Genomic DNA, 72,089 nt, shown 5'->3' on the forward strand with positions numbered 1-72,089 from the left:
CACTGGACACTACAGGACAGCATTGGACACTACAGGGCAGCACTGGACACTACAGGGCAGCACTGGACACTACAGGACAGCATTGGACACTACAGGGCAGCACTGGACACTACAGGACAGCATTGGACACTACAGGGCAGCACTGGACACTACAGGACAGCATTGGACACTACAGGGCAGCACTGGACACTACAGGGCAGCACTGGACACTACAGGACAGCATTGGACACTACAGGGCAGCACTGGACACTACAGGGCAGCACTGGACACTACAGGGCAGCACTGGACACTACAGGGCAGCACTGGACACTACAGGACAGCATTGGACACTACAGGAAAGCACTGGAAACTAAAGGTCAACACCGGTCACAATAGGGCACATGGAAGCTAGAGGGCAGCAGTAGACACCACTTGAATCACTGGACACCAGGTGGCAGCAATGGAAACTGAAGGGCAGCACTGGACACTACAGAACAGCAGTAGACACTGCAGGTCAGCAATGGACAATACAGGGCTCCAGTGAACATAATAGTGCAGCAATGGAAACTGAAGGGCAGCACTGGACACTACAGGACAGCATTGGACACTACAGGGCAGCACTGGACACTACAGAACAGCACTGGACATTTCAAGGTAGCACTGGACACTTCAAGGCATCACTGAAACACTACAGGACAGCATTGGACACTACAGGGCAGCACTGGACACTACAGGACAGCATTGGACACTACAGGGCAGCACTGGACACTACAGGACAGCATTGGACACTACAGGGCAGCACTGGACACTACAGGACAGCATTGGACACTACAGGGCAGCACTGGACACTACAGGACAGCATTGGACACTACAGGGCAGCACTGGACACTACAGGGCAGCACTGGACACTACAGGACAGCATTGGACACTACAGGGCAGCACTGGACACTACAGGACAGCATTGGACACTACAGGAAAGCACTGGAAACTAAAGGTCACCAGGTGATGACGGTGGTGCCAGTGGTAGGTCACCAGGTGATGACAGTGGTGCCAGTGGCAGGTCATAAGGTGATGAAGGTGGTGCAAGTGGCAGGTCATCAGGTGTTCATGATGGTGCTGGTGGCAAGTCATCAGGTGATGATGGCGGTGCCAGTGGCAGATCATCAGCTGATGATGATGGTGCCAGTGGCAAGTCATCAATTGTTGATGATGGCGCCAGTGGCAGGTCATCAGGTAATGACATCAGGTGATGATGGTGCCAGTGGCAGTTTAACAGGTGATAATGGTGCCAATGGCAGATCATCATGCGATGATGATGGTGCCAGTGGCAGGTTACCAGGTGATGATGATGGTGCCAGTGGCAGGTCATCAGGTGATGGTGCCAGTGGCAGGTCACCAGGTGATGGTGCCAGTGGTAGGTCACCAGGTGATGATGATGGTACCAGTGGTAGGTCACCATGTGATGATGGTGTTGCCAGTGGCAAGTAATCAGGTGATGATAGTGGCGCCAGTGGCAGGTCATAAGGGGATGTAGGTGGTGCCAGTGGCAGGTCATCAGGTGTTCATGATGGTGCTAGTGGCAGGTCATCAGGTGATGATGGTGGTGCCAGTGGCAGATCATCAGCTGATGATGATGGTGCCAGTGGCAGGTCATCAATTGTTGATGATGGTGCCAGGGGCAGGTCATTAGGTAATGACATCTGGTGATGATGGTGCCAGTGGCAGTTTAACAGGTGATAATGGTGCCAATAGCAGATCATCAGGCGATGATGATGGTGTCAGTATCAGGTCACCAGGTGATGATGGTGCCAGTGGCAGGTTACCAGGTGATAATGATGGTGCCAGTGGCAAGCCATCAGCTGATGATGGGGCCAGTGGCAGGTCACCAAGTGATGGTGCCAGTGGTAGGTCACCAGGTGATGATGATGGTGCCAGTGGTAGGTCACCAGGTGATGATGGTGTTGCCAGTGGCAGGTAATCAGGTGATGATGGTGGTGCCAGTGGCAGGTAACCAGATGATGATGGTGGTGCCAGTGGCAAGTCATCAGATGATGATGGCGGTGCCAGTGGCAGGTCACCAGGCAATGATGATGGTGCCAGTGGCAGGCCACAGGGGATGATGGTGCTTATGTCAGATCATCAGGCGATGATGATGGTGCCAGTGGCTGGTCTATAGGCGATGATGGTGCCAGTGGCAAGTCACCAGGTGATAATGATAGTGCCAATGGCATGTCATCAGGTGATGATGGTGCCAGTGGCAGGTAATCAGGTGATGATGGTGGTGCCAGTGGCAGGTAACCAGGAGATGATGATGGTGCCAGTGGCAGGTCATCAGGTGATGATGGTGGTGGCAGTGGCAGGTCACCAAGTGATGATGGTGGTGCCAGTGGCAAGTCATCAGGTGATGATGGTGGTGCCAATGGCAAGTCATCATCAGATGATGGTGGTGCCAGTGGCAGGTCACCAGATGATGATGGTGGTGCCAGTAGCAGGTCACCAGATGATAATGATGGTGCCATTGGCAGGTCACCGGGTGATGATGGTGGTGCCAGTGGCGGGTCATCAGGTGATGATGATGGTGCCAGTGGCAGGTCATCAGGTGATGATGGTGGTGTCAGTGATAGGTCACCAGGTGATGATAGTGGTGCCAGTGGCCGGTCATCAGGTAACATTTGTGGTGCCATTAGCAGGTCATCAGGTGTTCATGATGCTGCTAGTGGCAGTTCATCTGGTGATGAAGATGGTGCCAGTGGTAGGTCATCAGGTGATAATGTTGGTGTCAGAGGCATGTCACCAGGTGATAATGGTGCCAGTGGCAGGTCACCAGGTGATAATGATGACGCCAGTGGCAGGCAAGTCATCAGGTGATGATGATGGTGCCAGTGGTAGGTCACCAGGTTATATTGATGGTGCCAGGTGGCAGGTCACCAGGTGATAATGGTGCCAGTGGCAGGTCATCAGGTGATAATGATGGTGCCAGTGACAAGTCATCAGGTGAAGAGGATGGTGCCAGTGGTAGGTCACCAGGTGATGATGATGGTACCAGTGGAAGGTCACCAGGAGATGATGGTGCCAGAGGCAAGTCATCAGGTGATGATTGTGGTGCCAGTGGCAGGTCACCAGGTGATGACGGTGGTGCCAGTGGCAGGTCAACAGGTAATGATGATGGTGCCAGTGGCAGGTGGTGCCAATGGCAAGTCATTAGATGATGATGATGGTGCCATTGGAAGATCATCAGGCGATGAAAACAGTGCCAGAGGCAGATCACCAGGTGATGATGGCGCAAGTGACAGGTGACCAGTTGATGACGGTGCCTGTGGCAGGTCACCAGGTGATAATGATGGTGCTAGTGGTAGGTCACCAGGTGATGATGGTGACAGTGGCAGGTCAACAGGTAATAATAATGGTGACAGTGGCAAGTCATCAGGTGATGATGATGGTGCCGGTGGTAGGTCACCAGGTGATGATAATGGTGCCAGTGGCAGGTCAACATGTGATGATGGTGCCAATGGTAGGTCACCAGGTGATGATGGTACCGGTGGCAAGTCACCAGATGATGATGATGATGCTACTGACAGGTCATCAGGTGATGATAGTGGTGCCAGTTGCGGGTTACCAAGTGATGATGGTGGTGCCAGTGGCAAGCCATCGGGTGATGATGATGGTGCCAGTGGGAGGTCACCAGGCGATGATGGTAGTGCCAGTGGTAGGTCACCAGGAGATGATGGTGCTAGTGGCAAGTCATCAGGTGATGATGATGGTGTCAGTGGCAGGTCACCAGGAGATGATGGTGCCAGTGGCAAGCTATCAGTTGATGATGGTGGTGCCAGTGGCAGGTCACCAGGTGATGATGGTGGTGCCAGTGGCAAGTCATCAGGTGATTATGATGGTGCCAGTGGCAGATCATCAGGCGATGTTGACGGTGCCAGTGGCATGTCACCAGGTGATGATGGTGCCAGTGATAGGTCACCACGTGATGATGCTGCCAGTGGCAGGTAACCAGGTGATAACGATGGTGCCAGTGGTAGGTCACCAGGTGATAATTATGGTGCCAGTGGCAGGTCACCAGGTGATGATGGTGGTGCTACTGGCAAGTCTTCAGGTGATGATGATGGTGGCAGTGGGAGGTCACCAGGTGATGGTAGTAGTGCCAGTGGCAGGTCACCAGTTGATAATAATGGTGCCAGGACAAGGTATCAGGTGATAATGATGGTGCCAGTGGGAAGTCATCAGGTGATGATGATGGTGCCAGTGGTAGGTCACCAGGTGATGATGATGGTGCCAGTGGTAGGTCATCAGGTGATGATGGTGTTGCTAGTGGCAAGTCATATGGTGATGATGGTGGTGCCAGTGGCAGGTCATCAGGTGTTCATGATGGTGCCAGTGGCAGGTCACCAGGTGATGATGGTATTGCCAGTGGGAGGTAACCAGGTGATGATGGTGGTGGCAGTGGCAAGTCATCAGGTGATACTGATGGTGCCAGTGGTAGGTCACCAGGTGATGACAATGGTGTCAGTGGCAGGTCACCAGGTGATTATGGTAGTGCCAATGGCATGTCACCAGGTGATGATGGTGGTGCCAGTTGCAGGTCACCAGGTCGTGAGGTGCCAGTGACAGGTCTCTAGGTGATAATGATGGTGCCAGTGGCAAGTCATCAGGTGATGATGATGGTACCAATGGTAGGTCACCAGGTGATGATGATGGTACCAGTGGCAAGTCACCAGATGATGATGGTGTTGCTACTGACAGGTCATCAGGTGATGATGGTGGTGCCAGTTGCGGGTTACCAAGTGATGATGGTGGTGCCAGTGGCAAGTCATCGGGTGATGATGATGATGCCAGTGGGAGGTCACCAGGTGATGATGGTAGTGCCAGTGGCAGGTCACTAGGAGATAATGGTGCCAGTGGCAAGTCATCAGATGATGATGATGGTGTCAGTGGCAGGTCACCAGGAGATGATGGTGCCAGTGGCAAGCTATCAGGTGATGATGGTGGTGCCAGTGGCAGGTCACCAGGTGATGATGGTGGTGCCAGTGGCAAGTCATCAGGTAATTATGATGGTGCCAGTGGCAGGTCACCACGTGATGATGCTGCCAGTGGCAGGTAACCAGATGATAAGGATGGTGCCAGTGGTAGGTCACCAGGTGGTGATTATGGTGCCAGTGGCAGGTCACCAGGTGATGATGGTGGTGTCACTGGCAAGTCATCAGGTGATGATGATGGTGGCAGTGAGAGGTCACCAGGTGATTATGGTAGTGCCAGTGGTAGGTCACCAGGTGATAATGATGGTGCCAGGGGCAAGGTATCAGGAGATAATGATGGTGCCAGTGGGAAGTCATCAGGTGATGATAATGGTACCAGTGGCAGGTCACCAGGTTATGATGATGGTGTCAGTGGTAGGTCATCAGGTGATGATGGTGTTGCTAGTGGCAAGTCATATGGTGATGATGGTGGTGCCAGTGGCAGGTCATCAGGTGTTCATGATGGTGCCAGTGGCAGGTCACCAGGTGATGATGGTAGTGCCAGTGGGAGGTAACCAGGTGATGATGGTGGTGGCAGTGGCTAGTCATCAGGTGATGATGATGATGCCAGTGGTAGGTCACCAGGTGATGACAATGGTGTCAGTGGCAGGTCACCAGGTGATTATGGTAGTGCCAATGGCATGTCACCAGGCGATGATGGTGGTGCCAGTCGCAAGTCATCAAGTGATGATGATTGTGCCAGTGGCAAATCATCAGGTGATGATGGTGGTGCCAGTGACAGGTCACCAGGTGATGATGGTATTGCCTGTGACAGGTCATCAGATGATGATGGTACCAGTTTCAGGTCACCAGACGATGATGATGGTGCCAGTGGCAAGTCACCGGGTGATGATGGTGGTGCCAGTGGCAGGCCATCAGGTGATGATGTTGGTGTCAGTGATAGGTCACCAAGTGATGATGGTGGTGCCAGTGGCAGGTCATCAGGTAGTAATTGTTGTTTCTTTGGCAGGTCATCAGTTGTTCATGAAGGTGCTAGTAGCAGGTCATCTGGTGAAGAACATGGTGCCAGTGGTAGGTCATCAGGTGATGATGGTGCAAGTGGCAGGTCACAAGGAGATGATGGTACCAGTGGCAGGTTACCTGGTGATAATGATGGTGCTAGTGGCAGGTCACCAGCTGATAATGGTGCCAGTGGCAGGTCACCAGATGATAATGATGGTGCCACTGGCAAGTCATCAGGCGATGATGATGATGCCAGTGGTAGGTCACCAGGTGATGATGATGGTGCCAGTAACAGGTCACCAGGTAATGATGGTGGTTCAAGTGGCAAATCATCAGGTGATGATGATGGTGCCAGTGGCAGGTCACCAGGTGATGATGGTAGTGCCAGTGGCAGGTCACCAGGTGATAATGATGGTGCCAGTGGCAAGACATCAGGTGATAATGATGGAACCAGCGGCAGTTACCTGGTGATAATGGTGCCAGTGGCAGGTCACTAGTTGATAATGATGGTGCCAGTGGTAAGTCATCAGGTGATGATGGTGGTGCCAGTTGCAGGTCACCAGGTGATGAGGTGGCAGTGGCAGGTCTCCAAGTGATAATGATGGTGCCAGTGGCAAGTCATCAGGCGATGATAATGGTGCCAGTGTTAGTTCACCAGGTGATGATGATGGTGCCAGTGGCAGGTCACCAGGTAATGATGGTGTTGTTAGTGGCAGGTCATCAGGTGATGATGGTGGTGGCAGTGGCAGGTCACCAGGTGATGATGGTGGTGCCAGTTGCAAGTCATCAAGTGATGATGATGGTGCCAGTGGTAGGTCACCAGGTGATGATGGTAGGGAGAGTGGCAGATCGCCAGGTGATGATGGTGCCTGTGGCAAGTCATCAGGTGACGATGGTGGTGCAGGTGGCTGGTCACCAGGTAATGATGGTGGTGCCAGTAGCAGGTCAACATGTGATAATGATGGTGCCAGTGGCAGGTTATCAGGTTATGATGATGGTGCCAGTGGCAGGTTATCAGGTTATGATGATGGTGCCAGAGGTAGATCACCAGGTGATGATTATGGTGTCAGTGGCAGGTCACCAGGTGATGATGGTGGTCCCAGTGGAAAGTCATCAGGTGATGAAGATGGTGCTAGTGGCAGCTAACCAGGTGATTATGGCAGTGCCAGTGGCAAGTCACCAGGTGATGATGGTGCCAGTGGCAAGTAACCAGGTGATGATGGTGGTGCCAGTGGCAAGTCATCAGGTGATGATGGTGGTGACAGTACCAATTCAAAAGGTAATGATGATGGTGCCAGTGGCAGGTCAACAGGTGATGATGATGCCAATGGCAGATCATCAGGCGATGATGATGGTACCAGTGGCATGTTACCAGATGATGATGGTGCCAGTGGCAGGTCACCAGGTGACAATGATGGTGCCAGTGGCAGGTCATCAGCTGTTGATTGTGCAAATGGCAGGTCACCAGGTGATAATGATGGCGCCAGTGTCAGGTCATCAGGTGATGATGATGGTGCTAGTGGCAGGTCATCAGGTGATGATGATGGTGCCAGTGGCAGGCCACCAGGTGATGATGGTGCTGCTAGTGGCAGGTCATCAGGTGATGAAGGTGTCAGTGGCAGGTCACCAGGTGATAATGATGGTGCCAGTGGCAGGTCGCCAGGTGATGATGGTGTGGCCAGTGGCAGGTCACCAGGTGATGGTGTTGCCAGTGGCAAGTCATCAAGTGATGATGGTGGGTCCAGTAGTACATTATCAGGTGATGATGTTGGTGCCAGTGACAGGTCACCAAGTGATGATGGTGGTGCCAGTGGCAGGTCGTCAGGTGATGATGGTGGTGCCAGTGGCAGGTCATTAGGTGTTGATGGTACCAGTGGCAAGTCACCAGGAGATGATAGTGGTGCCAGTGGCAAATCATCAGGTGAGGATGGTGCCAATGGCAGGTCATCAGGTGATGATGTTGGTTCCAGTGGCGGGTCACCAGGTGATGATGGTGGTGCCAGTGGCAGGTCATCAGGTGATGATGATGGTACCAATGGCAGGTCATCAGGTGATGATGGTGCCAATGGCAGGTCATCATGTGATGATGGTGCCAGTGACAGGTCAGCAGGTGATGTTGGTGGTGCCAGTGACAGGTCACCAGGAGATGATGGTGGTCCCAGTGGCAGGTCATCAGGCGATGATGATGGTGCCAGTGGCAGGTCTTCAGGTGATGATGGTGGAGCCAGTGGCAGGTCACCAGGTGATGATGATCGTGTCAGTGGCAGGTCACCACGAGATGATGGTGCCAGTGGAAATTCATCAGGTGACGATGGTGGTGCCAGTGGCAGGTCACCAAGTGATGATGGTGGTGCCAGTGGTACGTCAATAGGTAATGTTGATGGTGACAGTGGCAGATCATCAGGCGATGATGACGGTGCCAGTGGGAGGTCACCAGGTGATGATAGTGCTAGTGACAGGTCACCCGGTGATGATGCTGTCAGTGGGAGGTCACCAGGTGATATTGATGGTGCCAGTGTCAGGTCAACAGGTGATGATGGTGCCAGTAGCAGGTCACTAGGTGATGATGGTGTTGCTAGTGGCTGGTCATCAGGTGATGATAGTGGTGCCAATGGCAGGTCACCAGGTGATAAAGACGGTGCCAGTGACAAGTCATCAGGTGATGATGGTGGTGCCAGTGGTACGTCAACAGGTAATGATGATGGTGCCAGTGGCAGATCATCAGGCGATGATGACGGTGCCAGTGGGAGGTCACCAGGTGATGATGGTGCTAGTGACAGGTCACCCAGTGATGATGCTGTCAGTGGCAGGTCACCAGGTGATATTGATGGTGCCAGTGGCAGGTCACCAGGTGATGATATGGTGGCCAGTGGCAGGTCACCAGGTGATAATGATGGTGCCAGTGGCAGGTCACCAGGTGATAATGATGGTGCCAGTGGCAGGTCATCAGCTGTTGATTGTGCAAATGGCAGGTCACCAGGTGATAATGATGGTGCCAGTGTCAGGTCATCAGGTGATGATGGTGTGGCCAGTGGCAGGTCATCAGGTGATGAAGGTGTCAGTGGCAGGTCACCAGGTGATAATGATGGTGCCAGTGGCAGGTCGCCAGGTGATGATGGTGTGGCCAGTGGCAGGTCACCAGGTGATGATGGTGTTGCCAGTGGCAAGTCATCAAGTGATGATGGTGGGTCCAGTAGTACATTATCAGGTGATGATGTTGGTGCCAGTGACAGGTCACCAAGTGATGATGGTGGTGCCAGTGGCAGGTCGTCAGGTGATGATGGTGGTGCCAGTGGCAGGTCATTAGGTGTTGATGGTACCAGTGGCAAGTCACCAGGAGATGATAGTGGTGCCAGTGGCAAATCATCAGGTGAGGATGGTGCCAATGGCAGGTCATCAGGTGATGATGTTGGTTTCAGTGGCGGGTCACCAGGTGATGATGGTGGTGCCAGTGGCAGGTCATCAGGTGATGATGATGGTACCAATGGCAGGTCATCAGGTGATGATGGTGCCAATGGCAGGTCATCATGTGATGATGGTGCCAGTGACAGGTCATCAGGTGATGTTGGTGGTGCCAGTGACAGGTCACCAGGAGATGATGGTGGTCCCAGTGGCAGGTCATCAGGCGATGATGATGGTGTCAGTGGCAGGTCTTCAGGTGATGATGGTGGAGCCAGTGGCAGGTCACCAGGTGATGATGATCGTGTCAGTGGCAGGTCATCACGAGATGATGGTGCCAGTGGAAAGTCATCAGGTGACGATGGTGGTGCCAGTGGCAGGTCACCAAGTGATGATGGTGGTGCCAGTGGTACGTCAATAGGTAATGTTGATGGTGACAGTGGCAGATCATCAGGCGATGATGACGGTGCCAGTGGGAGGTCACCAGGTGATGATGGTGCTAGTGACAGGTCACCCGGTGATGATGCTGTCAGTGGGAGGTCACCAGGTGATATTGATGGTGCCAGTGTCAGGTCAACAGGTGATGATGGTGCCAGTAGCAGGTCACTAGGTGATGATGGTGTTGCTAGTGGCTGGTCATCAGGTGATGATAGTGGTGCCAATGGCAGGTCACCAGGTGATAAAGACGGTGCCAGTGACAAGTCATCAGGTGATGATGGTGGTGCCAGTGGTACGTCAACAGGTAATGATGATGGTGCCAGTGGCAGATCATCAGGCGATGATGACGGTGCCAGTGGGAGGTCACCAGGTGATGATGGTGTTGCTAGTGGCTGGTCATCAGGTGATGATAGTGGTGCCAATGGCAGGTCACCAGGTGATAATGATGGTGCCATTGGCAAGTCATCAGGTGATGATGATGATGGTGCCAGTGGCAAGTCATCAGGTGATGATGATGGTACCAGTGGCAGATCATCAGGCTATGATGACGGTGACAGTGGTAGGTCACTAGGTGATAATGGTGCCAGTGGCAGGTCACCAGGTGATAATGATGGTGCCAGTGGTAAATCACCAGGTGATGATGGTGCCAGTGACTGGTCATCAGGTGATGATGGTGCTAGTGGTAACCAGGTGATAATGATGGTGCCACTGGCAGGTCACAAGGTAATGATGGTGGTGACAGTGGTAAGTCATCAAGTGATGATGATGGTGCCATTGGCAAGTCAACAGGTGATAATGTTGGTGCCAGTGGCAGGCCACCAGGTGATAATGGTGCCAGTGGCAGGTCACCAGGTGATAATGATGGTGCCAGTGGTAAGTCATCCCTTGATGATTATGGTGCCAGTTGCAGGTCACCAGGTGATGAGGTGCCAGTGGCAAGAGTCCATGTGATAATGATGGTGCCAGTGGCAAGTCATCAGGTGATGATGATGGTGCCAGTGGCAGGTCACCAGGTGACGATGATGATGCCAGTGGCAGGCCACCAGGTGATGATGGTGTTGCTAGTGGCAGGTCATCAGGTGATGATGGTGGTGCCAGTGGCAGGTCACCAGGTGATGATGGTGCCAGTGGCAAGTCATCAGGTGATGATGGTGGTGCCAGTGGCAGGTCACCAGGTGATAATGGGTGCCAGTGGCAGGTCATCAGGTGATGATGATGGTGCCAGTGGCAGGTCATCAGGTGATGATGGTGCCAGTGGCAGGTCACCAGGTGATGATGGTGCCAGTGGCAGGTCATGGTGATGATGGTGGTGCCAGTGGCAGTCACCAGGTGATGATGATGGTGCCAGTGGCAGGTCACCAGGTGATGATGCAGTGCCAGTGGCAGGTCATCAGGTGATGATGGTGTGCAGTGCAGGTCATCAGGTGATGATGGTGGTGCCAGTGGCAGGTCATCAGGTGATGATGGTGCCAGTGGCAGGTCATCAGGTGATGATGGTGGTGCCAGTGGCAGGTCATCAGGTGATGATGATGGTGCCAGTGGCAGGTCATCAGGTGATGATGGTGCCAGTGGCAGGTCATCAGGTGATGATGGTGCTAGTGGCAGTCATCAGTGATGATGATGGTCCAGTGGCAGTCATCAGGTGATGATGGTGGTGCCAGTGGCAGGTCATCAGGTGTTGATGGTGGTCTAGTGGCAGGTCCAGTGTTGATGTGGCTAGTGCAGGTCAGGACGATGGTGCCAGGGTGCCAGTGGCAGGTCATCAGGTGATGATGGTGTTGCCAATGTCAGGTCATCAGGTTATCATGGTTTTGCCAGTGGTAGGTCACCAGGTGATGTTGGCGCCAGTGGCAGGTCATCAGGTGATGATGGTTTTGCCAGTGGTAGGTCACCAGGTGATGATGATGGTGCCAGTGACAGGTCACCAGGTGATGATGGTGCCAGTGACAGGTCATCAGGTGATGATGATGGTGCTAGTGGCAGGTTCATCAGGTGATGATGATGGTGTTAGTTGCAAGTCATCAGGTGTTGATGTTGGTGCCAGTGGCAGGTTATCACGCGATGATGGTGGTGCCAGTGGCGGGTCACCAGGTGATGATTGTGGTGCCAGCGGCAGGTCATCAGGTGATGATGATGGTGCCAGTGGCAGGTCATCAGGCGATGATGGTGCTAGTAGCAGATCATCAGGTGACGATGGTGCCAGTGGCAGATAATCAGGTGATGATGGTGGTGCCATTGGCAGGTCATCAGGTGTTGATGATACCAGTGGCAGGTCACCAGGTGATGATGGTGCCAGTGGCAGGTGATTAGGTGATAATGACAGTGCCAGTGGTAGGTCACCAGGTGATGATGATGGTGCCAGCGGCAGGTCATCAGGTGTTGATGATACCAGTGGCAGGTCACCAGGTGATGATGGTGCCAGTGGCAGGTAATTAGGTGATAATGACAGTGCCAGTGGCAGGTCACCAGGTGATGATGATGGTGCCAGCGGCAGGTCATCAGGTGTTGATGATGGTGCCAGTGGAAGGTCACCAAGTGATGATGGTGCCAGTTGCAGTTCACCAATACCATTCAACAAAAAGGTATGAATAAAAGATTAATAATATCTTTACATTTTATTGAACATTTCTTGTTACACAACAGCTGGTGCAGGGAGGACCAGAGCCAATAACTTCCACCTCACAATATCAATATGATATCATCACTTTCTCAATGATGAACAAAAGTGCAGTTCTTGATGCCGGCTCTGGACGGCCTGGTGCCGGCTCTGGACGGCTTGGTGCCGGCTTTGGACGGCCTGGTGCCGGCTCTGGACGGCTGAAGTAATAATTTTCACCAAAAATTCCATCCAGAAGAAGCCAACTATATATAGGTTGGGAGCAACGTTGCCAACCAACTACTAATACTGAAAATGTGCAATTTAGTTCTGCACTGGTAATGCCTGCTGAGATGAGCATGTAGGTTACTGATGATGGAAGATGGACACAACACATACAAAAATAAATAATATACATTAACAATAAACTATTTTTCACACTGTCTTATAGAGGGAAGAGTAAACAAACCAAGAAGACTTACACTGTGCCAGAGATGACATGGATGTGATCAGCTCACTACACATCCTTCACTCTCACGTATACTTCGTCCTACACATCTCTGAACACACAGATATAATTGTATCAATTTGTACAAAGATCACTATCATTATGGACTAATTATCAATTTCTCGTAATTTTTTTCAACGGGACAAAAAGTTCTGTAAGTGCCAACTGTAACAGGTTGTGAGATCACGAACATAGACACCATCTTTTCTGGACTGAGCCCAAGTTTTTACCTTAAATGACAAAAGGAAGAAAAAATCATTATGGTTTTCTGTTGTATATATACACATCTCTAGGAACCAATACACGAACCAATGATTCTTTCTATTTTCGGCCAACGTTTGGGCTTTGTACTGGTGAGGGGGGGGGGGGTGAGGGGGGCAGTCCTGGAGGTTGGAGTCTGTCGCTTCTGTTACAGTCCGGTTGGCCAGCCTACCTTGTTACAGTCCGGTTGACCAGCCTACTTTGTTACAATCAGGTTGGGCAGCCTACCTTGTTACAGTCCGGTTGACCAGCCTACTTTGTTACAATCAGGTTGACCAGCCTACTTTGTTACAATCAGGTTGGCCAGCCTACTTTGTTACAATCAGGTTGGCCAGCCTACTTTGTTACAATCAGGTTGGGCAGCCTACCTTGTTACAGTCCGGTTGACCAGCCTACTTTGTTACAATCAGGTTGGGCAGCCTACCTTGCTACAGTCCGGTTGGCCAGCCTACTTTGTTACAATCAGGTTGGGCAGCCTACCTTGCTACAGTCCGGTTGGCCAGCCTACCTTGTTACAATCAGGTTGGCCAGCCTACCTTGCTACAGCCCGGTTGGCCAGCCTACTTTGTTACAATCAGGTTGGCCAGCCTACTTTGTTACAATCAGGTTGGCCAGCCTACTTTGTTACAATCAGGTTGGCCAGTCTACCTTGTTACAGTCCGGTTGGCCAGCCTACCTTGTTACAATCAGGTTTCCTAGCCTACCTTGTTACAATCAGGTTGGCCAGCCTACCTTGTTACAGTCAGGTTGGCCAGCCCACCTTGTTACAGTCAGGTTGGCCAGCCTACCTTGTTACAATCAGGTTGGCCAGCCTACCTTGTTACAATCAGGTTGGCCAGCCTACCTTGTTACAGTCAGGTTGGCCAGCCTACCTTGTTACAATCAGGTTTCCCAGCCTACCTTGTTACAATCAGGTTGGCCAGCCTACCTTGTTACAATCAGGTTGGCCAGCCTACCTTGTTACAGTCAGGTTGGCCAGCCTACCTTGTTACAATCAGGTTTCCTAGCCTACCTTGTTGCAATCAGGTTGGCCAGCCTACCTTGTTACAATCAGGTTGGTCAGCCTACCTTGTTACAGTCAGGTTGGCCAGCCTACCTTGTTACAATCGTTACGTTATGTTACACTGCTTCAAGCTCTCCGATTGCCATTAGAGTGAATCGGTGGGAGGTCGTCCAAACTATGCAACTTATTTGTTTTGTTTTACAGAAAGATGTGAATGCCTGATGAACACAAGGGGTGTGTTGAAACACCAGAGGAGCCTGTTGCTACTCCCTGCCTCATACATATAGACAGTGCCCAATCCTGAATCAGTCTGTACTGTACTTCTTATCAAATCACAGTCATTAGTGATTTCCTATTGGGAAATGATAATAAATTAATATGTACATTTATACAAAATTTGAACTATACAATTTATACAGTAAGGTTACTAGATGTGCATTATCTTGGGTGTATACGAACAGGGCCTACCTCCACCCACCAGTGGGCGGGTGGCAGCCACCTCCACCCACCAGTGGGCGGGTGGCAGCCACCTCCACCCACCAGTGGGCGATTGGCAGCCACCCCCGCCCAGCTGTGGGTGGGCCAAGGCCGCCTCGTAACACCTGGTCTGACTCAAGTAACACCTTACGTCAGCTCAGGTCAAGTATGACGTCATCTCAAGACACTAGAGTCAGTTCAGTTCAGGAGGTAAGGAGCAGCGTGACCTGGCTGGCTTCTTACCTCCCCCGGGATGGTCTAGTCAGCTCCTGAGAGCCAGTAGCAGCGACGCCCTGGGGGGAGCCTGGCACCCCCGCTGAGGAGCCATCATCTACTGTGTACATAATATGGCTAATGATAAAGTGTCTGATACGGACGGGAACAAGGCCACACAAACATCTTGACCACGAGTCAGGTCACCATAAAGACCACGAGTCAGGTCACCATAAAGACCACGAGTCAGGTCACCATAAAGACCACGAGTCAGGTCACCATAAAGACCACGAGTCAGGTCACCATAAAGACCACGAGTCAGGTCACCATAAAGACCACGAGTCAGGTCACCATAAAGACCACGAGTCAGGTCACCATAAAGACCACGAGTCAGTTCACCATAAAAACCACGAGTCGGGTCATCATAAAGTTCACAAGTCAGGTCACCACAAAATCAGAAATGGAGAAAAGCCCCAAAGAGATCAAGCGACATATCTTGGCATAGCTTGGCTGAGGGTCTGGTGGGCTGCCCTGCTGGGGGTCTGGTGGGCTGCCCTGCTGGGGGTCTGGTGGGCTGCCCTGCTGAGGGTCTGGTGGGCTGCCCTGCTGGGGGTCTGGTGGGCTGCCCTACTGGGGGTCTTGTGGGCTGCCCTGCTGGGGGTCTTGTGGGCTGCCCTGCTGGGGGTCTGCCCTGCTGGGGGTCTGGTGGGCTGCCCTGCTGGGGGTCTGGTGGGCTGCCCTGCTGGGGATCTGGTGGGCTGCCCTGCTGGGGGTCTGACCACAAGCAGCCCCAGACCATGTAGCCATCTTACAGACTCTGGGGTCCAGGTATTATGACACACGACTGGTTCCAGGACCACCTGTCTGGCCCAAGGACCACTTCTCTGGTTCCAGGACCACTTCTTTGGTTCCAGGACCACCTGTCTGGCCCAAGGACCACTTCTTTGGTTCCAGGACCACCTGTCTGGCCCAAGGTCCACTTCTCTGGTTCCAGGACCACTTCTTTGGTTCCAGGACCACCTGTCTGGCCCAAGGACCACTTCTCTGGTTCCAGGACCACCTGTCTGGCCCAAGGACCACTTCTCTGGTTCCAGAACCACCTGTCTGGTGTGCGACCAAATGTGTAGCTCCAAGAACACTTGTCTGGTGCAGGACCAACTGTCTGGTCCCAGGAACACCTGTCTGGCACAAGGAACACCTGTCTGGCCCGAGGAACTCCTGTCTCCTCACACTCCTTAAACTAAGCTAAAAACGTTCATAAGTTTGGGGACGACGTCTGATGTCTGCGGTGGACATGTGTGTTGTGTCTGGTGTGTGGTGGACATGTGTGTTGTGTCTGGTGTGTGGTGGATAAGTGTGTTGTGTCTGATCTGTGGTGGACATGTGTGTTGTGTCTGGTGTGTGGTGGACACGTGTGTTGTGTCTGGTCTGTAGTGGGCATGAGTGTTGTGTCTGATCTGTGGTGGACATGTGTGTTGTGTCTGATCTGTGGTGGACACGTGTGTTGTGTCTGATCTGTGGTGGGCACGTGTGTTGTGTCTGATCTGTGGCGGACACGTGTGTTGTGTCTGATCTGTGGTGGAAACGTGTGTTGTGTCTGATCTGTGGTGGACATGTGTGTTGTGTCTGGTGTGTGGTGGGCACGTGTGTTGTGTCTGATCTGTGGTGGACACGTGTGTTGTGTCTGATCTGTGGTGGACACGTGTGTTGTGTCTGATCTGTGGTGGAAACGTGTGTTGTGTCTGATCTGTGGTGGACACGTGTGTTGTGTCTGATCTGTGGTGGACATGTGTGTTGTGTCTGGTGTGTGGTGGGCACGTGTGTTGTGTCTGATCTGTGGCGGACACGTGTGTTGTGTCTGATATGTGGTGGACACGTGTGTTGTGTCTGATCTGTGGTGGACACGTGTGTTGTGTCTGATCTGTGGTGGACACGTGTGTTGTGTCTGATCTGTGGTGGACACGTGTGTTGTGTCTGATCTGTGGTGGACACGTGTGTTGTGTCTGGTCTGTGGTGGACACTAGCCAGACACACTAGAGGATACAGACATATGTACAAGGACATATCCTGTCACTGTAAATATCAATGCTTGAGAGTAACGTAAAGTGAGAATACTGGAGTCTTATTGTGTTGTCCAATGTTAATATGGACTGAACACCTGCAACTATGATCCTCTGCATATATATATATATATATATATATATATATATATATATATATATATATATATATATATATATATATATATATATATATACATTGTTTAGCTGTGTCAATCATTATGGTGCCAGCTGTCAATTTGTCACGTCGTGACAGTTGTCATATGTTAATTTTCTCACATTTGTCATATATTCAGCTGCTACAGAGTTACCTACATGACAGTTACAATAGTGTTACTGGCGTCAGTCACTATATTGTGACAGGTATTCAGTCATGATAAGTGTCATTTGTATGTATGACAGTCATTATGACATCATCTGTGTGTGTCAACTGTGTCAGATTTATTACAGTCACTGCTGTGTCAACTGTGCGAGTCATCAGGAGGTCAGTCAGTAGAGTCACAACGGTAAACTGTATAACCATGTTTATAGTGTCAGCTGTAAGGGTTACGATCATGTTTACTACATTACTCACAAGAACATCAGCTGTGTAACTGAAGAGTCAGCTCAGTCAGCTGTGGGATAGTCATTATAGTACTCTGTCTGCTGTGTTACAGTAATTATAGTGTCAGTTAGATTATAGTCATTACACTGTCAGCAGTGTTACTGTCACTATAGTGTTATTTGTGTCATGGTTATTCTAATGTCAATGGGGAGGTAGCCATTGTAGTATCTGCTGTGTTATAGTCATTCTAGTGTCAAATGTGTCATGTCATTATAATATTAGCCATGTCACAAATCATTAGTGTCATTCTAGTGTCAAATGTGTCATGTCATTATAGTGTTAATCATTATTGTGTCAGCTGTGTTACAGTCATCATAACGTCGACTACTTGATAGTCATCATAGTGTCAGCTGTGAGTCATTATACAGTTAGCTGTGCAATAGTCATCACGGTGTCAACTGGGTGAAAGTCATTTCAGTGTCACCTGTGTGATAGGAACTATAATGTCAGCTGTGCCACAGTCAATATAGTATGAGGTGTGCTACAGTCATAATGGAGTCAACTGTGTCACAGTCATTATAGTGTCAGCCGTTACAGTCATCTTAGTGTCAGCTTTATTACTATCATTAAAGTGTCAGATGTGTTACAGTCATTAACGTGATAACTGTGTCACCGTCATTATAGTGTCAGCCGTAACAGTCATCTTAGTGTCAGCTTTATTACTATCATTAAAGTGTCAGATGTGTTACAGTCATTAAAGTCATTATGTTTGTTGTATGAGTCACCATAGTGTCAGCTGTATGATAGTCATCAGAGTGTCAGCTATGTTCCAACCATTATTGTTTCAGCTGTGCCACAGCCATTATATTGTCAGCTGTGTCACAGCCATTATAGTGTCAGCTGTGTCACAGCCATTATAGTGTCAGCTGTGTCACAGCCATCATTGTGACAGCTGTGAGATATACATTATAGGGTTAGCTGTGTCATAGTCATCACAGAGTCAGCTACGTTACTCTCATCATAGCGTCAACTATGTCAGTCATTATAGTGTCATCTGTGTCATTATAGTATCAGCTGTGTTAGTCATTACACAGTCAACTGTGTCATAGTCACTGTAGTGTCAGCGCTGTTAGTTAGTATATTGTCAACTGTGTCATAGTTACTGTAGTTTCAGCTCTGTTAGTATATTGTCAACTGTGTCATAGTCACTGTAGTTCCAGCTCTGTTAGTTAGTATATTGTCAACTGTGTTATAGTCACTGTAGTGTCAGCTCTGTTAATCATCATATTGTCAACTGTATCATAGTCACTGTAGTGTCAGCTCTGTTAATCATCATATTGTCAACTGTGTCATAGTCACTGTAGTGTCAGCTCTGTTAGTTAGTATATTGTCAACTGTATCATAGTCACCGTGGTGTCAGCTGTTAATCATTTTATTGTCAACTGTGTCATAGTCACAGTAGCGTCAGCTCTGTTAATCATCATATTGTCAACTGTGTCATAGTCACTGTAGTGTCAGCTCTGTTAATCATCATATTGTTAACTGTTTCATAGTCACTGTAGTGTCAGCTCTGTTAGTTAGTATATTGTCAACTGTGTCATAGTCATGGTAGTGTCAGCTCTGTTAATCATTTTATTGTCAACTGTGTCATAGTCACTGTAGTGTCAGCTCTGTTAGTTAGTATATTGTCAACTGTGCCTAGTCACTGTAGTGTCAGCTTTGTTGATCGTTATGTTGTCAACTGTGCCTAGTCACTGTAGTGTCAGCTCTGTTAATCATCATATTGTCAACTGTGTCATAGTCACTGTAGTGTCAGCTCTGTTGATCATCATATTGTCAACTGTGTCATAGTCACGGTAGTGTCAGCTCTGTTAATCATTAGATTGTCAATTGTGTCATAGTCACCGTAGTGTCAGCTCTGTTAATTATCATATTGTCAACTGTGTCATAGTCACTGTGGTGTCAGCTCTGTTAACCATCATATTGTCAACTGTGTCATAGTCACAGTAGTGTCAGCTCTGTTAATCATTGGATTGTCAATTGTGTCATAGTCACCGTAGTGTCAGCTCTGTTAGCTAGTATACTCTCAACTGTGTCATAGTCACTGTGGTGTCAGCTGTTGGTCGTCGTATTGTCAACTGTCACACTCACTGTAGTGTCAGACCTGTGAGTCGTTATATAGTCAACTGTGTCACAGTCATATCGTGTTAACTATTAGTAAGTATTGAGTGAACTGTGTCATGGTCATTATAGCCATTATGATGTCAGCTGTTACAGTAATCATTGTGCCAACTGTTACAATCATTATAGTGTCTGTTGTGTGACAATGATTGTAGTTTCAGCAATGCTACAGTCAGTATAAGTCATCTGTGTCGCAGTCATTATAGTATCAGCTATGTGGGAGCATCTAGTGTCAAACGTGTTACAGTCAGAAAACAGTGTGTCACAGATGTTATAGTGTCAGCTGTGTTGTTACAGTCATTATAGTGTCAGCTGTGTTGTTACAGTCATTATAGTGTCAGCTGTGTTGTTACAGTCATTATCATGTCAGCTGTGTTGTTACAGTCATTAGTGTCAGCTGTGTTGTTAGTCATTCTAATGTCAGCTGTGTTGTTACAGTCATCATAGTGTCAGCAGTGTTGTTACAGTCATTACAGTGTCAGCTGTGTTGTTAAGTCATTATAGTGTCAGCTGTGTTGTTACAGTCATTATAGTGTCAGCTCTGTTGTTACAGCCATTACAGTGTCAGTTGTGTTGTTACAGTCATTATAGTGTCAGCTGTGTTGTTACTGTCATTACGGTGTCAGTTGTGTTGTTACAGTCATTACAGTGTTAGCTGTGTTGTTACAGTCAATATAGTGTCAGCTGTGTTGTTACAGTTATTATAGTGTCAGGTGTGTGATAGTTATTACAGTGTCACATGCGTTACAACCATTATGAAGTCAGATGTGTTACAAACATTGTGGTGTCACATGTCAGTCATGGACGTGTTTTGTTAGCAATGTGTCAGCTGGGCTATTGCTATGGCCATGGCGGCTCTGTGTCAGATTCTCACTGTGTCATAGTCATTATACTCTCATGTGTGTCACTTCCATCAGTGTCAACAGTCAGTCAATAGTGTCAATTGTGCCACATATCATGACGACTTAATATGGTCATGTGGTGTCACTTTATCCTACACTAGCGTGCAATCACAGTAAGGTGTCAGCCATTACGGTGCCACTTGTGTCACATGATAAAATGACCGACTGGTCATGCATGAGTCCTCCTGGCGGTGTCATGACACATGTTCACCGAAGCGGTGCCATGTGTCGGTTTGTGTCATGTGCCAGCACATGGTGTGTGTGTGTGTGTGTGTGTGTGTGTGTGTGTGTGTGTGTGTGAGCAGTGTTGCCAACTGCTCTGATAACCAATGCCACTGGGAACAGAAGGATAACTAATTCAAATAATGCCGATACTGGAACTGAGGACCAGGAGGATACGTGTCACTTTCCTAGTGTGAGAGGAGACAGGGTTACTACTAGACCAGGACGCCCTCTGTCCCGCGTAGTGGCCAAAGGTGGCCTGTCAGTTCTCTGTCCACTTCTGACAGGTGACAGGAAGGACCCACAGAGCGTGAGAGTACTGCCAAGCGTCACCAGGCGAGTTCACAGCACTCGGTCAACACCACAGTAAAGCCAGTCATGGTTTCCTTTATCACAGCTCTAGGTGCACTCGATGGCATGTTGGGCAGAAGACTCGATCACTGAGGGTCTGGTCTCGGTCTCACACTTAATATCTGGGCTGAAGGACTTGAAGTCTTCGTGCGAGTGTTTGATCAGCTCCTCCGGGATCATGTAGGACGGACTCTTGGGGTCGTAGTCTGCAGGGTCGTGCAGCTCTGCCCTGGGCGAGGCTGACAGTCCCTCCACACTGCTGGTGTCCACAGCGTCCACACTGCTTCCTGCAGGAGGACACAACACACTCTTAACATACTCTGCAGTATTGCCTACACAACACACTCTTAACATACTCAGCAGTATTGCCTACACAACACACTCTTAACATACTTAGCAGTATTGCCTACAGGATGATACAACACACTCTTAACATACTCTGCAGTATTGCCTACACAACACACTCTTAACATACTCTGCAGTATTGCCTACACAACACACTCTTAACATACTCTGCAGTATTGCCTACACAACACACTCTTAACATACTTAGCAGTATTGCCTACAGGATGATACAACACACTCTTAACATACTCTGCAGTATTGCCTACACAACACACTCTTAACATACTCTGCAGTATTGCCTACACAACACACTCTTAACATACTCAGCAGTACTTCCTGCAGGAGGACACAACACACTCTTAACATACTCTTCATTAATTACTGCAGAAGGACACAGCACACTCTTAACATACTCTTCATTACTTCCTACAGACACATACATAACACAATCTTAACGCACTCTTCACTACTTTCTGCAAGGATCCACAGTACTCTCAACGCACTCTTCAGTACTTCCTGCAAGGGTGCACAACACACTTAACGTACTCTTCACAACTTCCTGCAGGGATACACAACATACTCTTAACGCACTTTTCAATACTTCGTGCATGGGTAAACAAAATACTGAACACATACTTCACTACTTGCTATTAGGACCACAACACACTCTTAAATCACACTCTAGTACTTCTTGCAACACTGCAACATACCCTCAACACTCTCTAGTGCTCCCTGCAGGGATACACAACACACTTTTAACACACTTCAGTATTTCCGAAATGATCGACGGCACATTCTTTAAAACTCTCTTCACTACTTGTTGCAAGGATCTAAAACACACTCTTAACGCACTCTTCATCTCGGAGGGTTACACACAACGCTCTCCATACATCTTCAACATTCAGCCACACTGGTAATATCAATGAATAATGAAACAAAATCATTAAATAAGTTCTGTTCAGGACTAAGATAAAGTAGCAACATCATTGAGGAATATTGAGCAAGACAACAACAGTTAACACCAGAAACGAAGAAAGAAAAAAATATCTTCCATAAAAGTTTTGTTATAAAAATTATACATAAAGCGACAGTCGTGCTCCTGGCTTGATCATGTGTTGCTGGTGACTTATGTGTTCCTTAAACATGCGATGGTCGGGACGGGTGTGTTGCTGGTGACTTATGTGTTCCTTGAACATACGATGGTCGGGACGGGTGTGTTGCTGGTGACTTATGTGTTCCTTGAACATACGATGGTCGGGACGGGTGTGTTGCTGGTGACTTATGTGTTCCTTGAACATACGATGGTCGGGACGGGTGTGTTGCTGGTGACTTATGTGTTCCTTGAACATACGATGGTCGGGACGGGTGTGTTGCTGGTGACTTATGTGTTCCTTGAACATACGATGGTCAGGACGGGTGTGTTGCTGGTGACTTATGTGTTCCTTAAACATGCGATGGTCAGGACGGGTGTGTTGCTGGTGACTTATGTGTTCCTTAAACATGCGATGGTCAGGACGGGTGTGTTGCTGGTGACTTATGTGTTCCTTAAACATGTGATGGTCAGGACGGGTGTGTTGCTGGTGACTTATGTGTTTCTTAAACATGCGATGGTCGGGACGGGTGTGTTGCTGGTGACTTATGTGTTCCTTAAACATACGATGGTCAGGACGGGTGTGTTGCTGGTGACTTATGTGTTCCTTAAACATGCGATGGTCAGGACGGGTGTGTTGCTGGTGACTTATGTGTTCCTTAAACATGCGATGGTCAGGACGGGTGTGTTGCTGGTGACTTATGTGTTCCTTAAACATGCGATGGTCAGGACGGGTGTGTTGCTGGTGACTTATGTGTTCCTTAAACATGCGATGGTCAGGACGGGTGTGTTGCTGGTGACTTATGTGTTCCTTAAACATGCGATGGTCAGGACGGGTGTGTTGCTGGTGACTTATGTGTTCCTTAAACATGCGATGGTCAGGACGGGTGTGTTGCTGGTGACTTATGTGTTCCTTAAACATACGATGGTCAGGACGGGTGTGTTGCTGGTGACTTATGTGTTCCTTGAACATACGATGGTCGGGACGGGTGTGTTGCTGGTGACTTATGTGTTTCTTAAACATGTGATGGTCAGGACGGGTGTGTTGCTGGTGACTTATGTGTTCGTGGGACAGGGCAGCAAAATGGTCTATGAGAAAACTATGATAAACTTTGTAGAGAATGGAATTAATGGTGTCACCCAACATGGGAGGGTGCAGATGATGGTGTCACCCAGCATGGGGAGGTGCAGATGATGGTGTCATCCAGTATGGGAAGGTGCAGATAATGGTGTCATCCAGTACGGGAAGGTGCAGATGATGGTGTCACCCAGCATGGGGAGGTGCAGATGATGGTGTCATCCAGTACGGGAAGGTGCAGATGATGGTGTCACCCAGCATGGGGAGGTGCAGATGATGGTGTCATCCAGTAAGGGAAGGTGCAGATGATGGTGTCACCCAGCATGGGGAGGTGCAGATGATGGTGTCATCCAGTACGGGAAGGTGCAGATGATGGTGTCACCCAGCATGGGGAGGTGCAGATGATGGTGTCACCCAGTATGGGAAGGTGCAGATAATGGTGTCATCCAGCACAGGAAGGGGTAGATGGTGTCACCCAGTATAGGATGGTATAGATAAGGTGTCACCCAGTATGGGAAGGTGGAGATGATGGTGTCACCCAGCATGGGTAGGTGCAGATGACGGTGTCACCTAGTATGGGAAATGGCAGATGATGGTGTCATCCAGCAAGGGAAGGTGAAGATGATGGTGTCACTCAGTATGATAAAGTGGAGATGTTGGTGTCACTCTGTATGGGATGGAGCAGATGATGGTGTTACCCAGTATGGGAAGGTGGAGATGATGGTGTCACCCAGTATGGGATGGTACAGATGATGATGTCACCCAAAATGGGAAGGTGCAGATGATGGTGTCATCCAGTATGGGAAGGTGCAGATGATGGTGTCATCCAGTATGGGAAGGTGGAGATGGTGTCACCCAGAATGGGAAGGTGCAGATGATGGTGTCACCCAGCACAGGAAGGGGTAGATGGTGTCACCCAGTATAAGATGGTGCAGATGATTGTGTCACCCAGTATGGGAAGGTGCAGATGATGGTGTCACCCAGGATGGCAAGATAGAGGTGATGGTGTCACCCAGCATGGGAAGTTGGAGATGATGGTGTCATGCAGCACGGAAAGGTGCAGATGACGGTGTAACCCAGAATGGGAAGGTGCAGATGATGGTGTCACCCAGCATGGGAAGTTGATGATGGTGTCATGCAGCATGGAAAGGTGCAGATGAAGGTGTCATCCAGCATGGGAAAGTAGAGATGATGTCATCCAGTATGGGGAGGTAGAGATGATGATGTCACCTAACAATGGAAGGTGCAAATGATTATGTCACCTAGCAAGGTAACGTGGAAATTATGGTGTCACCTAGCATGGGAAGGTAGAGATGATGGTATCACCTTTTGGGGGAAGGTAGAGATGATTGTATCACCTTTTGGGGAAGGGGCAGATAATGGTGTCACCCAGTAAGGGAAGGTGGACTTGATAGTGTCACTAAGTACAGAAAGGTGCAGATGATGGCGTCACCCAGTATGGGAAGGTGCAGATGATGGTATTACCCAGTATGGGAAGATGGAGCTGATGGTGTCACCCAGTACGTGAAGGTAGTGTTTTGCCAACTAGTATGGGAAGGTAAAGTAGATGGTGTCACCCTGTATGGGGAGGTGCAGATGACGGTATCACTCTGTATGGGAAGGTGCAGATGATGGTATTACCCAGTATGGGAAAGTGGAATTGACAGTATCACCCACTGTTAGAAGGTGCAGATGATGGTTTCACCAGGTATGGGAAGGTGCAGATGATGGTGTCACCCAGTATGGGAAGATGGAGCTGATGGTGTCACCCAGTACGTGAAGGTAGAGTTTTGCCAACTAGTATGGGAAGGTAAAGTAGATGGTGTCACCCTGTATGGGGAGGTGCAGATGACGGTATCACTCTGTATGGGAAGGTGCAGATGATGGTGTCACCCAGAACGGGAAGGTGGAGATAATAGTGTCACCCAACATGGGAAGGTAGAGATGATGGTGTCATCCAGTATGAGAAGGTGCAGATGGTAGTGTCACCCAGTATGGGAGGATGCAGATGATGGTGTCACTCAGTAAAATAAGGTGCAGATGATGGTGTCACCCAGTATGGGAAAGTGGAGACGATTTTGCCAACCAGTATTGGAAGGTGAAGTTGATGGTGTCACCCAGTATGGGAAGGTGCAGATGATGGTGTCACCCAGTAGGGGAGGTGCAGATGATGGTGTCAACCAGTATGAGAAGGTGCAGATGGTGTCAACCATTATGGGAAGGTGCAGATGATGGTGTCACCCAGTATGGGAAGGTGGAGATGATTTTGCCAACCAGTATGGGAAGATGAAGTTAATGGTGTCACCCAGTATGGGAAAGTGAAGTAGATGGTGTCACCCATTATGGAAAGGTGCAGATGAGGGTTTCACCCTGTATGGAATGGTGGAGATGATAGTGTCACCCAGCACAAGAAGGTGGAGATGATAGTGTCACCCAGCATGAGAAGGTAGAGATGATGGTGTCACCTAATATGAGAAGGTGCAGATGATAGTGTCATCCACTATGGGAAGGTGGAGGTGATTTTGCCAACCCGTATGGGAAGGTGAAGTTGATGGTGTCACCCAGTATGGGAAAGTGAAGCAGATAGTGTCACCCATTATAGGAAGGTGCAGATGATAGTGTCACCCATTATAGGAAGGTGCAGATGATAGTGTCACCCATTATGGGAAGGTGGAGATGATGGTGTCACCCAGCATGGGAGGGTAACGATGATGGTGTCACCCAGTACGAAAATGTGAATTTGATGTTGTCAACCAATATGAAAAGGTGTAGATGATGGTGTCACCCAGTTGGTGAAGGTGCGGATGATGTTGTCATCCAGTTTGGGAAGGTGTAAATTATGGTGTTACCCAGTTTGGAAAGGTGCAGATGAAGGTGTCACCCAGTATGAGTAAGCGCAAATCATCATGTCATCTAGTATGGGAGGGTGAAGGTGATGGTGTCACCCAGTATGTGAAGGTGAAGTTGGTGGTGTTACCAGGTAAAGGAGGGTGTAGATGAAGGAGAAACAGTAAAATCGATGGCATGCTGGTATAGGGTGTTGGTGAGGAAGATTAAGGTAGGAGAACTACCGTGATAATAGAGTCAGGGAGCGTGAAGGAGAATCCTACCAGAGGGAAGGGAGGGGCAGTAGTCGTAGGCTCCAGACGACCCAGTAGGGGATCGCTCCACCGCCAGCTCCTCCTCGGGACTTGACGGCTTACAACTGGTCGTCTTCCAGTGCGTCCTGTAAACACACGGTATCATTAGCCCAGTACAATAACCATACAGTACCCTAGGTCCAGCACAATAACCCTACAGTACCATACGCCCAGTACAATGACCATACAGTACCATACGTCTAACACAATAACACTACAGTACCATATGTCCAGTACAATAATCATACAGTACCATACGTCCAGTACAGTAACCTACAGTTGCCACAAGATGTCTACACCGACAATCTTCGTTGTGTTTGGATGGCAATATGACTTTTATTTGATATCTTTGTGCACCAGTTGATGGCACGTGGACAACACTCTGGCCTTGACACATGCAGACCATTATATATATGAACAAGAATTACCGTCTCTGGCAACATGGAAATGTTATTTGTTGCCTTACCTAAGACCTGAGGCGCTGATGTACTTCTTGTTGCAAGTGTTGCAAGTGTAGGGCCGCTCATTAGTGTGCAATCTCTTGTGCAACTTGAGGTGGACGAACTGTGTGAACTTGGCAGGACAGAGGTCACACGCGTACGGCTTCTGGCCTGAGTGTAACCTCATGTGTGTCTTCAAGTTGGAGGTGGAGCTAAATCTCTTCTTGCAGATGTCGCACTGATGAGGTTTTTCGCCAGTGTGAACGAGGTGGTGTTTCTGGAGATGTGCTAACTGGGTAAAGCTTTTGATACAAACTGTACACTTAAAAGGTCGCTCCCCAGAGTGAGTTCTAAGATGTACCTTTAAATTGGACAGCTGACCAAAGGTTTTAAAGCACACGTTACACTCATAATGCATCTTGCCATCCTTCTTCTGTAGGGGGTAGGGCAGGGAGCGGTAACCACGGTTGTTGTTGTTGGGCGACGTGGAACCTTGTGATGAAGGGGAGCCTTGCGATGAATGTGACGAGTTACTGGAGGGAGGAGAATGTCCGGACGTGGTGGTAGGGATGGAGATGGTGAGGCGGTGATCCATGGGCATCGAACCCTGGTTTGTGGGTGGATAACCATTACTGCTGCCTCCATTATAACCATTATAGGAGTACATGTTGAAGTGCTGTGAGGAAAACATCTGAGAGACAGGTGTACGGTAGGCGGAGTTACTGACAGGTGCTTGCACGGCGTAGGTAACTTGTGGCGGTGCATGTGAGGAAGCATAGCCCGCTGAACCCGGCTTTTGGTGAGTGGAAGACGAATCTGGAGATATCTGTTGACTGGAGTCTGAGTTACAATAACTACCTTTGTAGAAGTCCTGAGAGGGTCCCGAGCTACTGGTGGCACTGTCGGGCTTATAGTGAGTGTCGCTGGGCAGGGCGATGTGGACGGGTTCCTTCAGATCTCTGTGTGTTGTGGTCGAGGACTGGGTGGTGTCTGCCTCGTCCTTCCCACCCAGTCGTCGCAACAGAATATTTTCCAGGATGGATCCAGATGGACGAGGTGATCCCAGCTGGGTGTCTGGTGGTAGCGGGAGCCTGGTGTCGGCAGAGGGAGGGTGTCGGGTGTCTTGAAGCCCTGAGTGTCGCGTGTCCGGCTGTATAGAATGTCTTGTGTCAGGTGGCACAGGCAGGCGCGGGTCAGGGGCAACGGTGATACGGGGGTCCTGAGGTGGCATGACAGGGAGGCGTGCGGGCATAGTGTTGACATTGGGTGGCAGACCTGGCAGTCGTGTCATTGATGGCAGCGGGTGGCGCCCTGGCCGTGAATCATGAGGCAGTGGCATCCGTACCACAGATGGCAGACCCATGCGGGTGTCTGGTATGTGAGACTGCCGGGTGTCCGGAGACATCTGCTGTTTTGTTATGGTGATGCCAGGAAGGCCAGTGTCTGGCAGGACTGGCATGCGTGAGTCTGGGAACACCGGGGCAGAACGGGTGTCGGGGCGGGCCATTTCTGTGGGCCGGGATACTTCTGGAGCCTGGTGAATGGAGTGGTCCGTGAGGGGATACCTCCGGCCAGGCTGACTGCCGATATCCTGTGTGCTTTCAGGACGCTGTTCCTTCTCCATAACAGAGTCCACGCGGGGAGTCTGCTCGGCGAAGGAGGCGTAGTGAGTGGGTGGCACGTAGGGTGGCGAGCGGCGGGTGGGTGACGAGTCCTGGATGTCCCGTTTACTGGAATGGGCGGAGGTTGGGGAGGGTCTGGACGACGCGTGCGGTAGGGGCTGTGGCATGGACTCCATCAGTGGCGTTACTTGTGGCTCGTCCATGGCTTGCTGACGCTCTAACGGCGGCGATACTGACTTCTCCTTCTCCGAGGAGTCTGACCCAGTAGATTTGGAGCGGTAGTGGTAGGCTCGGGACATTTTGATCTTCACTTTTCGGTATTCATTGCGAAGCTCAACTTCTTCGTTCCGTATTGGAGACTCTTTCCTCTTCTTCTTGCTGAAGAGATAAAATATCTTAGTAAAATGATCTGTATAAATATACCCAAGTTAAATCATATTACAAAAACAACATGTATGAGGAAGACGAAGAAAAACAATTACCTAAAGTCAAGTACATAATTATTGTCGCCTTCTGAATCGGAAGAATCTTCTGGCATATTGAAGTCGTGATGGTAGCCATTGCTATCGTAACCTTCGTCGGACCTTACAGAACCTTCTGTTGGGGTCAGTTGGCCATTGCGAGCCTCAAACTGAGTTGGAGAAGCCACGGGAGGCGAGCGAGCGGCTGTAGGGCCAACAGGGGACGTGGTAGAGCTCTTGGCTACGATGGCTTCCGGTTCCTCTTTCACATCTGCCTCACTCACCTGCAGGCCTGCTTACGGAGGAGATGGAATCCGTGACAGGTGTCCCTCAAACAAATGTTTGCACATATATTTTGTTCACAGCTAAACACACACAGATGATACATATTACTTATATCTCAGTGAAGCTGTACACTACAGATACAGCTGTAAGAGTATAAGTGTACACTACAGATACAGCTGTAAGATGTAACGGTAGCCAAACTTACGAATTTTCTGTAGCATGAGCTCGCCAGTGAGGGGGTAGTTGAGCCTGGTGGCGAACTCTCGACAGTACCAGACGAGCAGCTCCTGGTTGGGCAGGATGGGCTTGATCGTGTAGAAGTAGATGTTAGACTGTAATGAGCAACATAACGACGTTAGCATCGCCTTACTCTGTAATGTCTCATCTATAAAATGTCACCTACCCACTGTTTGCTCTCCCTGCGGTGAGCGGTACACGTCAAGAAACGGGCAAGACCTTCTGGGGGTAGGCGAGCAGGACTATGATATAATGACAATATTATATGCTTAATAATATGTACATCATAATATTCACAAATATATTCCACCGTTTCATTAACGTGTATCTAGAATATCCTTGACCCAGTACCAAACACTGAGCACCATGCTTGTGCCGACCCCGCAGTTACGAACACAAAATGTATGGGCAATACAAGTGTCTTCAGGATATGGGCAGTGAGTGAGGGGGTTGTGTGGTAGAGGTTACTGTATCCATCCTGTGATGGGGTTGTGTGACAGAGGTTACTGTATCCATCCTGTGATGGGGTTGTGTGGTAGAGATTACTGTATCCATCCTGTGATGGGGTTGTGTGGTAGAGGTTACTGTATCCATCCTGTGATGGGATTGTGTGACAGAGGTTACTGTATCCATCCTGTGATGGGGTTGTGTGGTAGAGATTACTGTATCCATCCTGTGATGGGGTTGTGTGGTAGAGGTTACTGTATCCATCCTGTGATGGGGTAATGTGGTAGAGGTTACTGTAACCATCCTGTGATGGGGTTGTGTGGTAGAGGTTACTGTATCCATCCTATGATGGGGTTGTGTGGTAGAGGTTACTGTATCCATCCTGTGATGGGATTGTGTGACAGAGGTTACTGTATCCATCCTGTGATGGGGTTGTGTGGTAGAGATTACTGTATCCATCCTGTGATGGGGTTGTGTGGTAGAGGTTACTGTATCCATCCTGTGATGGGGTAATGTGGTAGAGGTTACTGTAACCATCCTGTGATGGGGTTGTGTGGTAGAGGTTACTGTATCCATCCTGTGATGGGGTTGTGTGGTAGAGGTTACTGTATCCATCCTGTGATGGGGTTGTGTGGTAGAGGTTACTGTATCCATCCTGTGATGGGGTTGTGTGGTAGAGGTTACTGTAACCATCCTGTGATGGGGTTGTGTGGTAGAGGTTACTGTATCCATCCTGTGAGGGGGTTATGTGGTAGAGGTTACTGTATCCATCCTGTGATGGGGTTGTGTGGTAGAGGTTACTGTATCCAACCTGTGATGGGGTTGTGTAGTAGAGGTTACTGTATCCATCCTGTGATGGGGTAGTGTGGTAGAGGTTCCTGTATCCATCCTGTGATGGGGTAATGTGGTAGAGGTTACTGTATCCATCCAGTGATGGGGTTGTGTGGTAGAGGTTACTGTATCCATCGGGTGATGGGGTTGTGTGGTAGAGGTTACTGTATCCATCCTGTGATGGGGTTGTGTGGTAGAGGTTACTGTATCCATCCTGTGATGGGGTTGTGTGGTAGAGGTTACTGTATCCATCCTGTGATGGGGTTGTGTGGTAGAGGTTACTGTATCCATCCTGTGATGGGGTTGTGTGGTAGAGGTTACTGTATCCATCCTGTGATGGGGTTGTGTGGTAGAGGTTACTGTATCCATCCTGTGATGGGGTTGTGTGGTAGAGGTTACTGTATCCATCCTGTGGTGGGGTTGTGTGGTAGAGGTTACTGTATCCATCCTGTGATGGGGTTGTGTGGTAGAGGTTACTGTATCCATCCTGTGATGAGGTAATGTGGTAGAGGTTACTGTATCCATCCTGTGATCGGGTTGTGTGGTAGAGGTTACTGTATCCATCGTGTGATGGGGTTGTGTGGTAGAGGTTACTGTATCCATCCTGTGATGGGGTTGTGTGGTAGAGGTTACTGTATCCATCCTGTGATGGGGTTGTGTGGTAGAGGTTACTGTATCCATCCTGTGATGGGGTAGTGTGGTAGAGGTTACTGTATCCATCCTGTGATGGGGTTGTGTGGTAGAGGTTACTGTATCCATCCTGTGATGGGGTTGTGTGGTAGAGGTTACTGTATCCATCCTGTGATGGGGTTGTGTGGTAGAGGTTACTGTATCCATCCTGTGATGGGGTTGTGTGGTAGAGGTTACTGTATCCATCCTGTGATGAGGTAGTGTGGTAGAGGTTACTGTATCCATCCTGTGATCGGGTTGTGTGGTAGAGGTTACTGTATCCATCCTGTGATGGGGTTGTGTGGTAGAGGTTACTGTATCCATCCTGTGATGGGGTTGTGTGGTAGAGGTTACTGTATCCATCGTGTGATGGGGTTGTGTGGTAGAGGTTACTGTATCCATCCTGTGATGGGGTTGTGTGGTAGAGGTTACTGTATCCATCCTGTGATGGGGTTGTGTGGTAGAGGTTACTGTATCCATCCTGTGATGGGGTTGTGTGGTAGAGGTTACTGTAACCATCCTGTGATGGGGTTGTGTGGTAGAGGTTACTGTAACCATCCTGTGATGGGGTTGTGTGGTAGAGGTTACTGTAACCATCCTGTGATGGGGTTGTGTGGTAGAGGTTACTGTAACCATCCTGTGATGGGGTTGTGTGGTAGAGGTTACTGTATCCATCCTGTGATGGTGTAGTGTGGTAGAGGTTACTGTATCCATCCTGTGATGGGGTTGTGTGGTAGAGGTTACTGTATCCGTCCTGTGATGGGGTTGTGTGGTAGAGGTTACTGTATCCATCCTGTGAGGGAGCGAGCGACTACCTGGTACAGTGAGCAGGTAGGGAGGGAGGCAGGGAGGTCTGACTTACCTTGTACTGACAAGCAATAAGGTTCTGAGCCTCGGAGCTGTAGGCTGGGTTCACGTAACGCATCCAGTTGGCCTTGCTGGTGTCGTAGCCGTCTATGTAGTAGTAGAGCTCGTCACCACGGTACACCTGCAGGGAGGGGGAGGTTCGTGGGGTGAGGAGAGAACCAGGCCGGGGTAGATAACACGTTCATATGAAGACACACCAGAGGGAGGGACAGGTTATCTTGGGGGCATCCTGACCACTATGATATCATATACTCCAGCTGGGGCAGCAGAGTATATGATGCTCAACACGTTCTGATCAAAGTAACATTGAGGTTCATACACTGAGGTTAGTACACTGAGGTTAGTACACTGAGGTTAGTACACTGAGGTTAGTACTTTTATCAACATTACATCTCACTAAAGTTTGACTTTAGTCATTAATTCTAAATTAGCAAGAAGAACTGAGGGACAGAGCCAAGCACAACAAACATACCTACTAAAAGTTGCTGGATAAGTATGCGATCAATGTAAGGGATACAAGACAATGAGGGGCAAGATGAGCGTGACACATCTTGAGAGCCATGAGCCATGGTACATCTTGCACGAGCAAAAGCAAGAAAGTAAATGCAAGATATACAATATCTCTGGTCTGGAGGATGTTGACACCTCTAGCTGAGGCAGACAGCTTGAGGGAGAGTGTTTACTGATGACGTCAAGAATATAAGGCAGAAGCAGCTACCTGTTGCAATCGTGAAAGCTGTGAGGAAGGCACAACCAGAAATGGTGCTTATTGTGGTGTAGGCAGACAGAGGAAGACGCAGGTAATACATGTCTTAAGCAAGGTTAGGTGTGTGAAGAAGGCAGTGCAGGCAACAGAGGTGACAAGGCAAGAAGAGGACATGCAAGTGTACTAAGAATATCAGGTTATTTACCTCCAATCGTTTTCCCACGACCACATCCACCTAAGAAACAAGAGATAAGAACCAGTCACCAGTAAGCCATGACCAACAGTTGCTTATTATCTGAGTCACAGGAGCAGCGTGTCCTCTATGATCACCAGCACAGGCATCGCCTCTTGCCGTCTCCCACTACCATATATAACACAATGTTATACTAGTGCCACACTTGTAACACAGCTCTGTAATGCATCTATAGACCTTAATGGAGATGAATATCATGCCATTAACCCAAGTACCAGAAAGCAGCGTTACCCTGCACCAGACACTTGTAAACCACAGGGAAGGGTGTGTCCTGTACCACAGGGAGGGAGGAAGGGTGTGTCCTGCACCACAGGGAGGGAGGAAGGGTGTGTCCTGTACCACAGGGAGGGAGGAAGGGTGTGTTCTGTACCACAGGGAGGGAGGAAGGGTGTGTTCTGTACCACAGGGAGGGAGGAAGGGTGTGTCCTGTACCACAGGGAGGGAGGAAGGGTGTGTCCTGTACCACAGGGAGGGAGGAAGGGTGTGTCCTGTACCACAGGGAGGGAGGAAGGGTGTGTCCTGTACCACGCGGAGGGAGGAAGGGTGTGTCCTGTACCACAGGGAGGGAGGAAGGGTGTGTCCTGTACCACAGGGAGGGAGGAAGGGTATGTTCTGTACCACAGGGAGGGAGGAAGGGTGTGTCCTGTACCACAGGGAGGGAGGAAGGAGCGTGTCCTGTACCACAGGGAGGGAGGAAGGGTGTGTCCTGTACCACAGGGAGGGAGGAAGGGTGTGTCCTGTACCACATGGAGGGAGGAAGGGTGTGTCCTGTACCACAGGGAGGGAGGAAGAGCGTGTCCTGTACCACAGGGAGGGAGGAAGGGTGTGTCCTGTACCACAGGGAGGGAGGAAGGGTGTGTCCTGTACCACATGGAGGGAGGAAGGGTGTGTCCTGTACCACACGGAGGGAGGAAGGCTGTGTTCTGTACCACACAGAGGGAGGAAGGGCGTGTCCTGTACCACAGGGAGGGAGGAAGGGTGTGTCCTGTACCACAGGGAGGGAGGAAGGGTGTGTCCTGCGTCACCTACCCGCCAGAAGTACTTCCTGTTGGCTGTCTTGGGCACTTCGTCCTTGGCGTAGCGCTTCCCGACCAGCGGACCGAAGCGCGTGCCACGGGGGATGTAGTCGGTGCTCCAGATGCCCATTACCTGCTGGGGCAACACAACTCCACGTCAGACCCGACCCTTCCATGACCGCTGCACCTCACACAACACCAACTAACTGTATCATATGTATGGCCGCCACTGACGATCACTGCAATCCAACAACTGACTCTCTCTCTCTTCCTGGATCAGGTCCATTCCTCCTGGCCACCCATCTACCTGAACATGACCACATACCCACTTGATCATGGCCACCCACCCACTTGAAACTGGCCACTTACCCACTTGATCATGGCCACCCATCCATCCGAACCTGGCCACTTACCCACTTGATCATGGCCACCCATCCACCTGACCACCCACCCTGGCCACTTACCCACTTGATCATGGCCACCCACCCACCTGAACCTGGCCACTTACCCACTTGATCATGGCCACCCATCCATCCGAACCAGGCCACTTACCCACTTGATCATGGCCACCCACCCACCTGAACCTGGCCACTTACCCACTTGATCATGGCCACCCATCCACCTGAACCTGGCCACATACCCACTTGATCATGGCCACCCACCCACCTGAACCTGGCCACTTACCCACTTGATCATGGCCACCCATCCACCTGAACCTGGCCACTTACCCACTTGATCATGGCCACCCATCCACCTGAACCTGGCCACTTACCCACTTGATCATGGCCACCCATCCACCTGAACCTGGCCACTTACCACTTGATCATGGCCACCCATCCATCCGAACCAGGCCACTTACCCACTTGATCATGGCCACCCACCCACCTGAACCTGGCCACTTACCACTTGATCAATCATGGCCACCCACCCACCTGAACCTGGCCACTTACCCACTTGATCATGGCCACCCACCCACCTGAACCAGGCCACTTACCACTTGATCATGGCCACCCAGCTCCCAGAGTGGCCGGGAGCAGATATGTTGATACTCACGTCTGATATTGTCTGGGAGGCCTTGAGGACCAGGTTGCGGGGTAGCGAGAGTGTGGCGTGGTTGGGACAGTTGTCCTCAGTGGGCGTGTCGGGCACCAGGTACACCGCTCGCTCCTCCCATTCTTCCTCCTTGATAGAGTCTAGGTTCCAGTCCTCACCCATCTCGGCTGGCTGTAGAGGCAGGAGTGGTCAGACATACTGATGCAGGTCAACCATGGTCACACATACACAACACAGGTCAACCATGGTCACACATACACAACACAGGTCAACCATGGTTACACATACACAACACAGGTCAGACATGGTCACACATACACAACACAGGTCAACCATGGTTACACATACACAACACAGGTCAGACATGGTTACACATACACAACACAGGTCAACCATGGTTACACATACACAACACAGGTCAGACATGGTTACACATACACAACACAGGTCAGACATGGTTACACATACACAACACAGGTCAGACATGGTTACACATACATAACACAGGTCAACCATGGTCACACATACATAACACAGGTCAACCATGGTCACACATACATAACACAGGTCAACCATGGTCACACATACACAACACAGGTCAACCATGGTCACACATACATAACACAGGTCAACCATGGTTACACATACATAACACAGGTCAGACATGGTCACACATACACAACACAGGTCAGAATGGTCACACATACACAACACAGGTCAACCATGGTCACACATACACAACACAGGTCAACCATGGTCACGCATACACAACACAGGTCAACCATGGTCACACATACACAAAACAGGTCAGCCATAGTCACACATACACAACAGGTCAGACTTAGGTATGTACAAATGGATATACATATAATAAACTACCATCATTTCAAAATAAAGTAAAATAGTATTAAGTGAGTGAGTTACGGCCCAATATGAATATACAGGATAATATTGGTAAGATAGTGGTCAATGTTAAAATAGTGGTCAAGGGTAAGATAGTGGTCAGGAGTAAGATAGAGGTCAGAGTAAGATAGTGGTCAGTGGTGAGATAGTGGTCAGTGGTAAGATAGTGGTCATGGGTAAGATAGCGGTCAGTGGTAAGATAGTGGTCAAGGGTAAGGTAATGGTCAAGGGTAAGATAGCAGTCAGTGTTAAGATAATGGTCAAAGGTAAGATAAAGGTCAGGAATAAGATAGAGATCCGTGGTAAGATAGTGGTCAAGGGTAAGACAACGGTTAGTGGTGAGATAGTGATCATGGGTAAGATAGGGTCAGTGGCAAGATTGTGGTCAAGGCTAAGATAGCGGTCAGTGGTGAGATAGTGGTCATGGGTAAGATAGGGTCTGTGGTAAGATAGTGGTCAAGGGTAAGATAGTGATCAAGGGTAAAATAGTGGTCAGTGTTAAGACAGTGGTCAAGGGCAAGATAGTGGTCAGAGGTAAGATAGTAGTCAGCGGTAAGACAGAGGTCAAGAGTAAGTTAGTGGTCGGGGTAAGATAGTGGTTGGGGTAAGAGAGTGGTCAAGGGTAAGATAGTGGTCATAAGTAAAGTAGTGGTCATAGGTAAGATAGTGGTTAGGGGTAAGATAGTGGTCAGTTTTAAGATAATGGTCAAGTGTAAGATAGTTTGTCGAGTGTAAGATAAACGTCAGGGGTAAGATAGTGATCAGGAATAAGATAGCGGTCAGTGGTAAGATAATGGTCAAGGGTAAGATAGTGGTCAGTGGTGAGATAGTGGTCATGGGTAAGATAGTGGTCAGGGGTAATACAGTGGTGAGATAGTGGTCAAGGGTAAGATAGCGGTCAGTGGTGAGATAGTGGTCAAGAGTAAGATGGTCATGAGTAAGATAGAGGTCAGCGATAATACAGTTGTCACAATTAAGATAGTGGTCAAGGGTAAGATAGTGGTCAGTGATATGATAGAGGTCAGGTATAAGATAGTTGTCAGGCATAACAGTGGTCAAAGGTAAGATAGTTGTCGGGAATAAGATAGTGGTCAGAGGTAAGATAGTGGTCAGCGGTAAGTCAGTGGTAGGGGTAAGATAGTGGTGAGAGCTAAGATAAGCTACGATAGTTACCAGGGGTAACATAATGGTCAAAGGTAAGATAGTTGTCAGGGGTAAGATAGTTGTCAGGGGTAAGATAGTGGTCAAAGATAGTTGTCAGTGGTAAGATAATGGTCAGTGGTAAGATAGTGCTTACTGCACTAGCCAGGAGTAAGATAGTGGTCTAGGGGTAAAATAGTGGTCATGGGTATGATAGTTGTCAGGTATATGATAATTGTTAGGGGTAACATAGTGGTAAGAGGTAAGATAGTTGTCAGTGGTAAGATAGTGGTCAGGGGTAAGGTAGTGGTCAGTGGTAAAACAGTAGCCGGGGGTAAGATAGTGGACTGGGGTAAGATAGTGGTCAGTGCTGAGCAGCCAGGGGTAACAGTGGTCTGTGGTAAGATAGTAACCATGGGTAAGATAGCGGTCAGTGGTAAGATAGTGGACTGGGGTAAGACAGTGGTCAGTGCTTAGTAGGCAGGGAGAACATAGTGGTCAGTGGTAAGATGGTAGCCTGGGGTAAGAGAGTGATCAGTGGCTAAGATAGAGGACTGGGGTAAGATAGTGGTCAGTGGTATGATAGTGGACTGGGATATGATATTGGTCAATGATAAGATAGTGATCAGGGGTAAGATAGTGGACTGGGGTAAGATAGTGGCCAGTGGTAAGACAATGGTCAGGGGTGATACAGTGGTCAGAGGTGAGTTAATGGTTAAGGGTAAGATTGTGGTCAGGGGTAAGACAGTGCTGATGGGTAGAAAATGAGAAGAGGGATAAGATAATGGTGAAAAGTAAGATAATGTCTGGAGGTAGGACAGTGTTGAGAATGTAAAATAAGGATACGGTAATATTATTGGGAAAACTAGTGGTAATGAGTAAGAGAAAGTTAAGTGGTAACACTGAGTCTTACGGGATAAGTGGTAACACTGAGTCTTACGGGATAAGATTATGTCTAAGGGTAACAACAGTGATAACATTTTGAATGGCAAAATTGTGTTCAGCGGTACAGAGGTGGGAGGTCAAATAGTGGTCTAGGTTAAGATAGTGGTATGATGTTCGTCTTAAGTGGTAAGACAACGTTAAGTGGTAAGACAACGTTAAGTGACAACATTGAGAGGCAGGACAACGTTAAGTGGCAAAACAACGTTAAGTGGTAAGACAACGTTAAGTGGCAATACAACGTTAAGTGACAACATTGAGAGGTAGGACAACGTTAAGTGGCAAAACAACGTTAAGTGGTAAGACTACGTTAAGTGGCAATACAACGTTAAGTGGAGAGACAACGTTAAGTGGGAAGACAAAGTTAAGTGGTAAGACAACGTTAAGTGGCAAGACAACGTTAAGTGGCAAGACAATTTTAGTAGCAATACCACGTTAAGTAGTAAGACCATGTTAAGTGGTAAGACCATGTTAAGTAGTAAGGACCATGTTAAGTGGTAAGACCATGTTAAGTGGTAAGACCACGTTAAGTGATAAGACCACATTAAGTAGTAGGACCATGTCAAGTGATAAGACCACGTTAAGTAGTAAGACCATGTTAAGTGATAAGACCACGTTAAGTAGTAAGACCATGTTAAGTTAAAGACCACGTTATGTAGTAAAACAACATTTAGTAGTAACTTTATGTGGTAAGGCCACGTTAAGTGGAAAGACAACTTAAAGTGGTAAGTTGGCATTACAGAATAAGATACTAACAAGAAAGATAGTAAAGAGATACTGTAGTTTCATAGAATACTACTATGGTATCATGTAGGACATAATACTACTATGGTATCATGTAGGACATAATACTACTATGGTATCATGTAGGACAATACTACGATGGTATTGTGGAGGACATAATACTACTATGGTATTGTGGAGGACATAATACTACGATGGTATCATGTAGGACATAATACTACTATGGTATCATGTAGGACATAATACTACGATGGTATCATGTAGGACATAATACTACTATGGTATCATGTAGGACATAATACTACGATGGTATTGTGGAGGACATAATACTACTATGGTATCATGTAGGACATAATACTACTATGGTATCATGTAGGACAATACTACGATGGTATCATGTAGGACATAATACTACGATGGTATCATGTAGGACATAATACTACGATGGTATCATGTAGGACATAATACTACTATGGTATCATGTAGGACAATACTACGATGGTATTGTGGAGGACATAATACTACTATGGTATTGTGGAGGACATAATACTACGATGGTATCATGTAGGACATAATACTACTATGGTATCATGTAGGACATAATACTACGATGGTATCATGTAGGACATAATACTACTATGGTATCATGTAGGACATAATACTACGATGGTATTGTGGAGGACATAATACTACTATGGTATCATGTAGGACATAATACTACTATGGTATCATGTAGGACATAATACTACGATGGTATCATGTAGGACATAATACTACGATGGTATCATGTAGGACATAATACTACGATGGTATTGTGGAGGACATAATACTACTATGGTATCATGTAGGACATAATACTACGATGGTATTGTGTAGGACATAATACTACTATGGTATCATGTAGGACATAATACTACGATGGTATTGTGTAGGACATAATATTACGATGGTATCATGTAGGACATAATACTACTATGGTATCATGTAGGACATAATAATACGATGGTATTGTTTAGGACAGAATACTACGATGGTATTATGTGGGACAGAATACTACGATGGTATTGTGTAGGACAGAATACTACGATGGTATTATGTAGGACATAATACTACGATGGTATTATGTAGGACAGTTTGAAATAACTAGATGTTAACAGGTAGGAAGGTTTCATGGAATATGATGGTGTTAAGTGGTAAGATAGAGTTGGGTAGGTGGAGGAGGCAGGATAGTAGAGTTGGGAAGGTGGAGGAGGCCCAATAGTAGAGTGTGGGAGGTGGAGTAAGCAGGATAGGAGAGTGTGGGAGGTGGAGGAGGCAGGAGAGTAGAGTGTGGGAGGTGGAGGGGTCAGGACAGTAGGCAGATGAGGCAAGAAAGCAGGTGGATGAGGCATGTCAGTAGGTGGATGAGGCAGGGTAAGAATCAATGTGACTCACCATTGGTTGTCTGGATCAGAGATGAGGGACACACATGCCGGTGGAGGACCAGTAGAGGATCACGTCACACACTCACTCTCCTGTAACAACACAAAACGTGACTTGTTATTATTACCATCATAGTAACATGTACACACATACTTGTTATTACCATCATAGTAACATGTACACACATACACCCTGTTATTATTACCATCATAGTAACATGTACACACATACACCCTGTTATTATTACCATCATAGTAACATGTACACACATACACCCTGTTATTATTACCATCATAGTAACATGTACACACATACACCCTGGTAGGTGAGGCTGGCCTCACATCTCCAGCAACACTAACACCCAGGCGAGCACGGCCTCATAACACAAGGTGTAAGACTTCAGCAACACTTACACCCAGGCGAGCACGGCCTCACAACACAAGGTGTAGGGCTCCAGCAACACTCACACCCAGGAGAGGCTGGCCTCACAACACAAGGTGTAAGGCTCCAGCAACACTCACACCCAGGCGAGGCTGGCCTCACAACACAAGGTGTAAGGCTCCAGCAACACTTACACCCAGGCGAGGCTGGCCTCACAACGCCCACAACAGACTTACAGTATAAACATCTGTATATACACAAGCGGAACACCTGTCCTGAGGGTAATGGCTGACCAGTCAGTTTTGAAACAGTGACTGAGTTGCACATTAGTTGAGTTGACACTGGGGTTCTCCCCGGCGCATGTGTACAGCTGTTCTACTTTAACAAAGATTCTTATACCTGCTTAAACACCTGTCGGTTCCTTGCACCTGGGGCTCTGAGGTGTACAGTGCGTACTGGATCATTTGATCGTATTAAGGAAGGGGAGTGCCGACAGGGGCACTGCTGGCTGGGCCCGGGTGGCCACAGACAAAGGAACTTCACCTGAGGTTCAATGTACCTCATTATGACCTTAATACGTCCCCTGGAGCTATAGTCTGGCCCTGAACACAGCAGAGGAATCCAGAGTTGACACCCCCGGCCCAGGAGTCGACGTCCTGAGCACAAAAGTCGACATCCTTGGACCAAGACTCGACATGTAAGCACGGAAGTCGACATCTTGGGCAGAGGCGTCGATGCTCCGGAGTCAACAACCCGAACACAGCAGTCGACAGAGCCAGCGTCCCAGTCACCCTCTGACCCATATTTGCCGGCGTTCTGTGTCAGGCAAGTTTCTTTTCCCAAGTTCATTGCCACCGCTGGGAACACTTGTGCCTCCCCCCACACACCCCAGCCCCTCACTGAGCTGCGCACCATGTTCTTCCTCCTCACCTCACCAAGACGACTCCCACTTCCTGGTGACCCTCACTCACACCACCTCACCAAGACGACTCCCACTGACTTACGACCCTCATTCACACCACCTCACCAAGACGACTCCCACTGACTTACGACCCTCATTCACACCACCTCACCAAGACGACTCCCACTGACTTACGACCCTCATTCACACCACCTCACCAAGACGACTCTCACTGACTGGTGACGGACTTATCATTTGGGGGTGTAGGTGACTGTGTGTACTACTGGTGATGATGACGTCGGGCGTTGCTGACCTGGTCATACCGGCAACACTCCAGCCTTCACTTCCGTCCCTCCTGCACCTCACAGTACTCATGATATAGCTAACAATCCTGTGTGTTGTCCTCGTGCCTCCACCTCTGGCCCTAGCTACGCTGAACGCCTCCCTCTCTGGCCCAAGCTACGCTGAACGCCTCCCTCTCTGGCCCTAGCTACGCTGTACGCTTCCCTCTCTGGTCCTAGCTACGCTGAACGCCTCCCTCTCTGCCCTAGCGACGTTGTACGCTTCCCTCTCTGGATCTTGGTACGCTGTGCGTCTCCCTCTCTAGCCCTAGCTACGCTGTACGCAAAACCAACATCAAAGACATGCAAAATGTCATTTTTTTGTTCATGCGTGCTAGGTGTACCTCAGTGGCCCAGGATGACACGCTGACCTGTTGACAGTCTGTACCAGGGAAGGGCAGGCATGCAAGCGGCCCCAGGCTGGTGAGCGAACATGGCCAGGTTACCGTGGGTCATGTGCATACACACACACACACACACACACACCCACACACACACACACACACACACACACGCGCGCGCGCGTCACCCAGAGCCAACAGATGTAGGTAAGGCCAGCACAGGTGTGGAGGAGGGCGAAGCAGCAAAGGTGAGGTACGACTACTTTTGCCCTCCCTCACCCCTTCAGGTGAACCTGTGTCCCATCAGTGCCAACTGTCACTATGATGACCTGAGGAAGAGCAGCATCATGTGGTGAGGGCAACGGGTGGTGTCACCTGACCAGGACCTGCGTCATCACCACCCTGCCTCACCTTCCTGTACCTGACAACACTGCTGACGGTCTTATACCTGACAACACCGCCTACGGTCTTATACCTGACAACACTGCCAACGGTCTTATACCTGACAACACCACCAACGGTCTTACACCTGACAACACCACCAACGGTCTTATACCTGACAACACTGCCAACGGTCGTTTTGTTAACGAAGTAAAAAATATAGACAATTAGTGTCAGCAGAGACTGACACCTGGTGTCAGCAGAGACCGACAGTTGGTGTCAGCAGAGACTGACAGTTGGTGTCAGCAGAGGCAGACAATTGGTGTCAGCAGAGACTGACAGAGAAGAAGCGAGTGAGGACAGCACCCGAGGCAGTAAGGTGTGAGGTACCGAGGTAGGTGAGGTGTGGGGCAGCCAGGGAGGCAGTAAGGTGTGAGGTACCGAGGTAGGTGAGGTGTGAGGCAGCCAGGGAGGCAGTAAGGTGTGAGGTACCGAGGTAGGTGAGGTGTGGGGCAGCCAGGGAGGCAGTAAGGTGTGAGGCACCTCCACCAGCTGCTCACCTCATGTCGTCACAAGTTACAGCCACGAGTCGTTCAGTGTGATCACTGGGTCAGTGACCTCACCTGCCACCCCCCCCCCCCCCTCACCTCCCGCTCATCAGGTGTTAGGGTGGCCTTATAATTCACCTGACCCCCCCCCCCCCCCACACACACAAGTATTATGGTCCCTGTCATCCCCGCCTATGGCGCCACCTGCAAGCAGATACTACATGACCTGAGAAGACTTGCCTGGGTCATCAAGCTGCAGGACATGTCACCAACGTGGGTTGGGGACGTCACTATAACCAGAGAGGGAACCCCAACATTCATACTCTTTCATAATTCATCTCAAATGTTTATTCTTAAGCGAAGATGAACCTCAGCTACATTACAGTGAACTGTGCCAACATTCATCGCCTTCATGTCGCTCACAAGAGACACAGCAACACTTTATAAACAACTTATGAACAAAAGCAGAGCAAAATTATATTTACAACTTATGAAAAACGAGACACAGCAACGCTCTATAAATAGCTTATGAACAAAGAAGCAGAGCAACACTTTACAAACAACTTATGAACAAAGAGACTCAGCAACACTATAAACAACTTAGGAAAACCGAGACAGCAATGCTCTACAAACAACTTATGAACAAAGAGACACAGCAACACTTTATAAACAACTTTTAACAAGAGACAAAAGTAACACTTTATAAAACTTAACTTATGAACAAAGGACACAGTAACACTTTATAACACTTCATGAACAAAGAGACACAGTAACACTTTATAAACAACTTATGAACAAAGAGACACAGTAACACTTTATAAACAACTTATGAACAAAGAGACACAGTAACACTTTATAAACAACTTATGAACAAAGAGACACAGTAACACTTTATAAACAACTTATGAACAAAGAGACACAGTAACACTTTATAAACAACTTATGAACAAAGAGACACAGCAGCACTTTATAAACAACTTATGAACAAAGAGACACAGCAACACTTTATAAACAACTTATGAACAAAGAGACACAGTAACACTTTATAAACAACTTATGAACAAAGAGACACAGCAAGCACTTATAAACAACTTATGAACAAAGAGACACAGTAACACTTTATAAACAACTTATGAACAAAGAGACACAGTAACACTTTATAAACAACTTATGAACAAAGAGACACAGTAACACTTTATAAACAACTTATGAACAAAGAGACACAGCAGCACTTTATAAACAACTTATGAACAAAGAGACACAGTAACACTTTATAAACAACTTATGAACAAAGAGACACAGCAGCACTTTATAAACAACTTATGAACAAAGAGACACAGTAACACTTTATAAACAACTTATGAACAAAGAGACACAGTAACACTTTATAAACAACTTATGAACAAAGAGACACAGCAGCACTTTATAAACAACTTATGAACAAAGAGACACAGTAACACTTTATAAACAACTTATGAACAAAGAGACACAGTAACACTTTATAAACAACTTATGAACAAAGAGACACAGTAACACTTTATAAACAACTTATGAACAAAGAGACACAGTAACACTTTATAAACAACTTATGAACAAAGAGACACAGCAGCACTTTATAAACAACTTATGAACAAAGAGACACAGTAACACTTTATAAACAACTTATGAACAAAGAGACACAGCAGCACTTTATAAACAACTTATGAACAAAGAGACACAGTAACACTTTATAAACAACTTATGAACAAAGAGACACAGTAACACTTTATAAACAACTTATGAACAAAGAGACACAGCAGCACTTTATAAACAACTTATGAACAAAGAGACACAGTAACACTTTATAAACAACTTATGAACAAAGAGACACAGTAACACTTTATAAACAACTTATGAACAAAGAGACACAGTAACACTTAGTCCTAATTTCTGCCACACTCAGATGACTCTGTCAACCCTTGTTGACCTTGTACCTGTCATAAATGAACTTGAGTTGGTTCAGAAGAATCTATTGTACCCGAATATCTTATCTTGCTCAGTAAGAGAGAGAGAGAGAGAGAGAGAGAGAGAGAGAGAGAGAGAGAGAGAGAGAGAGAGAGAGAGAGAGAGAGAGAGAGCCATTCTCCTCTGTGCCCCGACTACCCTTGCCCTCCAGCTGTCACACAACATGTTAAGGATAAACGTATATAATATTTTCATTGATTTTGGTCCATGTAAGTGATATGAATGTAATTATCAGCTGGGCCATACGGACGGCTGCATGTACGTTACCAAGACTGTAACTTGCATAATATATATATATATATATATATATATATATATATATATATATATATATATACATATATATATATATATATATATATATATATATATATATATATTTTTTTTTTTATTATACTTTGTCGCTGTCTCCCACGTTTGCGAGGTAGCGCAAGGAAACAGACGAAAGAAATGGCCCAACCCCCCCCATACACATGTATATACATACGTCCACACACGCAAATATACATACCTACGCAGCTTTCCATGGCTTACCCCAGACGCTTCACATATATATATATATATATATATATATATATATATATATGCAGTGTGTGTGCGTGTGTGTGTGAAGCTGGCACAAACGTACCATCATACAGACGGTTCAGTAATTATAAACAGAACAAAGTTGTTTCGTGAGCAACGCAACCTGACCGGTAGAGATAGTTTCATTATGACGCGCAGCAGCGGCAGCAGCGGCAGCAGCAGCGGCAGCAGCAGCAGCAGATGCAGGTTGAACACGGTGATGGCTGACCCACACAAGGGCAGCAGCAAGCAGTGTTCTGCTCATCTTGTGTCGGTGTAGAGCAGAATAAGTTGATGTAGTGGATGATTACAGAGGGAGAGGCGGTGCGTCACCTGGACCTCTGGGAGAGGGAGGGAGATAGACCTTGAAAACCAGACGTGAGTGCCACAGTGGCACTGGGTGAATGACCGGAGGGTGCCAGGACGTCCCAACCCGTGCACCTGGCACTGGTTTCGCCTCACACACCCTCAGCCAGGTGCGTTCTTTGTTCGTCCTCCTCCTTGTCATCCCCGAGGAACAGGTGTTTGCATCACCTCCTGGTAAAGCATGGGTTATGCCCACCCACTGATGATGTGGAAGCCAACACTCATACTCCGCAGCACCTGGCCGTAGCCACGTCTGCTGCCAGGGTTTCGGACGCGTTATTATCGGGGTTCGCTGTCGTATCGTTTGTCTCATTATCTTCGCCTTTTTGTGCTGCCGTATCTCACATGGTGGAAATTATTAACAGCGCCCATGACACACTAGGCTGTCCCTACCAGCAACAACAATACAGAAGACAAGGCGTGGTGCGCCATAACCACGGCCGCCACAACCCATCCACTGTGCTACAACATACCAGGTATGACATGTTATGCGTCATTAAGAACCACGGGAACCTGCAAGTACCTATAACCCTCCCTCCTGGGGTCCTGCACGCTCCTCCATGGTGACGCAGACCACCAGGACGTGGCTCAGGGTGAGGGAGCCCCACGGGACGCAGTGCAGGGTGAGGGAGCCCCACGGGACGCAGCGCAGGGTGAGGGAGCCCCACACGACGCAGCCCAGGGTGAGGGAGCCCCACACGACGCAGCCCAGGGTGAGGGAGCCCCACATGACGCAGCCCAGGGTGAGGGAGCCCCACACGACGCAGCCCAGGGTGAGGGAGCCCCACGGGACGCAGCCCGGGGTGAGGGAGCCCCACACGACGCAGCCCAGGGTGAGGGAGCCCCACACGACGCAGCCCAGGGTGAGGGAGCCCCACGGGACGCAGCCCGGGGTGAGGGAGCCCCACACGACGCAGCCCAGGGTGAGGGAGCCCCACGGGACGCAGCCCGGGGTGAGGGAGCCCCACACGACGCAGCCCAGGGTGAGGGAGCCCCACATGACGCAGCCCAGGGTGAGGGAGCCCCACATGACGCAGCCCAGGGTGAGGGAGCCCCACGGGACGCAGCGCAGGGTGAGGGAGCCCCACACGACGCAGCCCAGGGTGAGGGAGCCCCACACGACGCAGCCCAGGGTGAGGGAGCCCCACATGACGCAGCCCAGGGTGAGGGAGCCCCACACGACGCAGCCCAGGGTGAGGGAGCCCCACGGGACGCAGCCCGGGGTGAAGGAGTCCCACATGACGCACATAACATGTGTGTTCAGCAAGGGGTGCGGGGGTCGCTGCAGTACTGGTAGAGCTAGACTGTGGCTGGTAAGACATGGTCGAACCCAAGGAATGTGTTGATAAGAGTATGGGCTAGTGTTGACGTTGTCACCCCTTACAGGGAAGGGGCTAACCTCATGAAGGGAGAAGAGATACAGCCTCATCCCAGGGAGGGAAATAATCCCACATGGGGCGGGGGGACAGCCAGAGGAAGGACGCAATCTCACTCCCTAAATATATACAGGAACATCCCATCAGGTAGGGAAAACCTCACATCCCGCAAGGAAAACTTTTGTCCCTATGAGAGAGAGAGAGAGAGAGAGAGAGAGAGAGAGAGAGAGAGAGAGAGAGAGAGAGAGAGAGAGAGTCTCATTCCCTCAGAAGAGAGGACAGCTTCATCTCTGGAGTAAGAGGAGTGCTTCCCTCTGGGGTGAGAGGAGTGCTTCCCTCTGTGGTGAGAGGAGAGCTTCCCTCTGTGGTGAGAGGAGTGCTTCCCTCAGTGGTGAGAGGAGTGCTTCCTTCTGTGGTGAGAGGAATGCTTCCCTCTGTGGTGAGAGGAGTGCTTCCTTCTGTGGTGAGAGGAATGCTTCCCTCTGTGGTGAGAGGAGTGCTTCCCTCTGTGGTGAGAGGAGTGCTTCCCTCTGGGGTGAGAGGAGTGCTTCCCTCTGTGGTGAGAGGAGTACTTCCCTCTGTGGTGAGAGGAGTGCTTCCTTCTGGGGTGAGAGGAGTGCTTCCCTCTGTGGTGAGAGGAGTGCTTCCCTCTGTGGTGAGAGGAGTGCTTCCCTCTGGGGTGACAGGAGAGCTTCCCTCTGGGGTGACAGGAGAGCTTCCCTCTGGGGTGAGAGGAGTGCTTCCCTCTGTGGTGAGAGGAGTACTTCCCTCTGTGGTGAGAGGAGTGCTTCCTTCTGGGGTGAGAGGAGTACTTCCCTCTGTGGTGAGAGGAGTGCTTCCCTCTGTGGTGAGAGGAGTACTTCCCTCTGAGGTGAGAGGAGTGCTTCCCTCTGTGGTGAGAGGAGTACTTCCCTCTGGGGTGAGAGGAGTGCTTCCCTCTGTGGTGAGAGGAGTACTTCCCTCTGTGGTGAGAGGAGTGCTTCCTTCTGGGGTGAGAGGAGTGCTTCCCTCTGTGGTGAGAGGAGTGCTTCCCTCTGTGGTGAGAGGAGTGCTTCCCTCTGGGGTGACAGGAGAGCTTCCCTCTGGGGTGACAGGAGAGCTTCCCTCTGGGGTGAGAGGAGAGCTTCCCTCTGGGGTGAGAAGAAAGTCTCCTTCCAGGAAAAGAGGATAACCTTATCTCTGGGGTGAGAAAGCCTGCATTACTCTGGGGAGGGAGTGGCCCAGCCAGTATGGCCTGAATAATGAGGGTACCATCGCACCTGCCCGTCTTATATCAAGAAATAATTAGAGGCAGCAGGTGTTATGGACAGCGGTGTAGGGAGCAGGTGCTGTGGACACATGCACTACACATGTCTTGCGCTAAGGGCACCTACAGGCGTCGCCTCCTGTTCATTCCGACAAAACAGATGTTCGACAGCAGCAGCTAGCGTGTCCTCACAGACGGAAGGAAAGGCTTCGTTAGAATTCTGTTGCCCAAGGGTGGGACGGTATATACTGGCCCGTCTTTGACAAGGGTGACCCAGGAGAGTGGTGACCCTGGACAGTGGTGACCCTGGACAGTGGTGACCCAGGAGAGTGGTGACCCTGGACAGTGGTGACCCTGGACAGTGGTGACCCAGGAGAGTGGTGACCCTGGACATTGGTGACCCTGGACAGTGGTGACCCAGGAGAGTGGTGACCCTGGACAGTGGTGACCCTGGACAGTGGTGACCCAGGAGAGTGGTGACCCTGGACATTGGTGACCCTGGACAGTGGTGACCCAGGAGAGTGGTGACCCTGGACAGTGGTGACCCTGGACAGTGGTGACCCAGGAGAGTGGTGACCCTGGACATTGGTGACCCTGGACAGTGGTGACCCAGGAGAGTGGTGACCCTGGACATTGGTGACCCTGGACAGTGGTGACCCAGGAGAGTGGTGACCCTGGACAGTGTCTGATGTTCAGTATAATGACCTCATAATTTACACTCAGTTTATCGCACTCATTCACAGCATGGGAGCCATCAGCCTTACCTCATGAGGAACTTACCCAAGGATCAGAGGCGCCATCCAAGGCTACCAACACGGCAAGGCCAACATAGGCCGCTCTTCTAACTTATCTAAATCTTCGTTTTTTATGGAAGCCATTTTATTCCCATGCCGCACTGGGTGCCTCAGCTAGTGTATATATATAAAACGTATATACGCATATTGCTTTCTTATCCACAGAAAAATGAAGCACGATAAGTTCCCAAGTGCACAGTGTAATAATCACATCAGGAGAGATAAAAGAAAGAAATATAACATTCAGTTGATTATATATATATATATATATATATATATATATATATATATATATATATACTATTATTATTATTTTGCTTTGTCGCTGTCTCCCGCGTTAGCGAGGTAGCGTATGGAAACAGACGAAAGAATGGCCCAACCCACCCACATACACATGTATATACATACACGTCCACACACGCAAATATACATACCTATACATCTCAACGTATACATATATATACACACACAGACATATACATATATACACATGTACATAATTCATACTGTCTGCCTTTATTCATTCCCATCGTCATCTCGCCACACATGAAATAACAACCCCCTCCCCCCTCATGTGTGCGAGGTAGCGCTAGGAAAAGACAACAAAGGCCCCATTTGTTCACACTCAGTCTCTAGCTGTCATGTAATAATGCACCGAAACCACAGCTCCCTTTCAACATCCAGGCTCCACAGAACTTTCCATGGCTTAGCCCAGACGCTTCACATGCCCTGGTTCAATCCACTGACAGCACATCGACCCCGGTATACCACATCGTTCCAATTCACTCTATTCCTTGCACGCCTTTCACCCTCCAGTATGTTCAGGCCCCGATCACTCAAAATCTTTTTCACTCCATCTTTCCACCTCCAATTTCGTCTCCCACTTCTCCTCGTTCCCTCCACCTCCGATACATATATCCTCTTTGTCACTCTTTCCTCACTCATTCTCTTCATGTGACCAATATATATATATATATATATACATATATATATATATATATATTTCTTTCTTTTTCTTTTATACTATTCGCCATTTCCCGCGTTAGCGAGGTAGCATTAAGAACAGAGGACTGGGCCTTTGAGGGAATACCCTCACCTGGCCCAATTCTCTGTTCCTTCTTTTGGAAAAAAAAAAAAAAAAAAAAAAAAAAAAAATATGTGACCAATATATATATATATATATATATATATATATATATATATATATATATATATATATATATATCTTTCTTTCATACTACTCGCCATTTCCCGCATTAGCGAGGTAGCGTTAAGAACAGAGGACTGGCCCTTTGAGGGAATATCCCCCTTCTCTGTTCCTTTTTTTGGAAAATTGAAGAAAAAAAATGAGAGGGGAGGATTTCCAGCCCCCCGCTCCCTTCCCTTTTAGTCGCATTCTACGACATGCAGTACCGTACATACATGGATATGTTCAGAGTATTGTACACACATGGATATGTTCAGAGTACTGTACACACATGGATATGTTCAGAGTACTGTACACACATGGATATGTTCAGAGTACTGTACATACATGGATATGTTCAGAGTATTGTACACACATGGATATGTTCAGAGTATTGTACACACATGGATATGTTCAGAGTACTGTACACACATGGATATGTTCAGAGTACTGTACACACATGGATATGTTCAGAGTATTGTACACACATGGATATGTTTTCCTACAGTTTCTGGCAGCTGTAGCCAGGTGCATACAGATGTATCCCCACACCTGCTGAGCCCGGACAAGTATGCCATCATATGTGGCTGGCCTCAGCCTAACCTTGGAATACGTACCCCATGTCCAGAAATACGTTTGTGTCACAGTTCGTCAGTTTCAGACGGTAAGTTCAACCATAATGCTTAACAGCGTTGCTTCGTGCGCTCCACAAATGTTCCTTAAGGTCAGCTGGGTCGTGTTACTGGCGCATGGGGCTCCCCAGCTCCCTTGGACAACTGACACTATTACGTAACTCTACTGTTGTCCTGACACTCCTGCCCTCACAAACCACCCTTGCCCACCCTGCAAGAAGCAACACACCTTCCCTGCTGCTGGATGAAGCTGCACAGGACTTCCAGGTGGTCAGCAGCATCTGGGGCCAACATTAGGCTACCCTGATGTGCAGCGGTTGTCCAGCTATGGTCACTGGTTGGTGCACATGTACAGGTGGGCCACACTCTGCATGACCATCTGCCTGGACGGGCTAGTGTGAGGGGCTACGTGCCACCTGACTGGACGGGCTAGTGTGAGGGGCTACGTGCCACCTGACTGGACGGGCTAGTGTGAGGGGCTACGTGCCACCTAACTGGACGGGCTAGTGTGAGGGGCTGCGTGCCACCTGACTGGACGGGCTAGTGTGAGGGGCTACGTGCCACCTGACTGGACGGGCTAGTGTGAGGGGCTACGTGCCACCTGACTGGACGGGCTAGTGTGAGGGGCTACGTGCCACCTAACTGGACGGGCTAGTGTGAGGGGCTGCGTGCCACCTGACTGGACGGGCTAGTGTGAGGGGCTACGTGCCACCTGACTGGACGGGCTAGTGTGAGGGGCTACGTGCCACCTGACTGGACGGGCTAGTGTGAGGGGCTGCGTGCCACCTGACTGGACGGGCTAGTGTGAGGGGCTACGTGCCACCTAACTGGACGGGCTAGTGTGAGGGGCTACGTGCCACCTCAGTAAGAGCAACAAGTACAGTGAGGGAGAGAGGCACTACCTGACTTGGCACTCTGTTGGCATCTCTTCTCCCTGACCTGCAGCCACCCTTGGCACCCTCCCTGGGACACACCACTAGGACACCCTACCCCGGAACACCGGCTCCCCACCCTGGGACACACCACTAGGACACCCTACCCCGGAACACCGGCTCCCCACCCTGGGACACACCACTAGGACACCCTACCCCGGGACACCGCCTCCCCACCCTGGGACACACCACTAGGACACCCTACCCAGGGAAACCGGCTCTACACCCTGGGACACACCACTAGGACACCCTACCCCGGGACACCGCCTCCCCACCCTGGGACACCATATCCTCATCCCGGGACACAAGATACCCACCACCAGGTCACCAGGTCCCCCAGAGCATGAACTGTGAGAAAGTAGCACGAAGTATGAGGAAGGAGCATGTTGTATGAAAATGAAAGATGAAATGTTGGGAAAGAATATGGAGTGTGAATAAGGAACATGAATTGAGAGGAAGGGGCATGGAGTGTGAGGAAGGAGCATGAAGAGAGAGAAAGGAGCATGGAGTGTGAGGAAGGAGCATGGGTGCAAGTAAGGAGCACATAGTGTGAGGAAGGAGCATGGAGTGTGAGGAAGGAGCATGGGGTGCAAGTAAGGAGCATGTAGTGTGAGGAAAGAGCATGGCGTGTGAGGAAGGAGCATGGAGCTTGAGGAAGTAAGGAAGGAGCATATAGTGTGAGGAAGGAGCATAGTGTGAAGAAGGAACATGGAGTTTGAGGAAGGAGCATATAGTGTGAGAAAGAAGCATGGAGTGTGAGGAAGGAGCATGGAGCGTGGGAAAGGAGCGTATAGTGTGAGGAAGGAGCATGGGGTGCGAGTAAGGAGCATAAAGAATGAGGGAGGAGTATTGTGAGGAAGAAGCATACAATGTGAGGAAGGAGCATGGAGTGTAAGGAGCATGGAGTATGAAGAAGGAGCATATAGTGTGAGGAAGGAGCATGGAGTGTGAAAGGAGCATGGGGTGCAAGAAAGAAGCACATAGTGAGGAAGGAGCATGGAATGTGAGGAAGGAGCATGGGGTGCGAGTAAGGAGCATATATTGTGAGGAAGGAGCATGGAGTGTGAAGAAGGAGCGTGTAGTGTGAGGAATGAGTATGGAGTATGAGGAAGGGAGTAAGTAGCATACAGTGTGAGGAAGGAGCACATAGTGTGAGGAAGGAGCATGGAGTGTGAGGAAGGAACATGGAGTGTAAAGAAGGAGCATATAGTGTAAGCAAGGAGCATGGAGCATGAGGAAGGAGCATGGAGTGTGATGAAGGAGCATGGAGTGTGAGGAAGGAACATGGAGTGTAAAGAAGGAGCATATAGTGTAAGCAAGGAGCATGGAGCATGAGGAAGGAGCATGGAGTGTGATGGAGCATATAGTGTGAGGAAGGAGCATGAAGTGTGAAGAAGGAGCATGGGGTGCGAGGAAGAGGCATATAGTGTGAAGAAGGAGTATGGAGTGTGAGGAAGGAGCATATAGTGTGAGGAAGGAGCATGGAGTGTGAGGAAGTAGCATGGAGTGTGAGGGAGGGTCATGGCAGGTGTTGTCAGGTGTGTGAGGGAGGAGGTGAAGACTGTTGCCCCACCTAACCCCTTTCACCTGTCACCAAACTCTGGGTACCAGTCAACCACCTCTGTACCGGTCAGTTGACCCTATGAAATTCGACCTGACCTCGGTGTCCATTCGGACTTCTGTAACTCTCTGCTGACCTTCTGACCTAACACGTGTACCGGTCAACCATCCTTGTGACCTTTGACCTGACCTCTGTACTAGTCAGCCGCCCCTTTGATATCTGACCTGGTCTATGTATCTATCAGTCAGCCACCCCTGTGACCTTACGGCTGACCTCTGTGCCAGTGGGCCACTCTGTGACCTCTGACCTGACCCCTGTATCAGACAGCTGCCCCTGAAACTTCTGACCTGACCTGCGCACCAGTCAGCCATACCTGTGACCTCTGACCTGACCCCCGTATCAGTCTGTCGCCCATGTGACCTCTGACCTGAACTTTGTCATCTCTACCTCCACGGCCCGCAGCACGACACAGACGGTCACCTGCTCCCAGAGGCTGTACTGTGGCGCAGACACGTACTCCCATGACATGTACTGTGACACAGACACGTACTCCCTGGGCGTGTACTGTGACACAGACATGTCCTCCCGGGGCCTGTACTGTGACACAGACACGTCCTCCCAGGGCCAGTACTGTGACACAGATACGTCCTCCCAGGGTCAGTGCTAGGGCACAGACACGTCCTCCCAGGACGTGTGCTGTGACACAGACACGTCCTCCCGCGGCGTGTACTGTAACACAGACACGTCTCCCAGGGCCTGTATTGTGACACAGACACGTCCTTCCAGGGCCAGTACTGTGACACAGACACGTCCTCCTAGGGCCTGTACTGTGACACAGACACGTACTCCCTGGGCCTGCACTGTGACACAGGCACGTACTCCCTGGATCTGTACTGTGACACAGGCAAGTACTCCCTGGACCTATACTGTGACACAGACACGTCCTCCCTGGGCCTGTACTGTGACACAGACACGTCCTCCCTGGGCCTGTACTGTGACACAGACACGTCCTCCCGGGGCGTGTACTGTAACACAGACACGTCCTCCCTGGGCCTGTACTGTGACACAGACACTTCCTCCCAGGGCCAGTACTGTGACACAGACACGTCCTCCCAGGGCCTGTACTGTGACACAGACACGTCCTCCCAGGGCCAGTACTGTGACACAGACACGTCCTCCCAGGGCCAGTACTGTGACACAGCGGACCATAAGTTCTCTCGGTTAGGGTTAGTCATGGGAGGGACCAGAGGTGAGGTTTACATGGCCGCCACAGTGGGACTACAACGGGAAAGCAAGTAGCGGCCCTTCTCACCTAACAACAACAGGTGGCCCCATGGACGTGACAACAGATGACCGAATGGACGTGACAACAGGTGGCCCCATGGACGTGACAACAGATGACCGAATGGACGTGACAACAGGTGGCCCCATGGACTGACAAGAAGCTGCGCCTTGGACGTAACCAAGAGAGGCCGGGTATGAGAGGGACAGTGGTCACGCCCCCAGCTCAGCATGACCCTGACAGCACTGGTGGCAGGCTGGCAGGCAGGCGGCCGCGTGCCAAGGAATGCATTCTGAATGACTGTTTACGCAAGAGACTGCATAGCGACAGCTTAACTGCTATTCCTGTAGTTCACTGTGCTTTACGTGACAATCTAAACATAATAATCTATAATAGTGATGTGTCTGGTGGCCCACCTGCCACACACTAGCCACTGTCTCCCTGTTGTCAGTACTACACCCCCCCTCTCCCCCCTCCTCACACCAAGGTCGTGTTACTTACCAACTTTTGAATGATAGTTTGTCAACAGTCAGTCTTGATCACCTCAACCAGCATCATACACAACTCTGAACACAGTTCGTGCTGGACCACTTTGTACTCACTGACGGGACTACTGTCCGATCTCTTAACTGTGTAACAACAGTCGGTGACGGGTGTGCTAGCCAGTCTTTGAACTGTCTTTAACAACAGCACTCCTGCACTGTATTGAAAATCTTACTGGGGCTACAGATGCCCTGGAAATAGTCCTTTAAAGGGCGACTCAGTGTGTAGTTCTGGAACACAGTGTTTCATGGGCTACTCTCCTGACTGGAGCACATTCCTTAACTGGGATGCTATCTGGTCTTATAAGGCTTCTCTCCAGTCCTGGAACACAGTCCTGAGCCGGGCTACCCTCCAGTCCAGGGATCGTGTCACTTTCCTCAACTTCATAAACGCATCATATTTTCCGTCGCATTAAACACAAGCCTCACTCTATACCCACAACTCTCCACTGTAAACACAAGCCTCACTCTATATCCACAACTCTCCACTGAAAATCACACTAATAACACACTGTAGAAGACCTTGATGTTCTAAGGCACGCCAGTATCGTGGTAAGTACACAGCACAGCCTGACGCACGACGCGCAGTAAACACAAGTTTGAAATAAGCAACAGAAGAGCCATGAACTTGAGGCAGGGGCGGCGCCGCGAGCGAATGTCGGCCCCGCCAACATGTGAGTGTGATCACTGTGTATTGGAACTCCGACGCTGGGGTAGTCGTCGCGCCTCAGGCAGGCTGCACCTGCAGTTATCATGACTCAGGCATGGATGGTTGCCAGCTACCGCCATCACTTCCTACATATCTATTACCGCACATGGCGACATTCACTTTGATACAACTGTTCTAGAAAATTTTGTGTTTCTCCTTAACTGGTTCTTCATCTCCTTCCCCCACACACGTCATGATTTGGTGTTAGTAACTTGTATTACGATTTTTGAACATCAACATATTATGGATTAGACTTGCTCATGATAGATTGTTCATCTCTGTAATCTATGCAATCATAAAGTAAGAAAATAACATAAGGCGTGAGCTACAAGAGGTTCATCAGAGCGTCTGTCTTCCCCGAGCAAGTATTACCCACCAGAAGCATCCAAGTAGAGCGACTATAGTTGATAATAATGGAGAAATGTGGCATGTATGGTAGGGGTTGCAAGAGGTCTTCTGAGCCTTCCATCCCGTGAATTAACCAGTAAAGACGACAATCATTATGTAGCGGAATACGAGATACATCGCATTGTGGTGTGGTGTGGTGCGCGTCGAGGGAAGACAATATCACTCCACACACCAGTTAACACCCATATTCCCTGACCTTGAATATCTTATTCACAGACTTTGTAGAGCAACAGAAAGCCACCTCAGCTGACGCAATCCCTGCTTCCTCCCTGCTGACCTGCCCTCCCTCCTGATCTACCCTCCCTGCTGACTTGCCTCTCTCCTCCTCGACGACTCTCCACACTACCTTACTGGCCACACCTGGGGTCGTTATGGGATCCAAGCCCGCTTGGATGACGCCTGAGGTCGTAAGGGGCAGTAGTGGTCGCAAGGAGGCCCCTCTACCCATGTAACTGACGCCTGGGGTCGTCAGGAGGGCCCTGTCCGCGTGGCTGACACCCCGGGCACCACCTGGATGCCCGCGAGGGTCACAGTGTAGGTAGTCAGATGTAAACTGCAGAAGCGGCAGTGAAGTCTGGTTGACCTTGTTGCGATGTCAGACTGTAGCACTGACATCTGATGACCTTGCTACGATGTTAGGCTGTAGCACTGACATCTGATGACATTGCTACGACGTTAGGCTGTAGCACTGACGTCTGATGACCTTGCTACGATGTTAGGCTGTAGCACTGACGTCTGATGACCTTGCTACGATGTCAGACTGTAGCACTGACGTCTGATGACCTTGCTACGATGTTTACTGGAACAGTGTTCAAGTGGCTGCCCTTGCTGCGTTGTAAGACAGAAGCAGTGACAGCTCACTGACCTTGCTACGATGTTAGACAGGAACAGTAACATCTGGCTGACCTTAATACCCTGGTAGACAGGAGCAGTGACCCTTGATTGACCTTGCTGCTCTCTTATTCAGGAAGTGATATCTAACTGACCTTGCTACGCTGTTAGACAGGAACAGTGACCTCTAGCTGACCTTGCTACGCTGTTAGATAGGAAAGGTGACCTCTAGCTGACCTTGCAATGCTAGGAAGGCAGTATGGCCTCTGTCTGACCTTGCCAGGCTGTAATGGACAAGATCTCAGGACAGGAACCTGTTCCGCCCCTCGTCAGTCAGAGGCAAGGTCAAGGGGATTACTTTCTCCCTCACATATTGGAGGGATTTACTTCCTTACATAATGATAGGGATTTATATTCTTACCTGCTAGCTGGGATTTATTCTATCATATACTCGCAGGAACATACACATCACATACTGGCAGGGACATACACATCACATACTGGCAGGGACATACACTTCACATACTGGCAGGGACAAGCACATCACATACTGGCAGGGACATACACATCACATACTGGCAGGGACATACACATCACATACTGGCAGGGACATACACTTCACATACTGGCAGGGACAAGCACATCACATACTGGCAGGGACATACACATCACATACTGGCAGGGACATACACATCACATACTGGCAGGGACATACACTTCACATACTGGCAGAGACATACACATCACCTACTAGCAGGGACAATCACATCACATACTGACAGGGACATACACTTCACATACTGGCAGAGACATACACATCACCTACTAGCAGGGACAATCACATCACATACTGATAAGGACATACACATCACATACTGGTAAGGACATACACTTCACATACTAGCAGGGACAATCATATCACATACTGACAGGGACATACACATCACATACTGGCAGGGACATACACATCACCTACTAGCAGGGACAATCATATCACATAGTGACAGGGACATACACATCGCATACTGACAGGGACATACACTTCACATACTGGCAGAGACATACACATCACGTACTAGCAGGGACAAGCACATCACATACTGATAGGGACATACACATCACATACTGGTAAGGACATACACTTCACATACTAGCAGGGACAATCATATCACATACTGACAGGGACATACACTTCACATACTGGCAGAGACATACACATCACCTACTAGCAGGGACAAGCACATCACATACTGGCAGGGACATACACATCACATACTGACAGGGACATACACATCACATACTGGTAGGGACATACACTTCACATACTAGCAGGAATAATCACATCACATACTGGCAGGGACATACACATCACATACTGGCAGGGACATACACATCACCTACTAGCAGAGACAATCATATCACATAGTGACAGGGACATACACTTTACATACTGCCAGGGACATACACATCACATACTGGCAGGGACATACACTTCACCTACTGGTAGGGACAATCACATCATATACTAGCAGGGACATACACATCACATACTGGTAGGGACATGCACCTCACACACTGGCAGGAACATACACTTCACATACTGGCAGGGACAATCACATCACATACTAGCAGAGACACACACATCACATACTAGCAGGGATGTACCCTTTCATATACTGACAGGGATGTGCCCCTTCATATACTGGCAGGGATGTACCCCTCACATACTGACAGAGATGTACCCCTTCATATACTGGCAGGGATGTACCCCTTCACATACTGACAGAGATGTACCCCTTCATATATTGGCAGGGATGTGCCCTTTCATATATTGGCAGAGATGTACCCCTTCACATACTGACAGGGATGTACCCCTCCCTATATTGGCAGTGATGTAAACCTTCATATCCTGGCAGGGATGTGCGTTTTCCATATACTGGCAGGGATGTACCTCTTCATATATTGGGAGGGATGTACCCCTTCATATATTGGGAGGGATGTACCCCTTCATATATTGGAAGGGATGTACCCTTTCATATATTTCGAGGGATGTACCCCTTCACATATTGGCAGGGATGTACCCCTTCACATATTGGCAGGGATGCACCCCTTCACATATTGGCAGGGATGTCCCCCTTCACATATTGGCAGGGATGTCCCCCTTCACATATTGGCAGGGATGTGCCCCTTCACATACTGGCAGGCATTTATTTTACCCTCCACCCTCATCAGTGTGACAGTAGTGTCTCCCACTCTCGCCATTGTGACAATACTGCCTTCCACTCTCGCCAGTGTGACACTACTGCCTTCCACTCTCACCTGTGTGACACTACTGCCTTCCACTCTCACCTGTGTGACACTACTGCCTTCCACTCTCACCTGTGTGACACTACTGCCTTTCACTCTCACCTGTGTGACACTACTGCCTTCCACTGTCACCAGTGTGACACTACTGCCTTCCACTCTCACCAGTGTGATGATACTGCCTTTCACTCTCACCAGTATGACGGTATCACCCTCCACTCTCACCAGTATGACGGTAACACCCTCCACTCTCACCAGTATGACGATATCACCCTCCACTCTCACCAGTATGACGGTAACACCCTCAACTCTCACCAGTATGACGGTAACACCCTCCACTCTCACCAGTATGACGGTATCACCCTCCACTCTCACCAGTATGACGGTAACACCCTCCACTCTCACCAGTATGACGGTAACACCCTCCACTCTCACCAGTATGACGGTATCACCCTCCACTCTCACCAGTATGACGGTATCACCCTCCACTCTCACCAGTATGACGGTAACACCCTCCACTCTCACCAGTATGACGGTAACACCCTCCACTCTCACCAGTGTGATGGTGCTGCCCTGCTCTCACCAGTGGCAGAGACAATGTCTGGTGATCATGAGACAGTATACCTGGTGATCATGAGACACAGTATACCTGGTGATCATGAGACACAGTGTACCTGGTGAACATGAGACACAATATACCTGGTGAACATGAGACACAGTATACCTGGTGATCATGAGACACAGTATACCTGGTGAACATGACAGAGGAAGGGATGGTGAATGAGGCATGAAGTAGACCATGACAATGGCCAGGATATGTTACGTCACCACTCAGGGTCGGGTGTAAGCACCAGGACAGATTGTGAGCAGTTATCATCTGGCTGAGGGATCACCACTGGACCTGGTGATGACAGGCGGCGGGAAGTGGGGCTCGAACCAAGGCCACCAGCACCCACCCACCTTGCGACACGTGAGCATGTCTCTAACAGCCATACATGACAAGGGTATACAGAGGACGTGTGCTTTGCCTGTCTCTCACTCCTGGGAGACGTCCTGCCTGTCTCTCACTCCTGGGAGACGTCCTGCCTGTCTCTCACTCCTGGGAGACGTCCTGCCTGTCTCTCACTCCTGGGAGACGTCCTGCCTGTCTCTTACTCCTGGGAGACGTCCTGCCTGTCTCTCACTCCTGGGAGACGTCCTGCCTGTCTCTTACTCCTGGGAGACGTCCTGCCTGTCTCTCACTCCTGGGAGACGTCCTGCCTGTCTCTCACTCCTGGGAGACGTCCTGCCTGTCTCTCACTCCTGGGATACGTCCTGCCTGTCTCTCACTCCTGGGATACGTCCTGCCTGTCTCTCACTCCTGGGAGACGTCTGGTGAGAGATGAACAAAGTCTTCCCAGATTCACCACAAGGCAACAGCTGCACACTGCTGAGCACAGCATACGTCACTTAAACGCAAGAGTCTCCTCTGAATGTGAGGTGCACGTCAGCATGACTGCTGACACTCTCAGGTGCACGTCAGCATGACTGCTGACACTCATTGACCAACTCAAGTTTCATCAAGGTCAGCCAGGGTCAGGGGGGGGGGGGGTCTAGGTGAGCCTGCTGGTCGGCACATCCTCGACTTGCTCACAACTTGACCATCTCTCCTGCCACACCACACCCCAGTGTGTGTGTGTGTGTGTGTGTGTGTGTGTGTGTGTGTGTGTGTGTGTGTGTGTGCTGTACATAGTAGTGGCCCATATACTGATCAGTCTGGCTATATAAACATGTAATTTCCTCAGGCACACGTCATGCCAGCTGCATGAGTGTCACGTGTCATGCATAACGTGGCATAACCCTGCAGCAGAGGTGGGTCTGCCTGACGGTGCACTACACCACCAGGAGGAGCAGGCAGCCGTGCCCCTGGGTCACTCATGAAGAGGGAGCCATGCTGGAGCACGTGGTAGGTGCACGTGGCAGGCCAGGTGATCCAGAACAACACCCACACTGGGACACTGTATTAACAAGTGTCACAAAATTAGTCATTTCAGACTGGTAATCTTACAGTTGTTACAGGTTTGTAGTGATCATACAGACAGTAATAACCTGGTACACATCCCCCAGGCCCTGCACTATGCTGTAATCATGCCCAGGGTCAACACATTCTGTAACTACACGTCCACTCTGTAATGTACCTTCAACTTCTTTGTATTATTGTCACTGTTAACAATATGGCCAGTAACAGTGCCTTGTGTCACTGTATGTAGCAGTGTCTTGTGTCACTGTATGTAGCAGTGTCTTGTGTCACTGTATGTAGCAGTGTCTTGTGTCACTGTATGTAGCAGTGTCTTGTGTCACTGTATATAGCAGTGTCTTGTATCACTGTGTGTAATGTATTTGTCACCTCTGACTCGACGTTACATTGTTTCATCTTCAGCACAAACTCATTCTTGGCGTGTAGAATGTAATGCTCAAATGATTCTCTTTCCACACACCTCCACTCTCCACCCCAACCCTCCACACACCTCCACTCTCCACCCCAACCCTCCACACACCTCCACTCTCCACCCCAACCTTCCACACACCTCCATTCTCTACCCCAATCCTCCACACCTTGCCCCACTCCGCCCAACCCTCTACATACCTCCACTCTCCACCTCAACCCCCACATAACTCCACTCTCCGCCCAACCTTCCACACACCTCTACTCTCCACCCCAATCCTCCACACATGACCCCACTCCACCCCAACCCTTCACATACCTCCACTCTTCACCCCAACCCTCCACACACCTCCACTCTCCACCCCAACCCTCCACACATGACCCCACTCCACCCTAACCCTCCACACAGATCCACTCACCACCCTCACCTGGAGCCATCTGTAGGTCAGCAGAGGCGTCAAGAGGAAGGATCATGTAAATCATCCACAGGTTCCATCTACCACTTCCTCAACCTTGTTACGATAGAAAACAAAACAAGAAGGAAACTGTAATTTGACCTACAATGGCCGAGGTCAGGTCATAAAGCAGAGACGAGCACAACTGTAGGGTCAGACCTCCGTGTTACTTTTTATAGCTGGGTGAGGTCACGTGAGGTCAAGGTCAATGTTTGAGTTACTGGTATTTGGGGCGACCGGGTCACTGAGTCCAGGTCAAAATCCTTAGTAGGTCAAGGTTTTCCTGGGTCGGAAGGAAGGGTCAGAGGTCGAGATCACACCTGAATGTGGGAGATGGGAACCCCCACCACTGGCTCCCCAGCACCCTGACCCTGATCCCCACCACTGGCTCCCCAGCACCCTGATCCTGACCTCCACCACTGGCTCCCCAGCACCCTGACCCTGACCCCCACCACTGGATCCCCAGCACCCTGACCCTGACCCCACCACTGGATCCCCAGCACCCTGACCCTGACCCCACCACTGCCTCTCCAACACCCTGACCCTGACCCCCACCACTGGATCCCCAGCACCCTGACCCTGACCCCCAGCACTGCCTCTCCAGCACCCTGACCCTGACCTCACCACTGGATCCCCAGCACCCTGACCCTGACCCCACCACTGCCTCCCCAGCACCCTGACCCTGACCTCACCACTGGATCCCCAGCACCCTGACCCTGACCCCCAGCACTGCCTCTCCAGCACCCTGACCCTAACCCCACCACTGCCTCTCCAGCACCCTGACCCTGACCCCACCATTGGATCCCCAGCACCCTGACCCTGACCCCCAGCACTGCCTCTCCAGCACCCTGACCCTGACCTCACCACTGGATCCCCAGCACCCTGACCCTGACCCCCAGCACTGCCTCTCCAGCACCCTGACCCTGACCTCACCACTGGATCCCCAGCACCCTGACCCTGACCCCACCACTGCCTCCCCAGCACCCTGACCCTGACCCCACCACTGGATCCCCAGCACCCTGACCCTGACCCCCAGCACTGCCTCTCCAGCACCCTGACCCTAACCCCACCACTGCCTCTCCAACACCCTGACCCTGACCCCACCATTGGATCCCCAGCACCCTGACCCTGACCCCCAGCACTGCCTCTCCAGCACCCTGACCCTGACCTCACCACTGGATCCCCAGCACCCTGACCCTGACCCCCACCACTGGATCCCCAGCACCCTGACCCTAACTCCACCACTGCCTCTCCAGCACCCTGACCCTGACCCCACCATTGGATCCCCAGCACCCTGACCCTGACCCCACCATTGGATCCCCAGCACCCTGACCCTGACCCCACCATTGGATCCCCAGCACCCTGACCCTGACCCCCAGCACTGCCTCTCCAGCACCCTGACCCTGACCTCACCACTGGATCCCCAGCACCCTGACCCTGACCCCCACCACTGGATCCCCAGCACCCTGACCCTGACCCCCACCACTGGATCCCCAGCACCCTGACCCGGACCCCACCACTGCCTCCCCAGCACCCTGACCCTAACTCCACCACTGCCTCTCCAGCACCCTGACCCTGACCCCCAACACTGGATCCCCAGCACCCTGATCCTGAACCCCACCACTGCCTCTCCAGCACCCTGACCCTGACCCCCAACACTGGATCCCCAGCACCCTGATCCTGAACCCCACCACTGCCTCTCCAGCACCCTGACCTCACGTGACTGCCTCTTCCAGTATGAGGTTCACACAAGACAGGTCACCCTGGATTAAAATGATGGACTACAGAGAGGTAAAGTTATTTCTGAATATAGAGACATTATATGAGGTGGGTCTCGTCGAGGACATGCATGAGGTGGGTCTCGTCGAGGGCATATATGAGGTGGGTCTCGTCGAGGACATGAGGTGGGTCTTATCGAAGGCATGTATGAGGTGGGTCTTATCGAGGGCATGTATGAGGTGGGTCTTGTTGAGGGTATGTATGAGGTGGGTCTCGTCGAGGACATGCATGAGGTGGGTCTTATCGAAGGCATGTATGAGGTGGGTCTTATCGAAGGCATGTATGAGGTGGGTCTTATCGAGGGCATGTATGAGGTGGGTCTTGTTGAGGGTATGTATGAGGTGGGTCTTGTTGAGGGTATGTATGAGGTGGGTCAAGGTGAGACGTGTCATGGTGAGAGGACACAACATGAGGTGTGTTGTGCTGGGAACACATAACCCCACATACCCCTGTTGCTGACCATCCATATCTTCAACAAATCTAATCAGGCAAGAATTTTAAGAGAAAGTCCATTGACATCCTGTTCATCCTCTTGGGCCAGACCTTCAAGCTCAGGTCACTGACTGATAACATAGATATGGAGACGATAAATCTTTTATCTGGGTGTCTGTGCCGGCGCGCATGCTCCCCTGATTGGTTTGTGCAGATATAGGGAGCCACGCAAATTGAAACCTTACTGCGGGGCGACCTCCCTCCACCACTGACTTACCAAGTGGCAGGAGGACCTTCCTCCATCACTGACTTACCAAGTGGCAGGAGGACCTCCCTCCACCACTGACTTACCAAGTGGCAAGAGGACCTCCCTCCACCACTGACTTACCAAGTGGCAGGAGGACCTCCCTCCACCACTGACTTACCAAGTGGCAGGAGGACCTCCCTCTACCACTGACTTACCAAGTGGCAGGAGGACCTCCCTCCACCACTGACTTACAAAGTGGCAGGAGGACCTTCCTCCACCACTGACTTACCAAGTGGCAGGAGGACCTCCCTCCACCACTGACTTACCAAGTGGCAGGAGGACCTCCCTCCACCACTGACTTACCAAGTGGCAGGAGGACCTCCCCCCACCACTGACTTACCAAGTGGCAGGATGGCCTCCCTCCACCACTGACTTACCAAGTGGCAGGAGGACCTCCCTCCACCACTGACTTACCAAGTGGCAGGAGGACCTCCCTCCACCACTGACTTACCAAGTGGCAGGAGGACCTTCCTCCACCACTGACTTACCAAGTGGCAGGAGGACCTCCCTCCACCACTGACTTACCAAGTGGCAGGAGGACCTCCCTCCACCACTGACTTACCAAGTGGCAGGAGGACCTCCCCCCACCACTGACTTACCAAGTGGCAGGATGGCCTCCCTCCACCACTGACTTACCAAGTGGCAGGAGGACCTCCCTCCACCACTGACTTACCAAGTGGCAGGAGGACCTCCCTCCACCACTGACTTACCAAGTGGCAGGAGGACCTCCCCCCACCACTGACTTACCAAGTGGCAGGAGGACCTTCCTCCACCACTGACTTACCAAGTGGCAGGATGGCCTCCCTCCACCACTGACTTACCAAGTGGCAGGAGGACCTCCCTCCACCACTGACTTACCAAGTGGCAGGAGGACCTTCCTCCACCACTGACTTACCAAGTGGCAGGAGGACCTCCCTCCACCACTGACTTACCAAGTGGCAGGAGGACCTTCCTCCACCACTGACTTACCAAGTGGCAGGAGGAAGAAAATGCGACATTCTTTTTTCAGGAATTGATTGACAAAGCTCGCTTGGCATCAGGTGTCTCTCAATGCCCAGAGCCAACACCAGGTGTCTCTCACTGCCCAGAGTCAACACCAGGTGTCTCTCACTACCCAGAGCCAACACCAGGTGTCTCTCACTGCCCAGAGACAACACCAGGTGTCTCTCACTGCCCAGAGACAACACCAGGTGTCTCTCACTGCCCAGAGCCAACACCAGGTGTCTCTCACTACCCAGAGCCAACACCAGGTGTCTCTCACTGCCCAGAGCCAACACCAGGTGTCTCTCACTACCCAGAGCCAACACCAGGTGTCTCTCACTGCCCAGAGCCAACACCAGGTGTCTCTCACCCGATGATACATATAATCCAGTTGGCAGGGAAGCATGGCCCCAGCGAGCCAGCGCAGGCAGAGGCCGCTGCATGACCCAGTATGACAGTGTGGGCAGCCACAGCCACAGTGGGGTGAACACAGCGCTGCGTTCTCCACTGTTGTCTGGCCCACCTCCCTACCCTACCCAGCTTCAAGATCAAGGCCAAGCCGTGTGTGTGTGTGTGTGTGTGTGTGTGCTGGAGGGAGCCTCCAACCTCCTCCAACACCCTCATCATCCCCCCCTCCACTTTCCTAATCTCATATTTGCAGGTTTATGATGACGCAGTCGCTCCTGACGAAACAGCAACTGTATGTAGTGATGAGACGCCTGATCATCATCAGTACGCCATCTTCCTCTTGCTTGACCCACTCGCTGGCAACGTCTCCAGCCGTACGATACGTTTCCGCCAATCGCCTGCACCTTCGTACCGTCGGGAGAGGTTATCGTACAGCGATGTAACCTACCTTCGTACCGTCAGCAGGGTAATATCGTAGAGCGACGTACCCTACCTTCGTACCGTCGGCAGGGTATTGTGGTACAGCAATGTACCCTACCCAAGTTGTTCGCGTCAAGATGAGTGTGTCTGTAAGGGTGTTGCAGCTCCCCTCATTAATGGGTATGAGGCAAGATTGTATGGGTGTTGCAGCTCCCCTCATTAATGGGTATGAGGCAAGATTGTATGGGTGTTGCAGCTCCCCTCATTAATGGGTATGAGGCAAGATTGTATGGGTGTTGCAGCTCCCCTCATTAATGGGTTGGAGGCAAGATGGTATGGGTGATGCAGCTCCCCTCATTAATGGGTATGAGGCAAGATTGTATGGGTGTTGCAGCTCCCCTCATTAATGGGTATGAGGCAAGATTGTATGGGTGTTGCAGCTCCCCTCATTAATGGGTATGAGGCAAGATGGTATGGGTGTTGCAGCTCCCCTCATTAATGGGTATGAGGCAAGACTGTATGGGTGCTGCAGCTCCTCTTATTAATGGGTATGAGGCAAGATTGTATGGGTGTTGCAGCTCCCCTCATTAATGGGTATGAGGCAAGATGGTATGGGTGTTGCAGCTCCCCTCATTAATGGGTATGAGGCAAGACTGTATGGGTGCTGGAGCTCCTCTTATTAATGGGTATGAGGCAAGATTGTATGGGTGTTGCAGCTCCCCTCTTTAATGGGTTTGAGGCAAGATGGTATGGGTGATGCAGCTCCCCTCATTAATGGGCATGAGGCAAGATGGTATGCAGATGAGGATGAGGAAAGTTTGGGTTGATGTGAGGGCGAGCCAGGAGCAGCTCCCACTGGAAGACCTGATCTACCGAGATCATAGATATCACGAAACGAAAACTGAAACTACAGGAAAAGGGAACCTGGTGGTCATGGTGTACATATGTACAGGTGATGAACACCCACCCACCCAGCCTGCCTGTGAGTCCAGCTATGTACAGGTGATGAACACCCACCCACCCACCCAGCCTGTGAGTCCAGGTATGTACAGGTGATGAACACCCACCCACCCACCCAGCCTGTGAGTCCAGGTATGTACAGGTGATGAACACCCACCCACCCACCCAGCCTGTGAGTCCAGGTATGTACAGGTGATGAACACCCACCCACCCAGCCTGCCAGTGAGTCCAGGTATGTACAGGTGATGAACACCCACCCACCCAGCCTGTGAGTCCAGGTATGTACAGGTGATGAACACCCACCCACCCACTCAGCCTGAGTCCAGGTATGTACAGGTGATGAACACCCACCCACCCAGCCTACCTGTGAGTCTAGGTATGTACAGGTGATGAACACCCACCCACCCACCCACCCTGCCTGTGAGTCCAGGTATGTACAGGTGATGAACACCCACCCATCCACCCAGCCTGTGAGTCTAGGTATGTACAGGTGATGAACACCCACCCACCCACCCTGCCTGTGAGTCCAGGTATGTACAGGTGATGAACACCCACCCACCCATCCAGCCTGTGAGTCCAGGTATGTACAGGTGATGAACACCCACCCAGCCAGCCTGCCTGTGAGTCCAGCTATGTACAGGTGATGAACACCCACCCACCCACCCAGCCTGTGAGTCCAGGTATGTACAGGTGATGAACACCCACCCACCCACCCAGCCTGTGAGTCCAGCTATGTACAGGTGATGAACACCCACCCACCCACCCAGCCTGTGAGTCCAGGTATGTACAGGTGATGAACACCCACCCACCCAGCCTGCCTGTGAGTCCAGCTATGTACAGGTGATGAACACCCACCCACCCACCCAGCCTGTGAGTCCAGGTATGTACAGGTGATGAACACCCACCCACCCACCCAGCCTGTGAGTCCAGGTATGTACAGGTGATGAACACCCACCCACCCACCCAGCCTGTGAGTCCAGGTATGTACAGGTGATGAACACCCACCCACCCAGCCTGTGAGTCCAGGTATGTACAGGTGATGAACACCCACCCACCCAGCCTACCTGTGAGTCCAGGTATGTACAGGTGATGAACACTCTGGGTTGCCAGTGTTCACAGGACTAGTTTTTACAGCACTATCTCCCGCCTGCCTACCGTCCTGCCCTCAATGACAACTCTGCACTTGGCAACATCCGCCTTTATAAACATGTACAGTAAGGATCATTTTGATGGCCCATGTTTGATGACGTCAGGTCCCCACCTCCAGTACACGTAACAGCACCAGGAAAATGGACCATGTGGACAATCTTGGCGCAAAGAACGAAAAAAAATATGACAAAAACAAGTAGCAAAGATGAGAGCTATGAGATGGACGTTATGACGGGGAGGAATACGGGCGTTATCCGTACGTCAGAGATGTGGTGTAGGCCACTATGGCAGGACAAACTGGAGCATCCCAGCCAAGGACACTGTGGCTCCCGTCCTGGCTGGAGCGTCCTTCCCTCCCAGCCCTCCCTGCACCACCCCCTGGTCACCCTGTGGGAGGCTCCTTCCCTCCCAGCCCTCCCTGCACCACCCCCTGGTCACCCTGTGGGAGGCTCCTTCCCCCCCAGCCCTCCCTGCACCACCCCCTGGTCACCCTGTGGGAGGCTCCTTCCCTCCCAGCCCTCCCTGCACCACCCCCTGGTCAACCTGTGGGAGGTCACCCTGTGGGAGGCTCCTTCCCTCTCAGCCCTCCCTGCACCACCCCCTGGTCACCCTGTGGGAGGGTCCTTCCCTCCCAGCCCTCCCTGCACCACCCCCTGGTCACCCTGTGGGAGGCTCCTTCCCTCCCAGCCCTCCCTGCACCACCCCCTGGTCTCCCTGTGGGAGGGTCCTTCCCTCCCAGCCCTCCCTGCACCACCCCCTGGTCACCCTGTGGGAGGCTCCTTCCCTCTCAACCCTCCCTGCACCACCCCCTGGTCTCCCTGTGGGAGGATCCTTCCCTCCAGACCCTTCCTGCTCCACCCACGGGTAACCGCAGTGCTTCATCGTCATGTTGTGCTTCATGGTCACGTTGTGCTTCATGGTCATATTGTGCCTCATTATCACGTTGTGCTTCATGGTCATGTTGTGCTTCATGGTCATGCTGTGCCTCATAGTCCCGTGTCTCATGGTCACATTGTGCTTCATGGTCACGTTGTGCTTCATGGTTATGTTGTGCTTCATGGTCACGTTGTTTCATGGTCATGTTGTGCTTCACGGTCATGTTGTGCCTCATAGTCGCGCTTTGCTTCATGGTCATGTTGTGCCTCATGGTCATGTTGTGCTTCATGGATATGTGCTTCATGTTCAAAATGTTGTGCCTCATAGTCATGTTGTGCATCATGATCATGTTGTCTTTCATGGTTATGTTGTGCTTCAGGGTCATGTTGCGTCTCATAGTCATGTTGTGCTTCATGGTCATGTTGCGGTTCATGGTCACGTACTTCATGGTCATGTTGTGCTTCATGGTCATGTTGTGCTTCATGGATATGTGCTTCATGGTCATGTTGTGCCTCATAGTCATGTTGCACCTCATCGTCATGTTGTCCTTCATACTCGTTCTTCATGGTCATTTGTGCTTCACGGTCATGTTGCGTTTCATGGTCAGTTTGTGCTTCTTGGTCATGTTATGCTTCATGGTCATGTGCCTCATGGTATGTTGTGCTTCATGGTCATGTGCCTAAGTCATGTTGTGCCTCATGGTCACGTTGAACCTCATAGTCGTTTGCCTCATGGTCATGTTGTCTTTCATGGTCTTATTGTGCCTCATGGTCATGTTGTGCTTCATGAACATGTGCTTCATGGTCAATGTTGTGTCTCATAGTCATGTTGTGCTTCATGGTCATGTTGTCCTTAGTGGTCACGTTGTGCTTCATGGTTATGTTGTGCTTCATGGTCACATTGTGCTTCATGGTCATGTTGTGCTTCATGGCCATGTTGCGCTTCATGGTCACGTTGTCCTTCATGCTCATGTGTTTCATGGTCATGTTGTGTCTCATGGTCATGTTGTGCATCATGATCATGTGCCAAATAGTCATGTTGTGCATCATGGTCATGTTGTGCCTCATGGTCATGATGTTCTTCATGGTCATGTTGTGCTTCATGGTCATGTGCCACATAGTCATGTTGTGCCTCATGGCCATGTTGTCCTTGATGGTCATGTTGTGCTTCATGGTCATGTGTCTCATAGTCACATCGTGCTTCATGGTCATGTTGTGCTTTATGGTCATGTTGTACCTCATAGTATGTTGTGCTTCATGATCATGTTGTCCTTCATAGTCATATTGTCCTTCCTGGTCATATTGTTTCATGGTCATGTTGTGATTCATGGTCACGTTGTGCTCATTGTCATGTTTTGCCTCATGGTCGTGTTGTGCCTCATGGCCATGTTGTGCCTCATGACGATGTTATGGTTCCTGGTCATGGTCACTGGTTCCTGGCCATGGTCATGTTGCGCCT

At 50.0% G+C, this 72,089-nt stretch overlaps 1 protein-coding gene across 8 annotated transcripts; it reads right to left on the reverse strand.

The window, feature by feature from the left end:
• Positions 1-12,400: 12,400 nt before the first annotated feature.
• On the reverse strand, positions 12,401-57,883 carry LOC139764058 (uncharacterized). 8 transcript variants are annotated; one of them, XR_011716303.1, is made up of 12 exons: positions 56,147-57,883; positions 40,822-40,901; positions 35,659-35,829; positions 34,619-34,741; positions 33,542-33,571; positions 32,626-32,751; positions 29,785-29,911; positions 29,316-29,586; positions 27,238-29,211; positions 26,742-26,857; positions 15,879-21,405; positions 12,401-15,818 (listed from the first exon to the last, which is right to left on the reverse strand). XR_011716303.1 is itself a non-coding variant. In XM_071690510.1 (11 exons), the coding sequence occupies exons 2-11, from the start codon at positions 40,822-40,824 to the stop codon at positions 21,167-21,169; spliced, it is 3,180 nt and encodes a 1,059-aa protein (XP_071546611.1). In that variant the 5' UTR covers positions 40,825-40,901; positions 56,147-57,883; the 3' UTR covers positions 12,401-21,166. The 8 variants fall into 8 exon arrangements, 4 of the variants coding, with proteins under 4 accessions (XP_071546611.1, XP_071546612.1, XP_071546613.1 ...); XR_011716304.1 differs by having other exon boundaries at positions 12,401-15,778; positions 15,859-21,405; XR_011716306.1 differs by having other exon boundaries at positions 12,401-14,667; positions 14,730-21,405.
• Positions 57,884-72,089: the final 14,206 nt, after the last annotated feature.

This window comes from Panulirus ornatus, chromosome 48 (assembly GCF_036320965.1).
Source record: "Panulirus ornatus isolate Po-2019 chromosome 48, ASM3632096v1, whole genome shotgun sequence".
NCBI classification, from domain to species: Eukaryota; Metazoa; Arthropoda; class Malacostraca; order Decapoda; family Palinuridae; genus Panulirus; species Panulirus ornatus.

Excerpts from the sequence above, each read along its gene's own strand:
- LOC139764058 (XM_071690510.1), bottom strand. Across the intron at positions 29,912-32,625 it reads TTATTGCTTGTCAGTACAAG|TCTAACATCTACTTCTACAC; the intron begins GTAAGTCAGACC and ends TGCTCATTACAG. Across the intron at positions 29,212-29,315 it reads AATTATGTACTTGACTTTAG|CAAGAAGAAGAGGAAAGAGT; the intron begins GTAATTGTTTTT and ends TTATCTCTTCAG.